This window comes from Patagioenas fasciata, chromosome 13 (assembly GCF_037038585.1).
Source record: "Patagioenas fasciata isolate bPatFas1 chromosome 13, bPatFas1.hap1, whole genome shotgun sequence".
Classification (NCBI taxonomy): domain Eukaryota; kingdom Metazoa; phylum Chordata; class Aves; order Columbiformes; family Columbidae; genus Patagioenas; species Patagioenas fasciata.
In genome coordinates, this window is record NC_092532.1 from 4554342 (window position 1) to 4626430 (window position 72089).

At 45.1% G+C, this 72089-nt stretch overlaps 1 protein-coding gene and 1 long non-coding RNA gene across 2 annotated transcripts; one reads left to right on the plus strand and one right to left on the minus strand.

Annotated features, from left to right (window-relative positions):
- Positions 1-33355: 33355 nt before the first annotated feature.
- CBLN1 (cerebellin 1 precursor) lies at positions 33356-36306 on the minus strand. Its single transcript, XM_065848163.2, has 3 exons — positions 35733-36306; positions 35439-35558; positions 33356-34334 (listed from the first exon to the last, which is right to left on the minus strand). The coding sequence occupies exons 1-3, from the start codon at positions 35997-35999 to the stop codon at positions 34137-34139; spliced, it is 585 nt and encodes a 194-aa protein (XP_065704235.1). The 5' UTR covers positions 36000-36306; the 3' UTR covers positions 33356-34136.
- A 188-nt stretch (positions 36307-36494) lies between these two features.
- Positions 36495-52385, plus strand: LOC139829075 (uncharacterized). Its single transcript, XR_011741292.1, has 4 exons — positions 36495-36539; positions 46620-46738; positions 51142-51270; positions 52265-52385. It is a non-coding gene; the product is annotated as an uncharacterized lncRNA (long non-coding RNA).
- Positions 52386-72089: the final 19704 nt, after the last annotated feature.

Below are 72089 nucleotides of genomic sequence, written 5' to 3' on the forward strand. Positions count from 1 at the left end.
CTCACAAATACAGTGTATTAATTTCATTCCTTTATTAAGTCATTTTTTAGACTTCAAGTTCTTTAACTGCATCAGAAAAGTTTCTGGATAAAACCAATTTATTGTCATGGTTTAACGCACTGCTCTTACGTGGATCACTTTTCAGTAAATCCATGCATTATGGAGCCTGCCCAACACTAAAACAATTGTCTTTTCATTTAACAAACTTCTAGTAAAATCAGATTTTTATTTTGCCTGGTTACCAAAAGAGAAAAAAAAATAAATGTCTCTTGAATGCCCTTCTCATCTATGAAAAGCTACGCAATGGCCACGTTCTGAAATACTGCAAAACTGCCATTTCTTTAAAGACAGGATGAATCCCACACTTTTCCTGGGTTTGAATCAAATTCTTAGTCAAGAGAAAGTATAAGGAATACAGACAGTACATAGAAAGATGTTTACATGTAAACATATGCCATTCGGCTCTTAGTAACAATTATTCAGACACCAACATATCAAAGGCATCTCACTGACATATGGTGTCCGACATGCTCCCACAAATGAATACACATGCTGGCTTTGATGACAACCACACGAATTGTATCTTTGCGGGGGAACAGTCAGATTTGTGCCTGTACAGGAACACAGAACTTGAATTTCTTCTGGAGGTCGCACCATGTTGTAACCGTAGAGTGTTGGCGGAGGAGAACGTGTCCAGTCATTCGCTGCCTCCTGTTTCTGCTCAGACCCAGGTAAGACCGGAGCACACGAGCCCAGGAGGGAGGCAGAGCTGTTCTGGAGACAACACTCAACTAATGAGGAGACACTGAGAGAGCTGGGGCTGTTGAGCTGCAGAAGAGAAGCTGAGAGGGATCTGATCAATGTGATCAATATCTCAGGGTGGGTGTCAGAGGATGGACCAGACTCTGTTCAGTGGTGCCCAACGCCAGGGTGAGGGACAACGGGCACAGACTGAAACACAGGAGGCTCCGTGTGAACATGAGCAGAAACTTCTTTGCTGGGAGGTGCCAGAGCCTGGCCCAGGCTGCCCAGAGCGGGTGTGGAGTCTCCTTCTCTGAGACGTTCAAACCCGCCTGGACCCACCTGTGTGATCTGCTCTGTGACCCTGCGTGAGCAGGGCTGGGCTGGGGATCTACAGAGGTTCTGCAACCCAACCAGGCTGGGATTCTGGGATTCTGTGACCCCCACCTCCAAAAGCAGGGTTAGGGGAAAGTATCCTCTAAACAAGCCAGACAACAGTGGCAAACTTCAGCCAGCCACACAAGGTTGGTTTTTTGCCCTCTGCAGTGAAGATCTGCCCTAGTTCCTGCAGTCCCTTGGCATCAGTAAGAGCACAAAACCCAAGCACAGTCTCCCATCAGTTGTCACAACACAGTCCCCATTGGCTCACACCATCCCGTACCACGTTACCCACCTGGAACAGCAGCGCACGGTATGGCTGCTGCTGGGCTGCTCTACCGGGCAGGCAGAGGAAATTGGACACAACAGGCCGCTCCCCAGCTGTTCTCACAACTGATGGCTTCATCTCCTTGGCGTGTGGTTGGTGGTTCCAGCCCATGGCAGGTTGCTCTCTTGCCATAGGAGAAAAAGGCTTATGAATATTATGGGCATCAGTGAGGCTCATGTGGGGTGACACGCCAAGGCAGTCATGTCCTGTCTAGACTTAAGTGTGTTCCAGCAGCAAAAGTATCATTCCAGGTACTGGGAGAGCTCTGCTGGCCAACATTCGAGGTATGCATGTGGAGGCTCTTGAGGGCCCTCCGGGTCAAACATAGGGTTAAGGAACCTTGAAGACTTCAGCTCGGAATTCAGTGGCTAAATTTTGCCTGCGTTCTTTTCTAGGAAGTCCTCAGGGAGCAGCTCTTCAGCTCAGAGGCTGTGAAAACAAGAATAAACTAAGGAAAAGCCACACTGAAGTTTACGCAGATACCAGCTGAGGAAGGTCAGGCTGTTGAGAGAGAGACTTTACTGTGCCCACATTTGTCAACAAACAAGGAAAAAACAAAACCAAACACTTGCTTAAAGCTAAATCAGCCTTACGGTCCTCGCCTCCCCAAAACAGCTCCAACCTTAAATTCAAGTTCCTGAGCGCTACCTAATTCATGTGTTCTAAATACAAATTTTTCTCAATCAAATAACATATTTCTGCATCAGAATATCCTTAAGTCTAGCAGTTAATGCATCATTTTAAACGAACCCATTCAACTGAGGAGGGTTTCCCAGGAATGCACTAAATAAGGAGAAATTCCCGAGTTGCTCCTTCTCTGGCTCCATTTAGAGCCTGACGGTCACACAGGCTGATGGCAGCGGTGCCTGGGCACGGCTCTGGTCTCACAGCTGGCTCACATCTGTCCCTGCAGAGCGCCGACACCACGCACTGCACACAGCCAGCACTGCCCGGCCTTCAGCCCAGCAAACTAAGCTAGACTTAAGCTTAAGAGGGTCTGCCTTGATTTCTTCTGTTCTTGTAATCCCCAGCTTTCTGCCCTTAAATAAAAATACTGTTTATAGAATTTCCACAGTTTATTTTATCAGCCTCTCCTGTGTGTTCTCCCCGGTGTAAAAAAGGAGGAAAAAAAAAGCCATATATTGTCTTTTAGTCACTAGCTGGTCCTCCTTTAAGGACCTTGTAAGACATTTTTTGTGTATTGTTTCCCTGCATATGTGGGCAGCTTTACTACTTCATCCCCCTCAGGACCACTTAACAACATCAGCAAAGCAATTAAGTGTAGTTTTCAGGAAAATGCCAGAGGCATTACACTGTCTGGATGGGAGTCTCAACCCAATTATTTTCAGCTAGTTGTGAACTGTGGAAAGTGGACTTTACTTCATTATAACTTCAGTTCCCACTGATTAAAAGTCTAGTGTGTTACAGACGGTAAGGAAAAATGAAACAATTAAACTTTCCATCAATAAAATTGCTGCATATTCTTCAACATAGGGGTTTACTTCTCTCTAGAGAAGTGATTAAAATGAACTGATTGAACTATAATTTGATTGACTGAAGAGCCTCAATCCATTGCACTAAAGCTTAAATTCCATCTTATTGCTCTATTTAACTCTGAATATAAAAAATTACTGGCGATCTTGCAAACCCCTTGCGCAGTCATCCAGCTGAAACGTCTTGCTGCTCGCAGGCTGCGGTGGGTGGTTCCTTCTCTGCTGCGTGTGCGTGATTCACAATGGATTGACGCTGGAGAAGGGGCGATGGCACCTAAGAAATGACAGTAATCCAGCTTTAAAAAAAAGATAGAAAAGGTCTGTTATATTGTCAGGTATCTTGTACCTATATGTAAACATCTGGAGATTCTAAACTCAATCACAGATAATGTTAATCCAAGAGACTGGAGAAAATAATTGTCAGGTAATATACAGCAGCTGCAGCAAAAATTAGCGCATTGTCCTGATGAAAAATGCAGCTGTGATGCACATTCCTGCTGCAGAGCTGTTGTCAGCAAGGGATGCACAGGTCTGTATGCAAACGTACGTGCGGCTCTTTCCTTCCAGGAACACAATGAGGTCTGAAGGAAGCCAGGTAGGAAACAATGAGCTGCTGCCAACAGGCTACTATCATGTTTTGATACAGAAAACACCTAGAATATCATTCCTGCTCTGAAAATGTAATTGAAATGCCATTATGTGGCTGCCTCTCTGGTGTATGACACCTGCTTTCTCTATTCCCACCTTGTATTTTGAAATAAAAGTATTTGATCTACAACTGCACCGCAGTAGCATTAAGACTACATTGTAGAGTCAGGTTGCAGCAAGAAGACGTTATATTGGTAATTAAATGAATCAGGCTGGGTAAGATGAGCAGGTAAAGATGGGCAACCGCTGGGTTAAATACTTGATGCACTTCCTTGCACAGGCAGCTCAAACTCCAGACCAAGTCAATAGATGTTTTTCCATTAACATCACCAAGAATGGGCCTGTACTCCTGAGCCACAATATTTACCGTTGAGCTCTGTTTGCTGTCGAGCGCTGCACTTGTGGCTGTGGCTGATCTACAAGGTTGGCTCCATTGGTAATCAGGCCGCAGATGTGATTTGTATCTCTCCCAACCCTCAGACATTGTCAATCCCAGTTCTACAGTGATTTCTGACCACAGTCAAGGGTCGGTAATTCACTGAGTTCTTTGGTGTTATTGTTTAAGCACAGGGCATTCCACAATTCTTCATTTTTGTTAGTCAAAAGAACCACAGAATCCCAGAATGTCAGGGGTTGGAAGGGTCCTGGAAAGTTCATCCGGTGCAATCCCCCCATGGAGCAGGAACACCCAGCTGAGGTTCCACAGGAAGGGGTCCAGGCGGGTTTGAATGTCTGCAGAGAAGGAGACTCCACAACCTCCCTGGGCAGCCTGGGCCAGGCTCTGACACCCTCACCCCCAACAAGTTTCTTCTCATATTCAAGTGGAACCTCCTGTGTTCCAGTTTGCACCCATTGCCCCTTGTCCTGTCACTGGTTGTCACCCAGAAGAGCCTGGCTCCATCCTCCTGACACTGCCCCTTTCCATCTTGATCCCCAGGAATGAGTCCCCCCTCAGTCTCCTCTTCTCCAGCTCCAGAGCCCCAGCTCCCTCAGCCTTTCCTCACACAGGAGATGCTCCACTCCCTTCAGCATCTTGGTGGCTGCGCTGGACTCTCTCCAGCAGTTCCCTGTCCTTCTGGAGCTGAGGGGCCACAACTGGACACAATATTCCAGGTGTGAAAAAGCTACCAAGACTGTACTGGAGTCACTGAGGCAATACTGATCTCATAAAATGGTGCCGCTATCTAATTTAGAAGGAATGCCTTTGACATATTATATTTGGCACTTAATGATAGTCTTGCATTATCAGCCTTTTGTTTCCTCTTTCATTTTGATGACCACGTACTATAAATAGTGTCCTCTACTCCACCTCAACACATGGAACTTGGAATAAAGATGTGCAGCACCACCAGTACCAGCAGCGTTTCTAGGGAGCCAAGGGCAGACACAGAACCACAGATGTGCAGGTGTTTCTGGAGGCTGCACGATGCTTTTTCCCTGAGCCCAGCTTTATGGGGCTACGCAGGGCTTAATGCTACTTAATGCCTAATTAATCTTTCGGTTCTTACACATTCTCTCAATTGTAATAACATATATATGTGTATAAAAATAACAAATATATATATATATAAAAATATAATAGCATAAAAGCTGCAGAAGAAGGTGATGTGTTTGAAGTAATTTATATCTCATTTTCTTCCAGGACAAGAAAAGAGCGAAAAGAGGAGTCCCATGTGTGAAACCAGCCCAAAGACTTCTGTTATTCCTAAATGAGAAATTGGGAGGGATCTTTTTTATTTTTGCTATGGATTTTTGCTATGGATGCTGCAGATCACACAAGTGACTTCTCTGTGCTTACCCTCTTAGGGACAGGGAGCAGAATTTTCTAGTTTTCAACAGCAAGTTGATTTCAAAATCTCTAATTACAAAAAAAAATGTGTAAAAATGTATTAGCCAGCAGATTTATGTTTGAAAAATACAGCACTTTAATTACAGAGATATCGTAATTCTCTGTTTTTGAGGAAATGTGATTACTGCAATTTCTGTGTTAGGTTACAGTTAACACATTATTTGAAAGGCGTGGTGTTACCTGTTTATTCCACACTGTTAAAACCACAGCACAACATAAGCAACACTTGAATACTCTCTTCCTAGCAACCAAGGTCTTTCATCAGAAAAGCAGCATATTTGTCTTTTTTCTGTACCTGGTATTAAGCCAAATTTCCAGTTTTCAATCCTTTGGGCCATTCAACAGCCATCAGATTCCTGGAGTATAATTTTAGGTGAAAGTCTAAGCCAGCGACTAAGCCATCTCCTTGTTCATTCTTTAGAAAAATTTAATTGAGCTTTTTTTCAAAACCACCATGTGAGTAACTAGAGTGTCCTTGGGTTTAATGATAGACGAAAACCATCTATCAAGGTACCCAAAATTCCACACTGGATACATCCAAATCTCTATTGGAATGCACTGAGCCGCTTTATATTTAGTAACCTGCTGCATCACTTAACTCTTCACGTTCCCAGCAGCAGTTCCTGAAGTGCTGAGTTTCTGCAGGTCCCACCGCAGTGAGGACAAGGTACAGATGCCGAGTTACTCCCTTGGGATTTAGCGCTGTCTTTATAGGCTGGGATAGGGGGGATGGTTTTACTGAAGAAACAGGTGACAAGATCCTGACTGAGGTGACTTGTGTTAAATGTGCGTTATCACACACATCCCCTAGCACATTATGCGTCTGTTCGCCACCACTTCGCATTTTCAGAGCTTATTTCAGTATTTTTGCATTTTTTTCACCCTTGATAATTTATTTATGAGTTTCGGATTATTAACAATTTGAAGCTTCATTACAAACTATCCTGGGGGAATCTCACCTGCTTCATCCCACTAAATTATAATTCCCAAATATCTAATTTACATTTAATAAGACATCAATTGAACATCAATAAAATAATAATGCATTAATAAACTACACCTTCCCAGAAATACTAGTAGCTTACATAGGTAAGCAGTGCGCAGTCTGCAGGTCAGCCATCAAATCTCTCTGAGAATATTTGTCAGAATCATTTAGTATTTAGCACATGATAATAAACCAGAAAAATGGTTAATTCCTATGGTCTTCAACTAATTCTTGTGATGACTGTGAACCACACCAACCTGTGGACCTGCAGGGCAGAGCCGGGCAGTACCCAAGTGTCCCATGTGAGTAGCACAGCCGCCTCAGAATACGTAACTGCCTAAGAAATGGCAAAACAATTCTGGTTAGGGTAAATACTTTTTTATTATTATTTTAACATAATCTCTTAAACAGAAATACTTTATTTTTCTATACAGAAAGCTGAACTACACCCTTCTTTAAACTGACTTAAAATTCCATCTAAGAATATTAAAATAGCTTAGTTCAACATTGCTGGCTGGGTATTCCGTTTTAACAAAATATCAACCCCAAGAACAAGCTTTGGCAAATATTTCTCTCCTGGCATTATTTCACCCTGGGGAATTTCGGTGAAGGCCCTAACCTTATTCCAGCCTGTAGCTCCACAGCGCTGTTTACTCCTAACTGGGAACAACTTCCATGCGCATTTCCTGGTCCCGTGCAAAGCTCAGGAAGAAGGGGAAGAACAAGAGCCAAGGTTTTAATTCTGCTTTTTTTTTTTTTATTTCACCAAGTTCTCATTATGTACTTTATGCTTCAAATTTATCAGGGCTTCAAAAAGAGCCTCCAATGGAAAAGCTGCCCATGTTGGGCAGGCTTCTCCATCACAGTCACTGAGCATCACTTTACCCTGTTCTTCATCATGATTCCTCTGGTGAGCAGAACTGCGTCAGCCTCCCACTTCAGTGGGATTTACACGGGGGCTTTAAACGTCCATCTGTGGAACTGAAGCCAAAAGACAGTATTATCCCTCTATGACAGTCTGAGATTGTTTTAATATTCACTGACTCCTTTTCCTTTTCATCCACAACACAACTGTCAATTTTTAACTGCTCGTGTCCACTGTCTGGACATCTCCATTGCACAACAAGGATGAGAAGGCCAGCCATCCTTCATGCAAACATTACAGCCCCACTGCAAACCTTAACACCGCTTGCGATGTTTGCAAGTCCACCGAGATGTGCTGTGCAAACCCTAATACAGAGTGAGGTTTTAGTTTAACATTTAAAAAAAAATGTTAAGGTCTAAAGGGACCATCAGAAGTGCCAGTCTGACTGCTTATGTCAGATTTTTACCCAGTTAGTTCTATTTGACTAAAGCGCATCATCCTGAAATACTTCCAGTCTTCAGTTGTAAATGGAAAATCCATCATCTCCTCTCAGCAGTTTACACTAGTGTTAATTACCCCAAGCATTTACACTAGCATTAATTACTCTGTTCCTCCTGAACAAATCCACATACATACCTTTTTTTGGGGCACTCTCCCATGGAAATGATGACTAGTTTAACACAGAGAGCACTTGCCCACAGCTTTGAGGGACGCTTCTAATTTTAGGGCAACCCACTTACCAGATTTTCCATTTCCTCTCATTCAAGTTTTGGAAGAAAAATACCGCTCACCTCTCTTTTTTGAAAAGCTTCCACTGTGGAAGAGTTTCACTGCCCTCATTCAATCAAACTACTCCATGACTTGAATAGACATTTTTCTTGACTACGGAAGAATAAAGCCTTCGCTTTCTGGGCCTTTTTCACAATGGAACCTGTGAAAATCAAAATAAATAATGTAGATGGATTCATCCTTAGTGAGTGCAAAAATAGTCCCTCAGAGTGATAGCAATCGGTTTGTCTCCAGTGAGAGCTGTATAACCTCCTCTGTAAACACGACAATGAATAATGATCAGTCTCGTACTCCTCTCTCACACTCTTGTGCGACAGATCCTTAATTATGGCTATTACATTATTAATTGCTTCAGAGAATTCTCCATGGCTAAAGCTGTGTTGTCTGGACATCAAGGACAGTATACAAATCCTCCTTAGGAAAGCTCCTCAGAAGCATCTGCTGATGTTCAGCCCACCTAAGGCGCGCTCTGTTCTAGACAGAAAACACATCGCTTCAGCTTGCTGCCTCCTACAAAAACTGAACCACCACTGAAAATTCAGGGGAAGATTTCCAGCTGAAAACACTGAGGGAAAGGAAAAGCCATCCTCTCACTAAGCTCTGAAAAACTCTTCAGATTTCTGTTATCTTAGCCAGACCTCTAGATCCTGCAAAGCTCACCCATCCTTCAGAACTTCCTGACCGCTGGGGCTTGCACTGCAACAATGCTAAAGCAGAACCACAAATTCTGACTGTAAGAGAAAACGGAACCAGAAACCACCCACTGAGGCTCTGTACCACCAGCATCTATTACAGCACCACTGCTGGTACATTTTAATTGGGAATGCATGGCATTTATGGGCATCGTTCAGGGATAAATGTAACTCTGAGTTTCTATAGTCAGCTGGGAAGGAACAACAGGGCAGAATCAAGATTCAAGTTTGCACCAAGCAATGAACGAATAATAATAATAAAAAACCTATTTATATGTAGGTAACATGAATCAATTCTTCCATAGTAATTACTAGAAAATTAATGTTAACTGCCTCTCAAGAGAATTACTGGACAACACAATCCTATCTTCTGCAGGGATGTAGATGATGAAGGTAATTGTATGTAAAAGTGATGATACATATTATAACAACATATTTGGTTTCAATTTGTTTTGGAGTATGTAGCGACTTCTTGATAACCAACATCTTACAACATTACCTCTGTGGAAAGTAATGCCCGGCAATTAATCAATTCTTAAAACTCCGTGCTTCTGCATATTACTGTTGATGCTGCTCTTGATTTTGATTCAGCTGATTTTAGTCTGGGCTCAGCACTGTGGCTCATCCATGGCTCCCTCAGGATTTGCAAATACAAATTCCTACTTAATTAGCTTGTTAAAAAAATTAAGAACTGTATATGCAGCACCCCCCTTGTCTGTCCATGAAACCAGATGCCAGAAAGGCACATGTGTGCACTGAAAGCAGCGGTTCCAAGATGAACCTTGCGTTATCCATGCTAAAAGCACGGTCGATGTGCACAGCCACACTCACCTCAGCCAGTACGTGCCATGCAGGAAAAGAGTTTTCAGCTAAACCACATCTGTAAAGGTTTGTTCAGAACTTCACAGTCACATGGTGATGAAGCAAAATAAGTAGATTTAAAACACCTCTCTGCAAAACTTAAGCCTGTTCTATACCTGTATTATAATACTTTAGATGAGTAAAGCATGACTGCATTCCAAGCAGAGTTTAATTATGTCACACATCTCAATTATCAAGAGGTGCTGTAAGCAACTGTGATGTCCTTATATCCTTATTGTGATACCAGTTCTGTCCTTAGCCCACAGTAACATTTCTCTGTGAACCTTCCCTTTCCAGTACCTCCTACCAACGTCATGGCAACTACTCCATGGGCCCCGTTCCGCAGCTTCCCACTGATTTACTCAGCTGTGGGGACGGCTAAAGATCAGGTCTCTGTGATTCTGAGTTCACAAAAGCGTTATAAAAAGAACATTTAACCTATTTACAATTCTTGTTGCAGTTTAAATCCTGCGTAGTATTTTTGAGGAAGTTTTGTGACTCCAAAAATCCACAGTCTAAATGAAGGACTGGTTAAAAACTCAGATTTGCGACAAAAATCGATCTTCCACTGCCCAATTCCATTCTTAATGAAAGAGACAATTCAGAAAGCTACAGGAACATGCTTTATTGATTCATTCGCAAGTCACTAAAGCCTGCTGCCTGTGTTGCCTCCAATAAGACTAACCACATAGCGCTTCTCAGGGACTGAACTGCAGGGAAAGACGATGACCCCCGATCTGTTCTGCTGGAAGTCCGGTGAGACTAAACATACCCAATAAATAGTAAACACAGCAAGCCACTAAGTTAATGATAAATGTGTGTAAGAGACAAAGAGACTTACATTTCCCCTTTATTATCCCTTCGGCTGAGCCGCTGCCTCCTCTGTAATTTATTTAGCCAGGACAGTTGGGCCCAGATGCAGAGGAGTTTTTTTCACGGAGGTCCTTGTTTTTCTCGGTTTTGCAGGTGGATTAAAGAAGCCAGAAGAAGGCCAACCTCCATGTGAGGCCACACAAAGAACTGTAATCTGCACTGCAGCAGGAGCCTGAATCCAGTCAGGTTTTTGGCACGAACCTGGTGTGTAGCTGTACTGCACTGGGTGTTTTATAAACATATGTCTCAATAATATGTTCTTCTTACAACAAGCAGTAAGGGGAGCAGAGCCTATACAGGGCAAGCCTTCCTATTAAATTCCACTAATGCGTCTCAGCCATGGCCCATAGTAATTTGGGTAACCCGGTAAGGCTGAATGCCCCTAAGAACCTGGGATGATGTACGGCGTATCCACAAGAGATGAGGACATAGAAGAGAGCAACTAGACACCAAGTATCACCTTACACTCAGAACAAAAGTGAACTTAAATAACAGACGTAAGAAAATACATTATCAAGAATAAGAAAACCTGCTTTATATAGTCCTACAGGTACTTTCAATGCCACCAACTCAGCACTCGTTTCCAATCGCAACATTACATCCGCTGTCCTGCTTAATGGAATATGCGACACTCGGGTTAATCTCAGGCTTTATAGTAACTACAGTTATTCCAATACAAATACCTTTAAGAACGGTGTTTTCTCAGATTCATTCAGGTTTTGCCAGAACCCCAAAGTCTTCTGCCTTATCACACAATAGGTTTTAGAGAGCCCACTCCTCTTAAATAATTCTAATACTCTTCTTCATTTCCATATGCTTTGGATAAGTGTGCACGGACCCAGTGAAGCATTAATACTCTCTCCTGAAAAATTCATCTGCTCACCTGAATTACGATTTCAGGCCCTTAGCGGCTTAAGTACAACTCTAGGTAGGGAATGGCTTCAGGAAGCAGCCTCTGCTCTCAGGTAGCTGTTACTTGGAAAAATAAGGTAACAAGCAATGTAGCGGTGTAGACAGGAATTAAAAGATTTTTTTATGCTCTTTAATATTTCCCTTAATTCTAAAATCAACCAAAGCCCCAGCAAAAGAATCACTTTTCCTTTAGAACTGTGTCTCAGCAGGGTAGTGCGCGCCGCCAAGTTATCGCTTTGTGCCATATCGGATTTTCAAAGCCATCAGCGTTCAGTGTGCTAAGAAGCGACACTGAATCCCGCAATCACAAATAAAACCAAAAGTTTCAAAAAGATTTTGGAATTTAGAGGAATATAAATGGCTGCTTTGAAGCTGCTTTTACAGATTTACATTTTAGTCCATTTTGAATGGATAAACAGACAAAAATATGTTTTGTAAAGGAACAATAAGATCTCCAGTTTAACACTTTCCATAGTTAGATAGCAAGAAATACCAGGAGCCACAGAAAGAATAATTTATATTCACTGTGTGGAACGCTTATGTTTCATTTCTGCTTATTACTTGAGCTGCTGAAAAGGACCTAATTTTCTAACCTTAACGACTTAACGTAAGGCAGGAGCCTTCTGCAAATGTACATTCCCACCATCATCTTTCCCACCCAGCTGCAAGGATGATCCAGAACAATCGAGGCACGATCAGTCAAGAGATTCACAAGGTTTATCAAAGGTTTTCTTTTTTTTCTTCTGACAGACACAGCTAACATTGCCAAAGCATCCATACACACTTCGAATTAAAAATGTGGAGAAAAGGGCTCTGAAAGGAAAATTAATTAGGAAGATTCATTCTCTAACGCTGCTTGCTGTCACTTCACTCCTAATGACTGAAGTGTTTTCATGGTTTTCTGCGTTCTCCCTCAGTGCTGTGTAATTTGATTTCCAAATCCCCTGAGCTTTGCCACAAACCTCCGGGGTGTCTCCGGGATGCAAAGGTCAGAGCTGGAGATGATGGGGATGGGGGATGCAGAGGATGAGTCTCAGAACCTCTTGCTTCAAACCCATCACTGTCACAGGATCCCAGGGCAGGGAAGCACACCGGACAATCTCCCAAAGGAAAATCAACCACAGTGGGAACTTCCTGAGGAAAAACCAACCCTGGTGGGTTCCTCTTAAAGATCCTAGAGTCACTGCCAGCAGAATCCAAGGGCGTTCCCTAAATTAAAGGAAGAAGACAGCTTTCCCAGAGATCTTCTGCACGGACATCAAACCGGCTTCCAGATTTCTTGAATAAAAATCCTACACCGGGAAGCCCAAACAAATTAACTTGCATGTTTGGCTGATGTATTTAGGGAAAGGCTCCGGTGCTGTGTTCCACCCACCCTCCAGAGACACCCTTCAGCGCCAGCTCCTCCACAGCCCCCAAATCCCCAATAAGGTGCTGCTGTGGTCTCGACACAACCGGTAACCAAGTGCCAGCCAACCTCTAGCTTAGGCTTCCCTAACAACCTTATTTTCTTTTTTATTGGTTAATTAACATAATCACTTAAGAACAACTGTAACAGCAGTCAGCGGAACAGGTGGTGTGACTAGTAAAAAGTCTATAAAGAGAAAAATCAATACCCCACCAGAGGTATGCAGAGGATGTACCTTTTAACATCGCAAATTCCCTTGTGGGGACCTAAATAATTCTCTGCCGCTTTTGCATGATGTGCTTCAGTTTTACCTTATTTGTTATTGTCTGTTTAATCGAGTCCTTCTGTAGTATAAGCGTGATCACCATTAAGCTAATCTCTGCACTAGACATGCATATATATAAACATTTGTGTGCCAAATTATTAAGGTTCTGTCTATAATGTTATGCTCCTATTCACTATCTATATTTTATGTCTTATGGATTTCTAAACATTTAAATTTATATCAGTGCTGTCACATATCTGCAAGCAGAGACAGTTTTATGAGCACTAAAAAAGCTGCAACACACAGCCACTAAATACTAATGACATAAATGGTATCCACTAATGGTCTCTATTTTTATTACAATACAAAACTTCGATATATTGCAATTACCACTGCTCTCAGACGGAACCATTCACACTGTATAATGCCAGCTTCCATCTCTATAGCGTAAAATGGCATTATTTGTTGTATATAGTTCAGCCCCGTACTGTAGATGTTGACTGAATGCTCAAGTCAGCAGTTGTAGCTAAAATTCACTCTATTTACAGAGTCTTACTGTTAACTAATACCCTAAGTTGTCAGATATGCCAATGCATTAGACATTTTTCAAAGCCTGCTGCACTAATAGCATGTAAGTGTAGCACGTCTTGTTGTACCTGTCAACAGCCCAGGAACTTTGCAAAGGTAAAGCATGTCAAAAAAAGGAAATTATCTTCCTATGCTTCTGTGTTAAAAAATCTTTAGTGAGTGATTTTTTGAAAATATCACAATACAAAAGCACAGTCAACAAAGCTTCCTCTCATGAAACTCAGTTCCTGTTTTACCTTTTTCATGTTATATTTGAAACTCTTCATTCACAATTAGAACAGTCTTTTTACTTCAGCTATCAAAGAGACAAAAACTTGCTCACAGGATTTCAGGACAGTGGAAACCTCAATATTGTCCATAAAACTGGATGGAAAAAAGCGTACTGCAAAATCCCTCATACGTGAACCAGGGAGCAGTGGAGTTAATCTCATTTCATCTATGCATTTTACTTGCCAGAAATTTTCACCAAAACAGGAGAGCTAAGGTTACCCCCTGAGCTCTGTCACGTCTGTTTATCTCACGTAAAACAAGCCCTAGTTATATCCCCTTTCAGTGACTTAGCTGAGAATAACCTCCGGAAGGCTGGAGTTCTGCCTGAACCAGGACACGTTTTCCTATTCCCATGCAGCTGGGCAGTCACTTACCCAAGGAAAACGCTGGAGACAAAGCAGGTGTCAGACTTGGTAGCGTTTTACATGCATTTGCTGACACAAGGCAGACAACACAAACGTGTACACAAAATATTTCCCTTTCCCATGTGAGAACAGCAAAAAACTAGAAGACAAAGTGTAATTATTGCAGAGTTACCAAATACTGCTTGTGCTTAAAAATACAACGCAAAGATCACCCTTAACTTTTAGCCTGGAAAGCCACTCCACCTGAAAGCAGGATTTTCTTTAAATGTTCTCACTCACACTGCATAAATCTAAACACACATCACTGACTATACAAGAATGAATGATGGAAAATATGTAGAATAATATCTAAACCTTACAACTGGGAACACCAGTATGGTATCACTTATTTTTTCATCTTCCTTTTTCTGCCAATAATCTTCAATATGACAAGTGCTTTCTAATGTCATCTGAAGCCACTTTGGTGTTCTAATATTTTGACTAAACAGATTTTATCTAGGATCCCAGTCAACTCTGTTCTACAATTAATAAAGTGTTCCAACTGAAAATTCAATGGCAGTTTAATTTCAGAATATGGGATTTCTCAGGAGAACAAATTCATTAGTTTATGTATTTGTACGAAAATACAGTTTTTCCAAATAAGTAAAATGTTCTGCCTCATTTTCTCAAGAAGAATTTAAAATAAAGGCTCACTTTTGCAATTCAAAATGTTGGTGTTTTTTCATTTTTAATCCTCTCCATACATCTCAAAACTCGAAACAAACCACACTGACTGACTTCACTAACAAAAAATGAAACATTTGAGTCCATGAGAAGCATTTAATTTTTTAATGATTTCCCCATTTTTCTTGAGGAAACTGCTGGGTCACTACAACCCATTTTGAGGAGTATTTTTGGACATTTGGAAATGCCATCTTTGACAACCTGTATCGTTCACTGCAATTCTTTCTCCTTACTTAACAATCACATTGTACCAAGGGAGAAAATGAGCTCTTTCAAATCCGAAGCATATCAACTTGAAAGAAAATGTTGAAGTTTGTAACGCCTGCAATAGAAAAATAGCAATAGGTCGCAGGTCTGCTAATTCCAAGCCAACAAGGGCCTGACTCATTTTGTCTGGTTTTATTTCCCTCTTTCTTTCTTTTATCCCTCCTAACTTGGGGTTCCCATTTTTGCCAGTATCACTCTCTGTACAGCAAAGCTCAATGTTATTCCCTCAGTGGACGGGATTTTGATGAGGTCCCTAATTTAGGAAAGTGGTTGCCCTGGAAATGCTGTAATATCAAAGAGAGTGAGACATCTGCAGAGGACAAGGCCAAGGTCTCCACACCAGAGTGTTCCCAGCTCCTCATCCAGGTGTCTCAGATACCCGAGTTATACGGTCTGAATCCAGCCCAGGATCTAAACTCTCCTCCCCTAAAAAATATCCATGAATGAGTTTTGTCAATAGAGTCATTTTGGCTGGAAGTGACCCTTTAAGATCACTGAGCCCAACCATAACCCACCCGTGGCACTGCCCCATGTCCTGAGAACCTCATGTCCGTCTGTCCAACCCTCCAGGGCTGGTGACTCCAGCACTGCCCTGGGCAGCCTGTTCCAATGCCCCACAGCCCTTTGGGGAAGAAATTGATCCCCAGATCCAACCTCAACCTCCCCTGGTGCAACTTGAGGCCGTTTCCTCTGCTCCTGGCGCTTGTTCCTGGGGAGCAGAGCCCGACCCCCCTGGCTCCAAGCTCCTTTCAGGCAGTTCAGAGATCAGAAGGTCTCCCCTCAGCTCCTGTTCTCCAGCTGAACACCCCAGCTCCCTCAGCCGCTCCCATCACACTTGTGCTCCAGCCCCTCACCAGCTCCGTTCCCTTCTCTCCACTCACTCCAGCACCTCAAGGCCTTTCTTGTGAGGTGATCCCATCACCCCTCTGGCCACCATTTTGAGCCCTGAGGTGATTTTGGTGCCCCTGGGGTCGCCATTTTGTGTTTTGAGGTGATTTTGGTGCCCCTGAGGCCGCCATTTTGAGCCCTGAGCTGAGGGGCCCAGAAGTGCCCCCAGGATTCGAAGTTTTTCCTCCCCAGGTCCCAGCACAGGTTCGGTCACTGCCCTGGGCCTGCTGGCCACCCCAGTGCTGGTCCCAGCCAGGATGCTGTGGCCTCTTGGCCACCTGGGCACACTCTGGCTCATGTTCAGCCACTGTCACCAACACCCCCAAGTCTTTTTCCTCCAGGTCAACATCCCCAGATCCTTTTCCACCAGAATAAGGCTATTTCAGCCTTAGAAGTGCCTGTTGGCACAGGGCACAGACACAGCCCCCAGCTACCAGCACAGCTGCCCCCAGAACCAGAATGACAGAGGATGGGACGTGCTTTCACACAGCAAAGTGTCCAGTGGGTTTCTGACCTCGCAGACTCACAGACCCATTTCCCACCCAGCTGCTGAAGTCTCTTCCACAGGAAAAGAAGACAGACAGGTCTACCTGGGTACACACAGGGAAATCTCTGCTGAAACAGTAAAAAACCCACGGAAAACAACAAGAGCCTTTCTGTGCACTCCAACGGGTGGCTGATCAAGCCCTAAACACAAAGCCTCTTGCCTCCATTACCTGTTTGGAATATGTGGCCATAGACAGTTTTACTTTCACATGTAAAGGCATTATTTTAAAAAGCACCCTGGGAAGGATGGTTGTCCAGATCTGCATTCCCTCCAAAGGCATTGGGGTGGAATATTTACACCTAAGGCAATGGTTTTTTAAGGTATTTCTTCTTATTATAACAATACAATGAAAGAGCTATAATATCTGGAAGGTTTAGACTTTTGTCTTGTAACCCTGCAGATGAATAGCTTCAACCTTTGAAAGAAATTGCAGCGTGAATGTCTGTTTTATTCCAGAGTTGTGTCTGAGCAGACTATTAGTAGAATACTGATAAATGCTACAATAACTATTCTTTTTCCTCCCCTTCTGCTTTTATGCCATTTCCAATACCTATTCTTCCCCTGGTGCTGTCAGCTGATGTCTGTCTCATAACTCTCAGGGTAACGGCATTAGAAGAAAAAGAAATTAAGTTCAAATAAAACTGCCAGGTAGAATTCAACATTATCAGATTATGGACCAAATTGTTTTCTGAAGCAGGCACATATATGCAGAGTTATACCACTAATGACCTACAAAGAACTTCTGCATTAAAATTTAATTACTATAATATTATTTAAGAGAAGGGAAAAGATACTAAAGCTGATTATTTTTCTTTTTCTAGTAGCTCTGCAATTTTTAATGGCAAGCAATAACTAACTTCATCTTTTGGGTGTACTTCCTGGGGACCGTGTTTGTAGCACCATACATTGCACCATGTTCACATGAAATCAACAGGTCTCATGACATCTTTGTAATACGTGCATATAGCTACTAGGACATTTAACGAGGCCTTTGCAAATGCCGCCAGGCATTCTTATGCACATAATTGCATTTGTACAATTTTCTTCTTTGCATTTGCTCTTGTGTAATAAATCTAAAATGATAAGGAGCTCCAATTGTTGGTCCTTAGAGTAAAAATAAATCAGTGAGATTACGGAGAAGAACATGAAATATAAAGACTACACAATAATTATTAAGAAATCCAAAAAGTAAATGAAAGCCATGCAAGTAAGAATAGGTGAGTACTTGATTATGATACCAACAGCTTTAAATTATCAGTACAGAGTTGTACTTGTGAAGCTGCTTTAACATATAACAGAAAAGTTATCTGTGCTGTAATTTATGTCACGTATCTTAAAATCACAGTCAGATACTTCACTGGGATTGCAGCAACTGCTATCGCCATCACAAACAACCAGCTCCTTAACTGGCTGTTTCAAGGAAGCCAAATAATGAAGTGCCATGGAGAACAAATACAGTGTTTGCTCCCCGCAGCAATGTCTTCACTGAGTTAGAGTAACAGCTTCATCCCAGGGAAGCTTATAAGGCTGTAACCGATGCTTCATTTGCTTTAAAAATGTCTGTTTTCTATAGGTCCCACACAATTAGGGTTAGAGCAAAAATAACACACGTAAAAGACACAACGAGAAATAAAAATCTTTTTTTCTCAGAAATACCCAAATAAATTTTGAAATATTAGAAACGTCTAGATATTCGTCCAATCTTAATGCAATCCAACACAGCAATATTTTGTCGAAAAGGCTCTAGCGTGGTTAGAAGTAACAGTTCTACTGAGTAATAAGCATTTCTCTTTTAAGATGATGGTGGTAAGTGCTGTTGAAACATGCAACTTAGGAACAGTTCACGTTTACCCATGGCTGGGAAGCTGTTGTGGTGCAGACAACCAATCTTATAAAGAAGCAGGCCAGGCAAGGAAAAGAAGAGAGTATGAGGCAATTTGAGTGTTCGGGAAAGCCGAGCGAGCTGTGGCTCTGTCAGCTGGAAGCCTGGACAAGAAGAGACATCAATGGAAACCCTGCATGACTGCCCACCAAAAAACATCTGACTTGTGGGGTTTTCAGCGCACTATCAACAAAAAACTAGACCCTATAAATGTATTATAACACTATCATGGGACTGAAAAATATTAGCAATGCTAATGGCTGAATGCCAGTGAACGCGAAAAGTGTAGGAAATTAGAGGGATGCAGTAGTCATGGTGAAGCAGATACCAAAAGATGAAAGAATATCTAAGTAGATCTGGGAAGGCAGACAAAATTGATAAATGGTACATGAAACAGGAGCTGACGGAAAAAGGGGACTGGCAGTTAAGATGCAGAAGAAACAAAAAGAAATTGAAACATTTATCAGGAGATTTACATAAAGTGATTTGTAAATATATCACAACATTTATAAAAGGCAAGGATTCCTCTTCAACTATTTTCTGTGTGTACTTATCTGTAGTTCTAGAGACCGTCAGTTTCAGAGATTACATCATACACGTATTAGTCTTTCAACATACCCAAACTTATTTTTTTACCTTTCCTGAACAACAACAGGTATGTTTATGTAATTTAGGCTGATTCACTGTAATTCCCAACCTTTGTCATCATATCAAATACCTTAAAGATACTGGGCATGCTTCCCATAGCACAACTATTTCAAAGAATGAACAAACTGTGAGGAAATAAACACCAGTATCTTTAACGATTACCCAAAGAGTCATCTAGAAATTGTGGTTTAAATGTTTTGGAAATGCGCTGTTTCTCTCCCAGACAGCACTTCTCACATCCCATGGCCGCTCACCTTGATTTCTGTTCCAGCAAAACCCAAAACATTTGATTCTTCTAAGTCAGCTGAGGGATTTTGCAGGAAGCATTTGTGGTATTAAGCTCAGCTCTGTTGAAAGCTGTTCTCCTGCCCTTTCCTAGGTGGAAAATGCCTAGCAAATGGCACTAAGTGAGAATACTGCTCTCCTTTAAGCTTGTGCACCAAAATGATCCCACCCACACATCCCAAACCCCGACTTCTCCTCTACAGTGGCTGAATCCAACAGTCACAGCCCGTACAGAAGCAAGAGAGCTCATGAGGGTGTTGAAATGCGAGCTCACACAGCGCTGCCACCAGATCCATCGTGTGAGCTGAGCAAAACCTCTGGTTCATTCCCTTATCCCATCTTACATTCATGTTGCAGAAATGGCATTTGAGTTTCTCCTCTCCCCATCTGCACCTTTAACGCTAGAGCCTAGGAGAACACAAAACCACTGAAGCTCCAAACTGAGAATCACAGAATCGTTTTGGTTGGAAGAGACCCTCAAGATCACGGAATCCAACCATAACCCACCCTGGCACTGCCCCATGTCCTGAGAACCTCATGTCTGTCTGTCCGACCCTGCAGGGATGGTGACTCCACCCTGGGCAGCCTGTTCCAGTGCTTCACACAGCCTTCCACAAATGAATTTTTCCTAATACCCAACCTGAGAGCCCACCAGACAGCATCTGGCTACTTCTTATATTCAGTCTTCCCAACCTGCGTTCACAGCAGTTAACAGGAGCTGAGCTGCTACAGCCAGCTTCACCTGCTGTCTTCTTCACTCCTTTCGTATTTACCTTAAATCCCAAATACCTGAGCCATCTAACTATGAGAAGGAATTAGATTTAAAGATGTCTGCACTATGAAGACTAAGAACTAGGGATTTCTTCGCACAGTTGTGCACTAAGCAGTAAGAAGCTGAACGAAACGCAATAGTAAAGCAGAGCTGAACTTCCAGACGCATCCCCTGCACTTGCTGTCTCTCCTAGTAACAGAGGCACTGCTTGAAACCATAAAACCCAACTAACTGGTATAAACTAACTTTACATAACCAGTTATGACCTAAACAAAGTTTGAACAGTACACAGCCTCTGGGTACCCTTGCCCCAGTAAGACATTTTGAGTTTAAATTTAGATTTTTATTGCCCTTGGAATGCTGAGATAAACTTTCAGTCCCACTGGTGCAACTCCAGGAAGAGACTATATTAAATTCTGCTGTTCGTGAAGGAATGTGCCTTCCTTCTATTCATTACCAGGCATGCAAGCCACGTAATAAAGCTGAGCTGGTTTTATTCCTATACAATGTGCACCTTATTATGGCTAGCGGAATTCTGCAGGAGCAGCTCCTATTATTAGCAGGTGGGATCACGCAAGACCTGAGAATGACACCAGGGATCTGTGGGGCTGAAAACACAGACCTGACACACATCAGCGCCCATCAGGGAACGGTCACACATTTTATTCTTCTCCTGGGATGGGTATCTTATCTCGAGCTTCCCTGCTTCCACAGAAGAACATTAAGAAGTAAAACACAAATGAATCAACTCATTAAGATGGCAATGTGAAAACACATAATTAAACATCTGAGTTTCGAAAAGCCAAACCTACAATTTGCTTATCTGACAAGAAAAGAGTCTTGAGTACCCTAACATTAGTAACATGCATTAGTCTTAGGTGCCTAGCATTTTACTAGCAAAAGATAAAAGGAGACATTGTTAAAGCCCAAGTAGAAGTAACGCCTCTCACCCAGGAGCAACCCCAGATACTAATGAAATTAAAAACCCACTGTTTGCTCCAAGGTTTCTTGGTCCCTTCCCAAACTGAGTCTGTCCTTGACTCAAAACAGTTCAGTTAACTGGCAAGAGGTAAAGAGCAGCCTTTCTTTTGAAAGTCCCAAGAAATACTCACCTACTGCATCACTGTTTGAGTCGTGTAACTGCAAGAAACTTATTTCAAATGTAGCAATCCAAACACTGCACAAGCCCAAGGCAGAAGGGTTAAGGTAACAGTTGTATTATGCAACGAAGAAGGGATTCCTGCACATGAGAACCAATGCAAATCATCATTTGCCTCAATGAACTCACAAAGCAACAGATTCCAATAACCTAAAAACAGCCTTCGGGGCAGAATAATGGTAACCATCCCTATGACAAAGAAACTAAACATGGCCTATCTCTTGATGCAACCTGTCATTACCTTACTCATGTTCTCTCATCAAAATCCTGTTCAGTTCTGCTTTTATTTCAAACACAAGGCCATGGGCCTTCAAGGCACTGTGCCCATGCCGGGAGATGGGGCACAAACGGTTCAATTCTGGGGAAAACAGACAGAGGTTCTCCAGCCCTGTCCCCTGCCAACAGCAGCTGCTGGGAAACGCAGTGTTAGGAGCAGAGCATGACAGATGCAGTGCTCCACTGCTACGGAAGGGAATCCCTATGGTTTTAATCGTGTTCATTATCGGGGAAGACAATTTGTGATCTAACCTCTAAAGCTTAAAGGAGAATCTGTTGTTCTGACTGATCATTTTTCCAGATTTGTATTTTGTGCGGTTTGTCGGTTGGTTTTTTGTTATTTAAAGACAAAGTGGAAGTTTGAAGAGAAAGCTGAGAGCTGGTTTATTTCTTAAACATCGTCTCAGCAATACAGTCAAATTGACAGTGCTTTTCTGATCGCCTTTACCCAGAGGAAAGTTTGTGATTATTTTCTCTCTGCATCCATCATAAACCAAAACTGCTTAACATTCCCTTCCTCTGCAGTTCCTAACCTATTCAACTAGAACTGGCTTAGATGGGTTTCTCTTTTGCTGGTTTGGGGGCTTCCTCCATCTTTAACTTCACTTTCAGATCCTTCCAAAGCTGTTTTTTTCCAGAACAGCCTGCGATTTGTGGTTCTGGTCCTGGTCCTTTCTCCTCTTCTACAGTATTTTGAAGTTTAATTTTATACCTTTTATGAGGCGTTTGATTTTATTATATATTTGTAACTCCTACTGCTGTCTTCTCTTTATGCTTTTATAGATATTGATAACATTACGAATTACATTATACAGTACAGAAATGAAGCTCGCTATAATTGAAACTCACTGCCGTTTTCTTCCAGTTTTTGCAAGGGGTTAAGACTCCCTATGAATTTATTTAAAAATCTCCTTTAATCCTCCTGCCGGAGTGATGTTTCCTTTCAGAAAAGGAGGACGCTGTACCAGCCAGAAGAAATGACATAGCATGAAGGAAAAGAGAAAAAAAAGTCCTGAGTCATGAAAGCGAAGAAGAAATACAAGTGAAACAGAATCGAGAGAGGATTAAACTCCACAAACTGAAGGGACAGAAAAGCAGGATGGAGCTCTAATTGAAAGGAAACTGAGGGCTGACTCCACATAAGGACCAGGGAGATGAAGGAGGGAGAACTTGAGCAAGGGAGAGCTGAACTAGAAGACACCTCTCACCTTTCAGCTCTCATCGTTATCCCTGTGTGCTGCTGGGACCCTCCTACAAACCTGCTCGGCCATGGGACACGCTGAGGCTGGGGAGCAAAGCGCCCGCACCAGGAGCTGCTCTCGGAGGGTGACGGGTGCAGCGATGGACCAGCACCCTCCTCCCACCGCGGGACGAACACCTGAGCTCCAAGGAACAGAAGTTGTCGGTTCTTGTTCCCACATCACCGAGCAAAGGGAAGATCCATACCCAAACTTTGCGAGTCGACACTTTTTGTGAGTCTGTCCTTCCTTTCTTTCCTGGTATTCTGGAAGCCTGATTGCTGTGGAGGCACAAAACCACTGCTACGAGCTTGAAAAGGGCACTATTTCCTGTAATTGTTGCCATCAAACTCACAATTGGATTAAAAAAACCCAAACCTATGATCTTTTAACATTTCATCCTTCTGAACTGGATGTTCGAAAGTAAATCCCTTTGAGCATCATGGCTGTACTTTAAAGACGAGTCCATATTTCCTATGGCTAATTGATATATTTTCTGCTAGTTGGAGAACAAAAAAAAAAAGGAAGAAATATCCTAAGGTATGACAAGTTTGCTGTATAGGTGATATATGATAGTAATTGACAGCCTAACAATAGGAGACTATAAAGATATCCTGAAATTATTTTCTTCTCTATTTCTTCCCTATCTGCTCTTCCTCCTCCATTTCTTCAGTGACCAGATTTGCCAGCGAGGCCATTTAATCCTCCAGGGCTAAAGAAAGTCTTCCTTGTCAAAGACACATAAAAACTGCAACTGGTCAAGGACAGAAAGCCCAAGAGGAGGAATTATCTCCTGACAGTGAGCTATGTTTTCTTATCTGTAGGAACAGAAGCAGCAGTATTCTGGAAGAAATAACATTGATTTAGCTAGAATGTAAGGAAGACCTCTTCTGTTTGATGTATGCTGCTTTCTGGACAAGGGTAGGACAACAGCCTGTATTCCCTGAACTGAATACCTCCCACTGTGTTTTCGCTATCATTTAGTGAGAAGTGGTTTATTTCCTGGTAACGTTAAACTCTGAACCATGAGAAACTTCGTGCTCAGCCATGAACGTGGATGGACGCTTATTTAAGGAGCTACCAACAGGGTGATTCTTCTGCACTCTTACAGCATGTGTAACTGGGAGAGGGAAGAGCCGCTGTCCTCTCTTGTACGGGTGATAAAATAAACCATGCCAGCCAAAGAAACAGGTACAATTTACCTCCTTGGTAAAACACACACAGAACAAACCTCAACTATTGCCTAAATTTACAATCCAGAGCCACTTTTTTTCACCATTTTTGTCACTGCACGTAACAACATAGCAGAATGCCAACCAGAGTCAAGACAGTAATGTTTAGTAAAGTAACTTGCTAGGCAAAGAAACAAACTTGCTAAGTTGGGCTTAAATGTAAATACAGAACAAATCTCCACATCTGTCTTCTTCACAAACACACAACATTTGCAATCTTGTCAAGATGCACCTTAAAAGTAGCCGACTGTTGCCTGTGATTCCTTCTAAAAGAATGTTCCAGTTTTTAAAAGGCCACTTTAATCTACTGGTTTAAATATGAAACAACCCTCTCACTTCTGTTATCTGGCCTGAAAGCGTACATGGCTTGTGAGCTGACGCTTAAGTGCTTTGAGAACGCGAAGCACCTTGTTGCTTTCAGCTGGATGAACGTTTTTCACATCAAGCACATTCTTAAGTGTTTTGCAAAACTGTCGGCTTCTCAACAGAATAACTATATTTATCGGTATCTGCCTGCACCATTTCCAATACTTCAGCCAGAATTAACATATTACCGGTTTCCAGCAGATTTCCTAATACTGTAGATCAACAGGGTTCTTCCAAACAAGAAAAAAAATTAAGTTAGAAAAGGAAAAGCACAGCATGAACAGCTTATAAAGGTAGTAGAGAAAACTGGAAAGGGCCACTAAAGGAAAGAATGATTTTAAGTGAACCTCAGATATGCCAGGAAGCAGATATACAAAGAGGCAGGCACCAAGCCAATTAACACAGTGAAGGGGTCTCCTGACTGGCAAGGCTGAAGTCCTGGGCTTTATGAGAAGAAAGATGACTAAAGCAGTTAAAACTGAAAAGCTGCATGACTTGGAGAGGAAAACTCAGCAGTTGAACAATTGCATCAGAAGGAAGGTACAAAAAATGTCTCAAGATAGAAAGGACTGGGCTTCTATAGCACATTACCGAGGTTGTGGGAAAGACATAAATGCTGTGGCGAAGGGTTTAAAAATCTACAAGCTGTCATGTGCGGCCAGACCTGGCCTTGCTTGCTCTGAAGTGCTTAATGCTTCCTACCGGGTAACAGCCCCCTTGCTTCCAGCTTGCACAAATACCTTCCTGCTGCACAGATGCAGAAAGAAGTGTCTTGCGTTCTTCCTCCGACCCGGGAAGGGACAAAGGGTTGATGCAACCGGGCCGCGGTGTAACGGGAGGGAAATTTCCATAACCTGCAGAGGGAAAGGGCTGAGCGAAGAGCGCTGTGTACAGCAGCCTTTGTGCAGGAGAGTTCATTAGACACCGGTGTAGACACAGGAACACACTGTGGTATGATGTGCTGTCACCATTAAGGTAGGATATGACAGCTATATTCGGAAACTATAAAATATATTCACACGATTTCAAATTAAGAGAATACATGTGAAGCCAAGCTGAATAGAGAGTCCTCCCTTCTTCGGATCATGCTGACATGAGCAGCACTCATCAGCCAGCTCCTAATTATATCAATTTAGAAACAACAGCCCAATGTTGTGTAATATTTGCAACACCATCCAACTTTGCCAAAAACACATTACAATAAGGGAAACATTAAAAACATGCCTAAACGTTAAACTAAAATAATCATTCTGCAGTTGATCCATAGTTATACAGGACTCATCTTCCCAGATAACCAAAGGGGTTTGGCTGCTTTACCAGCATGATTAGCAGAGCAGTGATGCCCAAACCTGCAGCTCTGGTCTACTTGGCCTGGAGAACCGGAGCACCAGTTTGCCCAGTTTCAGAGGAGCCAATAACACATTACACACCTGAAAAGACACAGAGATGTGTCAGAAACAAAAACTGGATTTCTGCCCTTGATATTGTGTTCTCCGCACTTTTGTAAGCACTTGTTTTGACTTAAAACAGCTCCAGACCAATCCAACTACTTCCTTTCCCATACAAGACAAGTACTGAAGTCTCCAGTACCATCTACACAACTGCTGGTAGACAGAGCAGAGATGGTTTCTTTATAAAACCATCTCCACTTTCAAGAGAAAATAGTGATGGATGTTATTCAGATGAATACCTTACTTGACATGTTATGTTTCAATGCTTTTAACTGGTTTTCTTCTTTTTTCTCATCTTTAATAAAATACAAATATTTAACGTAGGCAAATTTTGTCACAGAAATAGAACAGGTTATGCACCCAAAGCCCTACACTGATGGAACTTAACGTGAGAAGCACCAGATAACACTGCACAGCTCTGACCCTGTGACATTACAATTGTTTTCAAAAAACTATCCCAGACATCTTAATTTTTGGACAACTGCATCCTTCTCTGATGCATTTGCCACTGAAACTATTAAATACCTTCACAGTTATCCAGAAGTTTTGCATGATCTTGAAAACATGGCCAAAATAATTCAGTTCAGTTATGAAAGGCCACAGGACAGGAGAAAACAAAATGGGAGAAGAAGAAATATGGACATGTTCCTTACACACTTCTAGTTACTCAAATAATCCTTGCCTCATGCAAGGATATCTGCTGCTTGCAACGGCGGTAGCAGGACTGGGATGTATTTCTGTAACGACGCTGTTTCCCGGCTTCTGCCATAAGATCCCACAGGCAAAATAAGTTGCAAGAATTTGCACTGCAACACAGCTATGCAAATTTATGTCAGCAGAAAAATCTCATTTAACGACCTGCTGGAATTTAAAACCTTATCTTGAAAACTGAGCCCTGGCACCTCTGCTTTAACAATGAAAGATCCTCCTTTTCTCATTATAGAAAGCAGCTGATTTTTCTCTCAATGTATTTGTTCCAAAGCCTTTTCTAGTCAATGAAGTCTTTCCACCATGTATATTAGGAAAATAAATATGACTTTCACAGGTCAGAATGTTACGTTAAAGCAGCGCTTCAAGACTCAGTGATGTCTTAGCTCAGTCTCGGAAAACAATTTAATTCTGAGTTGGGTCAGACCTGCGCAATTCTTCATGTATGCGATAAGCTAAATGCAAAGCTGGTAAATTTATGTATATTAACGATGGTGAATTACTAGCAAGGCTCTCATTTAACTTAATCAAGCCACAAGAGAGACATGGGAATATCGCAGGCAACTCAGTGAAGATCTCTGCTCAATACATCACTGCAAGACGTTGGCCACAAGACAAACTGCATGGCTACCAGAATTTCTGTTGTGTATTTAATAACTGCTGAGCCTCAGCCCACTATTCTGGATAGAACTGGTCCTGCTATTGCAGAGGAGGCATTTCAAAACCAGAGGCTGCAATCCTCTGGGTTGTAAGAACAATCAACCCTTTGGAAAGGCTAAAATAGAGAGATTAATCACTCGGAAAGGAGACAACAAAGGAACAATAAAACCAGATTAAAAAGAGAGACATCAGAAGCTTCTCCTTCTTTACACCTCAACCAACATTGAGCTCTGTTGACAGCTGGGAAACACAAAACCAGGTAAAGGAATAATAAAAACACTGAGAAGGGGGTTATGGATCCATGCCAATCAATGACTTAGAACTGTGACTCAACATATGCCCAAGAATTTGCAGAGAATCAAAGCAGGAAGGAGGACTGACCCATGAAATTTCAAGTCTTGTAGACCAGATATTAACAATCATGAAATCAGGAATAGTACCACAGACACAGGAAAGGACAAAGTGCTGCTCCATTCGTTCAATGGAAATGGTGTTTATCAGGTCAGCAGATCGGGCAGTCTGATCAATCTGCGGTGTTTCACATGAAATTTTGAAGGAAATGACTGTTAAGAGTGAGCAATATGTTCATAATTTAAGAGTCAGAAATACAGCCGTGCTTTGGTGACAGCAACACCCAGAACAACTGTCGTACAATTAGTGGCTTGGGATTTTTATTAACAGAAAAGGCTCAACATTATGTTCATTTTCACTATGATATTTATCTTTTCAAAAGGGTTATTTGCTACTGACAAATTGGGAAACACTGTCAGTATATAAAAGCAGCTCAAGGAGGATGGCCGTGACTTGAATGACCCTGAAGCCCAAACCATCAAAAGCACATTAAAATTTATTAGCATGAAGTGCAACAATGAAACGAGAATTTCCACTATAAACTGGATGACTATTAATTGCAAACAGAGCAGGACTCCTCCTGTGATCCTCTAGCCCTTGAATGAGTGTTGTATAGACAAAAAAAAAAAACAAACACAGCCCTACTGCTGAATGTCTCTAGCAAGAAATTTTCAACACTTCTGATCGGAAATATAACTGAAGTTGATGCACCGATATTTCTTCCAACATATTGTGCACAACATGAATTACTAATATGAATGACAATTATTCACATCTTCTGGCTTCATTTTGCTCAAACTCTTTCAACATCTCTTCCTCGGGTCTTCTTTCTTCTGACAGCTTAGCAGAATTTTACTGTCTCCCCCAGCTAGAATTACTCTCCAAAATTCACCAGAAACGCACACAAGAGAAGGTATAAGGATAAGATCAAAATACGCATGACTTGCTACTCTACACTAGAATAAAAATTAAAAGGTCACTAATACCAAGAGTGCTGGGAGCAGTATTGTGCCAGGAAGACTCACGACCCTGAGTTCGTTTTTGTTAGTGATCTAGGCACACGAGGCAGGAGATCCTTCGGAATCTTTTGCAAGTCCAGAAGCCTGTGCAATGTCAAAACCACTCTCCAATAGCTCTCCAACTCCTTCCTAAAGGAAAATTCCCCAAACAGGGTTTTCTAGCATCCCAGACATGTCCTGAGTTCAGAACAGCGTCTGTTTCATCTTAGGAATCCTGTACTGTAAGAAACTAAATGTAACTGGTGAAACGTAAAATGGCTCATTACCCCATCTCCCCATCGCCACAGGTATAAAGCTGCAGATGGACAAATGGCATCATACTCCTCACATGTCCAACAGAAGGCTCGAAGGTGCCACAGGGGAGAGGGAGAAAGCTCTGCTCCAGATGTGCACAGCTGTTTACACTGGGATCAACACTGCTACCGACCAGGACGCCTGGAGCAGAGGCGCCCACTGCCCTGCACCCTGGGAACCCCACAGGTGCTAGTGGAAGCGGGGGGAAAAGCACCTAATTGGGGGACCCCCAGTGCAGACAACGCAGCTTCAAGCCCACGCTGCGTTTCCAGCGAGAGTGATGAGAGCAGAGAGAACCAATGCCCCAAGACACAGGAACTGATTCCTGCCAGCCGTGCCCCAGCCCTGTTCTCACAGAGTAAGGCAAACAGCTTGTTTCACTCTGCACAAAAGCACAAGGCCTCATTTCTTCCTGAGCAAGCAACAAGACAGACATTTTGGCAACTCAAGAGTATACTCCATGCTTCTCCCACCGACTCTGCCCGAGGGGAGGTAAGAAAATCAGCTCTGCCAGTCCCCCCTGCCCCTGGGATCTCTGCACTACAGGGGTTCCCACAGAATCTGCACCTTCCCCCTGGTGCTTCCAGCAAAAACACTCTGATCACTCCCCTCCCAAACCACCTTCCAATGTAAGCGGGCAGCCCCAGAGGTCACCCTCAGGGACACAGAGCACAGACGTGGCTCCACTGAGGTACACAAACTGCTCCCAACTTGCTCTGCCCTGGCCCCACAGCGCTGTCCCCTCCCTCCCCGCCTCCAAACCCCAGCTGCTGGCTGACCACGCAGCCCCGTCCGCTCCCTTACCTGCGCAGCCCTTCACCCCGCTCTGGCCAGGGCTCTGCAGCGCTCACCGGGCTCCATCTCCATCTGCTCCGAACGGCCTCTCCCAGAGAACTTATTGGGCTTCGAGCTGCACCTGGGGGGTGGAAGAGAAGAAATTATGTTTCACAATGTAGAGTGTGCGTTAAGTATCCCCAGCGCTCACTGCGTTCGACCTGCTCTTCTTTCGGACCAAACTCCTGATGGAGTTATTAATCTTTACATTCCATCATTTGTGCGGAAGCGAGTTGGTTTGAGTGTCTCTTTCCACCCCCTCACCCCCACACACACTGCCTAAAAACCCAACAATTAAAGACGTGGGTTTTTTTTCTTTAATTCCCCTACACTGAGTAATTATATTCACATTAGGAATCAATCAACTCTGGTCATTACCATTAGTGATATGCTCATAAACCAAACACTAGTCATGCTAATGAACCGAATGAGACATAATTTCTGGTTGTGTAAACCGATGCTCAACCCTAATCAGCACTAAATTCAGTCAGACATTACTTACATCAACCGAAAAACACATTAAACCCGCGGAAGGCGCAGGAGCTGCTCACGTCCGTGGGACGCGGGGACCCAGCGGGCTCGGCAGCTCCGCGGCTGCGGGGTCGGATCGGAGCCGCCGGCGGCGGGAGGGCCCCTCGGGGTCGGGGAGCGGGCGGGACAGGCCGCAGGCCCGGGTGCCCCGACCCGCCGGGCCGCGCCCCGCTGCCCTGAGCGCTTCCTGCCCAATGCTCATCGGTCGCGGCGTGGCCGCCGAGAAGAGCCAAAGGCGACCCCGCCGGTGCCTCAGCCGCCCCGCTACCCCGCGGGGGCTCCACGCAGCTCGGTCCCCCGTCCGGAGGCCGCGCTCGGCTCCGCCGCTCAACATGGCGGCTGCGGCCTGCGGGCCGGGGCGGCCTCAGGAGCGGGGTGAGCCCGTCCGAGGGCGGCCGGCCGGGCAGAGACGGCCCCGGCGCGCTTACCCGCTGCTGCACCCGGGCCCAGTTTCCTTCGGCTCGGTCGCCCCTCGGAGACCGTTCTCCTCCTGGAAAACGCCCGAGGCCCCGCGGCTGGCCAGGCCCGGCCCGGCACCGCGCCGTCGGGAAGATGGCGCCGCCTCAGCGGGCTCGTCTGAGCGCCCAGCGGGAGCCTGGCCCTGGGCGGCCCAGGGCCGAGCCGCGAGCGCTGAACCAGAATGGCCTCACACACGGGGCCAAAGCCCCGGCTACGCCCGGAGACGGCTGCACCCGGTCGGCCCGGGGCTGCCCTGCCCGCCCCGTCGGGGCAGCGCTGGCCCAGGGCGCTCCGCCGCGCACGGCCCAGCCCCGCTCCCCCGGCGGCTCCCGGCCCGCGGAGGCTCCGCATGAGCAGGTCCCTGCGGCTGCCGCCGTGCCCCCCAGCCAGACCTGGGGGCTCCTTCGCGGCCTTTCCCTCCCCGGGCCGGGCCCGCTCTCCTGACCGCGGCGGGAGACGGGGATGACAGAAAAGTGGGGGCTTTTTTAAACACAGCCCGTCCGCTGAAGTCAATCACCCGGCGGCAGCTCCCCCGCGGCTGCTCGGACGTTCTCCGGTTCCAGGCCCGCGGCTGGGGAATGTCCCGGCCGAGCGGGGGCGGGAGCAGCAGCGGCCCCGGGACGGGCCGCCCCCCGGGGCGCAGGCGGGGGTCCCGGCGCGGCGGCCGACCGAGCGCCACCGGGACTGCGGGGCGGCGGCGGCTTTACCTCCAAAGGCGAGGGTGCGGTGATGCTCTCCCCTCCGCGGGGGCTCCGGACGGCCCCGCCGCGCTGCTCCGCGCCCCGCGGTGCGCCCGTGGGCAGCGCCGCCCTCAGCCCGCGCTAATGCCCACGGCGGGAACGGGAAAGGCTTTTCCAGGCAGCCACGGCGGCGTTTTGTACCAGCCGCAGAGCGTTGATTTGCTGCGATTGGGAGTAATATAATTTCCAGCTGCACAATATTAATGAGACTCTCGCAACCAGGGGAAAACTTTCAGCGGAAGGTGGCGGGTTTATTAGCTTCGCGTTAAGGGAGAGGAGAGAGGAAAAAAAATTAGAAGGCAAGCATCAGCATCATCAGCCCCCGCACCTGCAGCGCTGGCCGGGGCAGCCCCGCAGCCCGGGCTCCAGGCGGGTGAGGGCGCGGAGCCAGCGCGCGTACTTTTGCAACCCTGTAATATGTGTTTCCCTCCTTTTTAATTTTGCTTTCCTCACTTTACTCCCTCGCCGCGTTCGGAGGAGGCAGCAGCGGCCTCGTTCGCCTTGTCCGTGCCCATCGCTCGTGGGTGAGCGTTGGCGGGCGGGTGCGGAGACCCGCGCTGCGCGGAGAGGGGCGCGCAGAGACGGGCAGGAAGCGCAGCGCGGTGCGGGAGCGGTGGAAGGCTTCGGGGGGAAGTAATAAAGTGTTTCATATTGAGAGAGGAGCGTGTAGCCCGGAGAATCCGATATGCAGGCTGTCGTGGGCAGGTGATAACTCCGAGTGAAAGCAGCCCGGCTGCCTCCCGGCATTAACCCTTCTTCAGAAATCTCAATTGTTACCTTGCACGGCTCCTGGCCAGCGGCCGCAGGTGCGGAGGCTCCCGAAGAGCTGCTGGCGGGGGGGTCGCTCCACGTCTTCCCCTCTGCTGCGGGGCGACAGTCGCGACATGCGCCAGGCGGCAGCGGCGTGGCCCCCGCACCGCTTTGTGACAGAGGAGCGGGTGCTGACATGCGGCTGATGTGTTTCAGCTGGAAATGAGGGACCGCGGCCATTCCCAGCTCGGACAGAACCCGCGCTGGGCCCGCTCCCCTCCGCGGAGCAGCGCGGAGCAGCCGGGCCGCGGAAAGGCCGATCCGGCGGGGCTGTGTCCGGGGCAGAACCCGTGAACAAAGCGAGGAGCATTGCCGATTGTGCTCCTAATTCCCCGCTTGGAACTAATTAAATCCCCTCCTGGCAGGCGGGAACTGGTGCGCCCGGCGGTTCCGCACCGGGGCGCGGAGCAGCCGCTCGCCGCCGCGACACGCACACACCCAGCGGCTCGTTTCACCGGTTTATTTCACATTAAAGTTTAGATACAGTCGAAATCCTCGTACGCACCTTTTAATAAAAGTAGTAATCTCTTTGAGTACTGCAAAATTATAGCATTTACATCTTTTAAAAGACTGTAAACAAAATAATACTAGCGAATAAATGATACCAGCATCGGAGTGTACACTGTCAGGTATTTTTAGACGGCCGTATAAAATGCGATCTGGTTTATAGACTATAATACAGATAAATGCTATAAATAAGCGGGGAACTTCCCAGCGACGAGTCGGCTCGGGCTCCGGCACCACCCGCGGGGTTTGCGCGGCCGCGCAGGACGCGGCGGGGGGAGGGGGGAGCAGCGCGGGGCGACGCGGCCACGGCCGCACCCGGCCCCACAGCCCCGGGACCCCCCCGAGCCGCTTCCCCCCGCCCGCCTGCATTGAGAAACCTTCTTTCTGGTTAAGAAAAATAAAAGTCCCATTGAAACTTTATTGAATTAAAGCAAAAATTAATTTTCGATATTCACACATATATTACAGAGTAATAGTAAAAGTTCAATATACTTCCTGGCGTTTAGTCGGGCCACATTGTACGAGAGCAAAAACAAGCATCAAAACATTTAGCAGCCTTAAATTTCACAATCACTCAGAATTACATAGAAATATTGAAATACTCTAGTCAGCCTGGGCTGTGAATAGTTCTTCGTGTAGAAAGTTTTCCTTTTGCCAGCCAGTACACAGCAAGAATTGCATTTTCCCTTTCATCATGGCATCCATGTATTCAAAAATACTTTGCCTTTTTTGTTTGTTTTTTGTTTTTTTTTTTTTTTCCTTAAAAGTTAAACTCAGAGAAAGAGTCAAGATTGACATGTCTTAAAAACAAAACTACAAAATATGCTGTAAAGGACAACGAAAATATCTAAAGTCTACTTGTGTGAGGCAGAAACCATGGGGGAATGGTGGCAGATTACACCAGTGACACAGAGATGGGAACTAATTTTGTAGGAGGAGAGAGAAGAATATAAATTGGGGGTTGATCAATTATAGTGTCTCCCGCCTGTTGGCTGCAACACAACAAAAATAAGTAGTAATTCTTCAAAGCAGATGTACACAAACCTAAGCAGGATTTAGCTTCTTTAATATTTGAATGTAAAAAGTCTGCTGTCCACGACTCCTTAAACCCGGCTACAACTTGGGAATTTGTAAGAGATTCTGACTCCCGTCTCTCCATTTTCTTGGATGAGAAGTGATTTAAAGCGGGAACACTAGAAATCCAGAGAATGTTGAATACTTCCAGCCTCCCATCAAGTTTCCTCTCTCCAGTTTTAGATAAGCTCTGTCTCCTTTCTCCATCTGAATGAGGACTCCATTGCTAGCAGCTTCTCGGGTCACATCTTGGTCCCCTGCAAAGGCAGAAATCACTGGCCACCCATTTAGCATCAAACTCACCTAAAGAGCAAGATAAAACAAAGCCCTCCGTCAATTAAACTCAGACAATAACACAGCCTGGACTCACCTAGCATGCAAAATGTTTAGCTAAGAAAGGCCTCTTTTGACAGCTGAAACTCCAGCCCCATAAAAATGAAATATCAGTCTGAACCCAGCTAAGGTATGCACTCTAAAGGAAGAAGCCTTTCACCGCTGTTTTAGACCAACCACATCAAAACAGCCGGTACATATAAAACAGGACATTGATCCTATTTTGAAGAATTTCAATAGGGTGCCTGTGTTTTCAGTCTATGAAAAGAGGTCTGCTCATACTTATTGAAAGATGGCTTTATGCAAAACCTCAGAGGCAGCGAGGAGCAGAGCCACAGCCGCTGGAGTCAGCGCGTTTGAAGTGTATTCAAGAGGTAGTTTTCCTTTGTTAGGCAGCAAAGACAATATGCCACAACAGAGTCAATAAGCTCTGCTCAGCTCGCATTAATGATCCTGGGACTGCATACCCCACATTAATAATACACTACCTGCCCACCCCAGAGGTGTGAAGCCGCTCACACCAGAACGGTGCTATATAGCTGTACGTTCACCTTCGCATCGCTTCACAGACAGATTTCCTGTCTAGGTTATGCTACCTGGCTTCAGGCCCGTAATATATTATCCCTACCTAGAGGTGCAGATGCATCGAACCACACACAAAAGGCGTGTATAGGGTAGCTGCATACACACACAGAGAACTATATTCATTAGCGTATCCATGCCATAGGCACCTCCCTGCACTCCACATCCATATGAAACCTGCCACTCGAGAGCGGGTGCTGAGCCCCCGGGGGCAGCGGCTCCCAAGGGCTTAGCGCAGGGATGCTCCCCCCCGGTGCTCTGCGGTTCGGGGCAGCCCGGGCAGGCTGGGAGGGGATAGCAGGTGGCCGGCGGGGTGTCACCTCCTGTCCCCGGACGGCTGATGCGGGTCGGGCCCGGGCAGAGGCCTGGTGGGACTGCACCGTCCCCTCGGGCTGTGCGTTCCCCCGCCCGCACCGTTCTCGTTCTCGTCGGGCCGCGGACCCGGGTCCGCTCCCACCCGCGGTGCCCGCGGCGGCGGCGCTGGGGGCTGACCTGTATGGTTTGCCTGTTGTACACTTTCACCACGTGAAAATTAAAACTGTAAATCCCTTTCCTGGGCGCGATAAAAGTGCTCCGCTCCGAGTCGAAGTTGCTGCCGATATTCACTAGTACCTGGAAGGGAAGGGCACCCACCGTCAGCACCTCCGCGGGGCCACCGCCACCGCCCGCCCCGCTGCCTCCTCCGGCCCCCGGCGTTCCCCCCGCTCCGGGCAGGGCCCCGCGTCCCCGGCCCGGCCACCTTCCCCGGCAACTTCTCCCTGCCCGCGGCGGTGCGCCCGGCCCCACCTGGTCGAAGTAGATGATCATGGTGCGGTTGCTCATCTCGGAGGGCTCGTGGTTGGTGCTGCGAATGGCGGAGAAGGCGACCTTGGCGCTGCCGGAGCGCACGGAGATACCGAGCGCCGTGCCGGTGGGGTCGGAGGTGGGGTTGGAGTCGCACACCACCAGGCACTTCCCCTCCAGCACGATGGGCTCCGTCTCGTTCTGCCCGCACGCCAGCCACGCCGCGCCCAGCAGCAGCCCCAGCCTCAGCCCCAGCCCCGGGCCCCGCATGGCGCCGCGCTCCCTTCGCTCCCGGGCGGCACGTCCGGGCTGCGCTGCGCTCCGCTCGCTCCCTGCCCCGCCGCGCTCTCAGAGCGGGGCCGGGAGCGCCCCGCCGGCTGGGAAGCGGCCGCGAGGAGGCACGGGAGCGCCGGCACACATAGCGCGGGGCGGCGCGGGCGGGGCGGCGCGCAGCGCTGCGGAGCTGGGCTGCGCTGAGCGGTGCGGAGCTGCGCTGAGCGGTGCGGTGCGGGGCTGCGCGGAGCCGCCCGCCGCGCGGGGCTGAGGGAGGCGGCGGGAGGCGGAGGCGGCGGCGCTGCCGGAGCTGCCGGCGAGCACAAAGACGGCGCGAGGCGCGGCCCCGCCTCCCCACCGGCCCCGCGCCGGCGTCACGCCCGTGCCCGCCCCGTCGCGCCCGGCGCAGCCAATGGCCGCGCAGTCCGTCTGCCGCCGCCTCGCGCCGCGGCTTTTGTGAGGCGGCGCGGGCGCGGGCGCGGGAGCAGGTGCCGAGCAGCCGCCCGCACCGCACCGCGCACCCACCGCGCCGCGCAGGTAGGAGCGCCGGGCCGCGACGGCACCGCGGGGGACGCGAGGCGGGAGAGCCCCGCGGCAGCTTGGCGGGGACAGGGGTGTCGGGCCCGCGGCGCGGAAGGGGGCCGCCGCTCCCCGTGCTGCTCCTGGGCGGGGAAGGCTGGGAGGGACCGGGCAGTAGCGCGGCGGGACAAGGACTGGCGGCCCCCCAGCAGGAGTAGCATCCTCGGGGTGCTCCGAGCCGCGAGCGGGCCACCCCCCGCGCCCTCCCCGCTGGCGATCGCACCGAGGGACGGGGTGCGAAGGGTCCCCCTGCCCGGGGTGCCCGATGTCCTTCAGCCGCCTCCTTCACCCCCCGGGGCGGGACAAACGGCAGGGCCTCTGGCGGGGCTTCCCGAGCCGCAACCTGACAGCAGACAGATTTTGCAGCCGGCGGAGCCCCCGGTGCCGGGACAGTCGCCCCGGTGCCCGCCCAGCTCGCAGCGCGGCTGTAGGGCTGCTGCCGTTTTCCAAAGTGCAGAGATTGCTTTGTCTCGGTGGACGTCGTGCGGTGTTCATTCTGGATGTGCTGTCGAAAACTCATAACCCTGGACTGCAAAAGAAGAGATTTACTGATGAACCATTAGAAACAAACCACTGGAACAACATGGTTTTCTAAATCTGTTTGCAAAATTTAACCTAGATTCAGAGATTAAAATGTATGGATTTGTAGCATCCTCCCTGGGAAATTTAACATCATTCGGTGCAAATCATTATGAATTTTGGTAAAGGCTTTAATTTATTTGACTGTGCTGTTCCAATTGTGTGATTCATAAGGTTTTACCTGGGAAACGGATCTCTCTCTGCAAACTGCTACAAATAAAACTTGATTCGCGTTATTGCCCTGCGAAGTGAAACATGTGTCTGTGGAGTTGCTCAGAGGGAAGTTTGTGAACTCCCAGAGTTGGCCCGTGGGTTGGCACTGGCTGGCGCTGAGGGGACGCGATGGAGCTGCAACCAATGGCATCATCCCTCGGGGAGCATCAGCACACCCCGCGTTATTCTAGACGTGGAGCAGTCTGGGAGCCAGTGTGGTGGTGACATGATTGCAGGGGAACGAAAGTGGTCAGTAAGGAGCTAGACAGATAATAAAAGAGAAACAAAAACTCTCCTGAGAAGGTGAAAGTGAGATAAAATTGAGTGGGTGGAGCCACAACCTGTTACAGGGTGTGTTGTGTTTTACTGCAAGACATAAACTCCTGATTTATGATGTATTATTAGCGCTGACCTTCTTAACTGAGCCAAAAATCAGAAACTTTTTAAAAATGAAATTAATATTTGTAAGAGGTATTAATAAGGCTAAAGCAAATAAAAACCAGCAAAAATGCACATTTTGCATACTTGTCAATATTGCTGAAAAGACATGGAGAAATGCAAACGGAACGAGCACAACTCTGCCCTTTTACATTTTTTTGAGTGCTTGACTGTGTGTTCTTCCAACACACACGGCTCTTTTTCATGTAAAAAAAGGTAGATTTATCTTTTAAGATACTTCTTGTGCGTGACAGAAGCTGTTTCTCTCGTGCTATATATACTTTGATTTGTAGCTTGTCCCTTTGAACCCAGGAGGTGTTCCACGCAGGTTTTGCCCTGGGTGTTTGGTGGTGATCCCCTGGGAGGAGGCGGCGTCACGGGCAGAGTTAACGAAAGAACAAGAACAGATGGGCCTGGGAAAATGAACAAATCTGACATTTTAGCAGAAGTGCGATGGGTCACAGAGGAGATGGGCGAGGGGGATGCAGAATGTCCTGTGCCAGACGCCGCGGGTGCCACAGACTGTCAGCCCTGCACACCTGCAGCACCCAGCTTTAATAAAGTCACCTCAGCCATGCAAATTAGACGCTACTTCATTTTCATTAAGTGTCACATGCGGCGCTAGGCAGTTATGTTGGTTTTCTCCGCACTGACAACAGCCTCTGATTGGTGCTGGGAACAAAGAAGAGACGCTCAGCAGGAGGATGGAGGTTCTGATATATTAGAATGTGGTGTAATTAGTGATGTGTGGCAGAGAGCTCCCAAACTAGGAGTGCAGATTTGCAAATCCAGATGTTTACACAGGGCAAGGAATACATTCCCCGCACCCCCCCCCACCCCCCCGCCCCGCTAATTACAAACAGCCTTGTTAATCGATGTCATTGAGAAACAATAGGGCAGTTGTCATTCAGATGCAATTCTGTATCAAGGATTTGTCAAGGTATTGACAAACTGCAAGAGATGTAGATATTAGACTGAAAAGGAGGTATTTGTCAAGCAGAGCTTTTTGTTGGTTTGATGTTTGCTTTTGAGAAATGCTTTTGTGGATATGGAGAAAATGTGCTGACTGTCCATTGCAGGGTAACCAGCCATGACCTTGACGTTGACAGATTGACCACAGACTATTAGTTTGTAGAACTCCCTTGATGTCTCACCTATGGTTAAAGTAAGAAAGAAAGAAAGAAAACCAAACCAACCAAACGAAAAAAGCTTTGAAATAATCTGGAGGGAAAAAATTTAAGGGAATCATCCTCCGAGGTCTCTGAGGAACCGCTTCAGGACAGGTTACTGTCCTGCTCAGATCATGAGAGGGTTGCTTATTTTGTTCCAGAAAAAAAAAACAATGGAGAGACCCAAATAACCCATTTTTTACCTCTTATAGAAGCAAGTTTAAAGCTCAGAGGCACTGAACCATTATCAGTAGAAATCAAGATGCAGTTTAGCCACAAAGCAGTTTAACCCATGAGCAGCAGCGTTCCTTGCCCTGCATTCCACTGGCAGTGAGCCTTAATCCTGTGTTAGCAAAATCATCCTTAGAAACTCAGTCTCACTAGACATTTAGCTTCACTTCTGAAGAAAGCCTCGAGGGGGGCAAGTGAAAGCTGCTCTGAAAACAAGTACAGGGAAATCTGCTGGAAACCTTCATTTTCCTTCAAGAAGATAATTTATCAAGGGTTCAGCTGGCTGTGTATAAACCCACCTTTTCACAGACTACTTGCCTTTTGATTTAATCCTTCCTGAGTAAGAAGTGCAAGGTCTGGCCCATAACTGGATAACTTCTATGAAATGCAGTTTGTTCACAGTTCTGCAAATGCGGTTTGTTCACTGCTATATTAGTTTTTGAAGTATAAACAGCAGAAAGTACTTCAGGGATTTATATATGCCCATATAAACTTGAGCTACTTGTCTTCCCAGGCATCTGCTGGGATTCTGTACCAGCGCTGAAGATGTGTGCAAACGAGATTTAGAGCAGAGCAGCTCTTGCTGATCCGCACTCTGCACCATCTATGACCATCTCGTTTGCTGTTGTAAGAGAGGTTTGCATGTGTTTATGGTGATTTGCTTCTGGTGTCACCTTCAGCTTCTGCGGCGAGCAATTATGGAACCTCAGAGAGCAGCCTGGGTTCAGCGAGAGCCCAGCAGGAGCGGATAACGGCGCAGGTGCCGTCCAGCAGAAATGATCTGCAGTGTTCCTCACCCTGGAGAATCAGCAAGGCCCGGAGCCTCGCCGTGCCGCACGCTGCCAGCGCGGGGCGGACGCGGGACAGACAGAGGGACAGACAAAGGGACAGACAGGCCAAGGGCGTTCTCTTGTCAACCCTTGTGCTTGCGGGACAAGGTGGCATCACTGAGGGTAGAACCCATCAGTAGCAGGGACACCTAAACAGTGCACGTGCTTTCCAGGGTGAATACAGGAATCTGAGAATAACTGCCAGGTGATCATTTGTGTGTGTTCGTATCCAAACGTTCTGTAATTTTATTTGATCAAATGAAAGCAGATATCTCCCCCAAATTAGCCATGCACTCCTTCCTGCAGAAAAATAGTTCTGAGTTTTGCTTTCAGATCGCACCTCTGGCCAGAGAATAGAAAACAAAATAAGCTTAAGATTTTTTCCCCTGTACCTTCATATGTTTTGAAATGTTAAAGAACATCGTGATAAAATATTGAAATAAAAATTCACCTTTTGCAGTCGCAGTCATGGCAAACCTCAGTCTCACAAGGGGAATTTTTGATGGGTATGGGTGGTTGCAAACAGAAGGTCCAAGGGGAAACTACTACACAACCTTCACCAAACTGGGATTGCAGCAGTAAATGAATATAAAATTGTCTACTTTGGAGGATGACTGGGCTGCACAGATACTGGGGTTTGTATATTTTGAAGAACACCACAGTTTATTGAGATAATGTGGATAATGTCATCTGCTGCTTTTTATCAATCGCCTGCAATACAGCATCTGACTTTTAATCTCCCATTTGTATATTACAGAGGGCAACTTTAAAACTGGGAAAGAATATTAGCTCACTGCTAAAGATATTTGAAAACACCATCCTTGAGATAACTATTATACTGAGCATTCTGGTTTACACAACCATAATTGTCCATATGTAGTATAGTGTTGTCAATCTTTTCTTTTGTAAGAAAGTAACATTGGTTTTCAGTCTTACCTTAAGGGGTGTCTGCTTTCCAGCTAGATCTCCGGTGTTGTGTTCACTGATTACGTGCAAGTTAATTCATTACTCAGATATTAGAAGGTTACAAAAAATCCCTAAGTGAGCGACGCTGCCAAGGTCAGGAGCTTGATTTGTTTTTCTCGTTGTCGACTTCTGTCAAAACAAGCGCATTGTTATAAATAAATAACTCAAACTGGAAATTAGTTGCCATTCAGATAGGTAATTATATTTTAACAGGGCAAAATCCCAGCGCGGGCTGCCAGAGAACACTGAGCTGAAGCCAGCGTGGGCTGGAGCAGCGTGTGTGTTCACTGTAATTGCGAGCGCGGCCACCCCGGTCGTGCTGCCTCGTCAAACTTAAAAGAATTAAGACCAAAGCTGTCCAAATGTTAACTGAAACTCCTAATAATTAGGGGTTATTAGGGGCTGTTAGCTGGCTTTATTTTCTGCTGCAGTACTCTTGTATTTGTGAATTCTATTTATACACAGAATTAAGAGCTCTGTTTGAACAGGTAATCCAATCTCCTCTGTGTAATTTAGCCAATGATTTGTTTTTTCCCTGGCCCCTAATTTTGGCCATGTTTCAGGATGTACGGTGAAACTGCAATACTAAAAATAATTTCATTCAATGTATTTTATCTGAAAGGATAAAGCAAGTCACCTTACAAACACTGGGTAAAATTCTGAGTGCTATTTTTACTCACAGAGGAAGCACCAGAGGTGCCGAGGGGAACTTTGTGTGCATCCTTCCCTCTAGTGGCTGCTCTTACAGAAAAGGAGCAACGCTTCAGTGCTTCTCTATTGGGTACCAAGTGATGGGTTTGGGATGGGTGGAAGTAGACACAAACTTTTAGATACCAAAAAATTAAATCTTGGGATGAGCCATATCAAGACAAGATATCAATACAAGAACTATGGATTTGATGATATTTTTGTGAAAAATGCGACGTGTTCTTGAAAGATGGCTGTAATTGTCATCACTGCCATGCAAGACCAGGTTCTTGGCTGGCAGCTCTCACACTGATCCTTTTTGCTGGTTTGCTTTGTTTTCCCATATTCCCAGTGCTTGCAGGGCTCATGGAGTTACAAAATACATCAGTAACAGCCCGTAAAACAGCTGTCCCTCTTGCTGTCAGTTGTCATTCATGGGGATCAATACAGAAAGGGGCAGTGTCAGGAGGATGGAGCCAGGCTCTTCTGGGTGACAACCAGTGACAGGACAAGGGGCAATGGGTGCAAACTGGAACACAGGAGGTTCCACTGAAAGAGGAGAAGAAACTTGTTGGGGGTGAGGGTGTCAGAGCCTGGCCCAGGCTGCCCAGGGAGGCTGTGGAGTCTCCTTCTCTGCAGACATTCAAACCCGCCTGGACACCTTCCTGTGGAACCTCAGCTGGGTGTTCCTGCTCCATGGGGGGATTGCACTGGATGAGCTTTCCAGGTCCCTTCAACCCCTGACACTCTGGGATTCTGTAACCAGGGGCTCTGTGGAGTTCAAACATCTCAAATGGAGCGGGTAGGCCGAAAATAAAAAACAAACCAAAGCAACCAACCAACAAAACAGAGAGGGAGAGAAAACACGCTGGAATTTCATTCTTGTCTCATATGGACGCCAAACTGCATGAGTTTCCCAGCCCTTCATCTGGAGACACCTCTGTTCTCTCTGCTTACTCTCACTCATTGCTTTCTGCCCTTTTCCCTGGTTTCATGGCAGGGTTATTCTATCCAGCCAGACCCATTTATTCTGGTTCTGAACAGAACGGTCTAGGTGTCTGTAATCTACAGCAGCTGGGAGACTCTCTTACCACTTGTCATTTACCGCCCCGACAGAACATGGTGACAAAGGCTCTTGGATACCCCCCTTTTCACTGCACATATTGGACATCTGTGCGACCTGGCATAGAAACCACGACAGGGCCACCCCAGGGTGCATCCCAGGGCACACTTCCATCAAAACCCAAATCTGACAGCACAATGATGGGGTTTACTTTTAACCATAAGCTACTAGCAATTAGAATCCTGATATTCATATTTCATTAAGGGCTCCTCCTTCTGAATAACTAACACATTGTTCAACAGTTCAAAGTGGCTATAGCCTTTCCAGCAGAATTTAGACCAACCCACAATTAAAGAATAAATCTTTAAAATAATGAATTAGTTTACAAGATCTTTGAACTTCTACTGGGACAATTCTTGCTGCGTTCATTTCTCTCTAGGTTTGGATGGGAAAATTATTAGTAGTTATGTGTATTTTCAGCAAAAAACTAAAACGGTAAATTCCATCAAACACTGACTACAGCTACTTTTCATCATAAAATTTTACAAATTCCCCACCAGTGAGCTCATTAGTGTAAATGATAGAGCCTTATCTGTGGTTTACAGTCAGCATTTTTCCTTAGCTACCAAACAGCCTGTTTTCTTCCATGGCGTGGTAATGGAGGACTTTACTCCAGAGAGAGGGGAAATATTCCTCTCTGTTCTTGCAGGGCAGTCGAGTAGGGCTGGTGGAAAGCGAGCAGAGCCGGGGGCTTGCGGTGCTGCCGGCAGGCGGGCAGCCTGTCTGAAACACTGCGCCGTCTGCGCAGCGCACAGCGCACCGCCAGCCCGGGCGGAGGGGCAAACGCCGAGGGACCACAATTTCTAAAGAAAATATTAATAACAGGCTCTCCCTATTCTCCCTCCCTATTCTACCTTCCAAAATCTCTGTGACAAATCAGCACTAAATGACATAGGCGGCAGTATTGTGGGATCACATCAGCATTGCTCAGCACACGCGGGTACCTTGGTTTTCAGCTGAAAATGATGACTTCAGTGGCAGAGAGAGGGGAAAGGGAGGGCAAAGCCCTGAGTACCAACCAAATCCTCCTGACTTATGGCTGGAAATTACTTGTAACTGTGGGGCAAAGCTGTCAGCCAGCACACGAACCCCATGCCATCCTGCCTCTTGGACTCTGCTTTTTATGCAGTGCAATCATCACAGTATATTAAGATAACAATGAACACGGCCAGGGCTAAAGCTGGATGTTCAGGGGGCTCGCCGTGCTTGGGTTAGGGAAGGGGATGTCATTCTGGCCGGTGTTATTTGCTGCTTCCTGAAATTGCAATATAGCAAATTGCCATCTTCTGAACGCTCCCGGGATCTGAATGAGAGCCCCATCCTCCAGTGCTCATTCAGGCCGAGGGGTGCCTGGGGGAACGAGGGGTGCCTGGGGATGCTGAGGGGTGTCTGGAGAAATGATGGGTGCCTGGAGATGCTGAGGGGTGCCTGGGGATGCTGAGGGGTGCCTGGGGATGCCAAGGGGTGCCTGGGGATGCTGAGGGGTGCCTGGGGATGCCAAGGGGTGCCTGGGGGGGAATGAGGGGTGCATGGGGATGCTGAGGGGTGCCTGGGGATGCTGAGGAGTGCCTGGGGGGGAATGAGGGGTGCCTGGGGATGCTGAGGGGTGCCTGGGGATGCTGAGGAGTGCCTGGGGGGGAATGAGGGGTGCCTGGGGATGCTGAGGAGTGCCTAGGGGACAGGCAAAGCTGCAGGACAGTTTCCTCGGGTGAGATGAGAAGGAAAATCTGTTAGCTGCAGACTGGGGAGCCTTTTCTGGTGAAACACAAGCAGGCTCCAGCAGAGCAACAAACAAAATAACAACCAAGGGGATGTGAGCATGGAGGTTTTGTAAGTCTGAGCTAATAAAGGTTGGAGGGACGCAGCTGTTTGTGCTGTAAACTCAGCAAAGATTTCTGAAGGAAACCTTCTGTCCCTAGAGTCAAGTGCAATCTAGTTCAAAAACAAATCCTGAAAGGAAGAAGATACATTAGTTTGAGCAGGAAAGAATATACAGGCTGTTTCTAAAAGATAGACTCAATTTGAAATCACTATATCTTTGAAATTGGGTCTATCTTTTTGAAACGCCCTGTATCTCAGAACAAAACATCTTCATTCACTAATTGCAGCAATATTGTTTAAATATTAGGAAGCTGTGAAACAAAGTATTGTTATTAATTTGGCTTGGGACTGGCTTCGGATTTCGCAGCGAGCTGGGCCTGTGTTTCCCCATCATCCTTTCAGCTGCCGATTCCCTGCAAAGCTCCATCCAAAGCCCATCAGGCTCAGAGGCCATTTTTTCCTTCATCTTCTCTCAACCTTGAATTTACCTGACCATCTGTGGATTTGGGTGTTTTATGTCATTTCTGGAACTGCATTTGCACTACAAGATAGCGGGAGAACAAGAATAAAGAGAACTGCTTCACATGAAGAGCAGCCTTTTAGCTATTTCCTTTTCTTTCGGGCTCACAGAGCACAGGGGGTTGTTGCTGTCAGCTCTGGGCCTGCCACGAGGCTCAGGGTGGTGGAAAAGGGACTTTTTCATTTACTGAGCATCGATGGCACCGGTGTGAGAGCGACTGGGATACGTGGGCAGGTCTGCTCTTCCCCAGGGGCCAAAACTGCTTGTTTTGGAAGCTGCTGATGTACGTGAACTTCAGAGGAGACCCAAATCGCACCTCATGTAGCCGTGCCCACCAGCTGGGCCAAACTCATTTACACTGGAGTAATTTTTGCATATATATTCAATACCAGCGAGGTAGAAAGAACTGTTGATGAATGTGGGTACCTAGTTCTTCATCTCCACTGCCTCGACATGTACATTTCATCCCCTGTAAAAAGGATTTCCAACTTAAGCCTGTCACAAATATTGTATTTTCTTACATATCCCTCCCTCTACCTGCACCCACCAGCAGCTCGTGACAAACTGCTGTTCCCGTAATTACTGCAGGTCTGTGTTCCGCATGGGATGCTGTTCACCGGAGGGGTTCAAGCCTGGAAAGACAGGCGTCATTATTTTTCTTTTGAAGCCGAGACCAAGCCCGGGTCGCGGGGCCGGACACTGACTGGCTCGGCGGATCAGCAGTGGCACCAAGCATATTGTGTTTATTGAATGTTGCGGAGGGGAACAATGAGATATAGGCTGGCACAGCAGTGGTGGAAAGGGAACGAGACAGCACGGGGTAAGCAACCCCGTCAGGTGCTGGCCGGTCACCAGCATGAGCGTATTTATAACAGAGATCATTTGAGGGTCAGAATCAGGACATAAAGGGAATCTGCTTTGTTTGCAGTCCCCTGTATTTGGAGTGATCCACACTTTGCCATTGTTCAGAACATCTTGAGGGTACAAAGCTGCTTATGTGTATACTAAGATTTGAATAAAAAATATGGTTTTCTTTTTGCTCTCGATGCCTTATTTATTCTTCTAGCTTTTCAGGTAAGCTGGGATTTCTTCACTCGGGTTATGTAAAATCTTTCCCTATGGAGAAGCCTGGCTGCGCTCAGTGACTCTGCACCACACCATTTCTTACAGGGTCAGCAAAATTCTTAAAGGCTGGAGTGTAAAAATGGTGTTGTGTTGCATTGCATCTGCGCGTTGCCTTCCCTTTATCCCCAGAAACTCACCTCGCTTGCCTAAGTCCCTTTGCACACCAGGTTTTATTTATAAATTGGCAGTAAAGTGCTGTAGTCTCTTTGACAGTTTGCAATTAATTGCGCACAATCTGTCTAGGCTTCAAGATGCATCTTTCATAAACGATGATATATTCCAAAAGGCAGTCCAATTGGCTGCTTTGCATATTGCATATATTTTTCATATTTCCAGGACAGGACATATGCAAAATCATTTTACTGTGGCACAAACACAGGAAAGATGATTTGGAAGAAAGGCCAGAGGCCAGAGGTTCTGATTCTCATTCTTCCACTCACCTCCTGCAGACTGGGGTAAGTCAGCTAATATTTCTCCGCCTTTCTTCTGCATCTGCACAAGGTTGTTTATTCTTCTAAGAGCTGGAATTCAGCGAATGAAACTCTAATTTATTTTTATTAATATATTCCAATAAATGGTTGCATTGATTTGAAGTCAGTCAAATAAGTATTAAAGAAATAGTGAATTGTAAGAAGCGGCAGTTCAGCCCATCTGATACGTCTGCATTGAAATGTTACTTGTGGGATGACCTCCTCAGAACAAGAAACTCATAAAGCCGTATGTGCTAAAAGCAACTTTTACAACATAAAGCATTTAAATGTGCCAATAAATGCCTTATATTGGCATCATACCTAGCACCATTCTTACAACTAGCTCTTACTTACTTTCATTATTCTCTTCTTCCTCCCACCCTGTCTTACTGGTTTGAATTATGGGCAACTCTTGGAAAAGCGACATACACTTTAATTATACATGTAATACTATAATTGAATCAAATTACTTTGTATCCCAAAAAGGCGATCCTTTATTTGCTGGCAGGCTGCTTGTTTGTGATGCTAGCTAGCATTGTCAGTCACGTCAGGAAAGCCATCTTAGTCATAAAATAGCTGTTGTAGAAGTATTATGGGTTCCGTACAGGGCTCTTTAGCAGTAATTATGTACAGCTTTTAGTAATTTTGAGAGTCACCCAAGCATCATTGATCCAAACCATTTGCAGTGACATGCAATGATGCCTGTGCAGCATCTTTACAAGCAAACTAAAATAAGGCATTTTGGTGGTAACATGTAAATTAGCCTTGAGGCTTGCAATGCAATGCTCATCAAGTGTGTAACATTTAATTACAAGACCACTGAGCATGAGGGAGATCCTCTGAGCTTTTTGTCCCTACAACAGGAAGATTCTCCCGCTGAACTGACAATTCGAATCCTCTCATCAGATGTGGAGCCAGACTGGCGTTTACGGGACCAGTGTCTTTCAGGACCCTGTTTGGCAAAGTCCTTCATGGAGCTACAGGTGCTTGTTGAACCCCACCTGCGAGGAGCTGAGAGCTGCAAACGCCTGTAACCCCAGGGAGGAGAGCTCAGTCTGGGCCATTCTGATTTCTACCTTAATAAACAAAATTGTATCGCGCTTCGGGGGCCACGTCACGTGCAGTGTTTCTATACATTCCTGCAGAACCAATTGGTTCCAACATGCCTGAGTGTTCAGGAGCACAGGAAACTCCAGCGGTTCTGTGTTCTGCTCTGAATCAGTGCAATTGCATCCGCTTGTGCGTGAAGTATGGATTAGATCTTTCATTGGCTCTAGCCTCCAGCACAAACAGAACTAAATCATTAGTTGTCTCAGCCTTTCCTTCTGGCTCCTTCTGAAAAAGCAGTGAAGGTTTTGTTGTGGGCTCTAGGTTTCAGGCTGGGTTCCTCTTTGCTAAATCTTCGACTCCGATGCTTGTAAGGTAGCTGGTGTGGCCGAAGATTGGCAAAATAAGGGAAAAATGCCACAAGAGAGATTAAAGACAGGGACATAGAAGCACAATCATAGAATCATTTTGGTTGGAAAAGACCTTTAAGATCATCGAGTCCAACCATAACCTGCCCCTGGCACTGCCCCATGTCCCTGAGAACCTCATGTCCGTCTGTCCAGCCCTCCATGGATGGTGACTCCAGCACTGCCCTGGGCAGCCTGTTCCAATGCCCCACAGCCCTTTGGGGAAGAAATTGTTCCCCACATCCAACCTCAACCTCCCCTGGTGCAACTTGAGGCCGTTTCCTCTGCTCCTGGCGCTTGTTCCTGGGGAGCAGAGCCCGACCCCCCTGGCTCCAAGCTCCTTTCAGGCAGTTCAGAGATCAGAAGGTCTCCCCTCAGCTCCTGTTCTCCAGCTGAACCCCCCAGGTCCCTCAGCCGCTCCCATCACACTTGTGCTCCAGCCCCTCACCAGCTCCGTTCCCTTCTCTCAGCTCACTCCAACAAGTCCTAATAAGACATAACAATATATAATATAAAATATAATAGTAATATGAATATGAATATAATAATAATAATAATTCCTAAAAGACATAATAGGACATAATCCTCCCAGCCCATTTTGGCGCTATAACCTCCTGCCCTCTGCCGCAGCTCTCAGTGGAGGTGCCCGGGCTGTGGATAATGCAGAGGACAAGCAGGTGCCTCAGAAGATGCACCCAGAGGTTTCACTTGGTCACGGGCTCCCACCCAGACTGACCACGCGTGACACGTAATGAACAACCATCCTCCATCTGTTTCTGTTAGCAGCTGCTTACCCAAACTGTCTATATTGTGAGCTTCGATTTGGGGCTCAGAGACCAACTGTGAACATGGTTTGGTTCCTGGCTGTGCACATAGTTCTCCAAGTGACACCCCCAATGGCTGCACTCATGGGTGGTTTTGATGAGTAACTCTACCAGCTTAGCAACAAAACTAGAAAAGTGGAAACTGCAGAGTATCTCACGTAGGTAAACCCCGTGGCAAACATTTACAGCTTACTAAGTTTCACTTAGGCTGAGAATGAATGCCGTCATTTCATATGTGTTTTCTTAAAGTCGTAAAGCTTGAAGTCACTTAAATATGTGCAAAATTTGGCCTTAATTGTTATTATTATATTTGTATGATCAAGTATAGCATGTTTCTATCCACATTTTGGTCTCTGTCTTTGGTAGGGAGACATTTAAAAACAGACAAAGAAACCCAGAAAGATAAAGGGGGAAAGAAAAGAAGGTAATATTGTTGTGAAACAGTAAACTGTGTAAGAGTCTAGTCTTGCTCAAAATTTTGGGGTTTTCAATACTTGAAGCTGACAAAATTACCATGTCAGCACGAAGGAAAGTTTACAAGAATTTGATTACAAGAATTGCATGAAATTATTTGACTTAACTTCTTGAATAAAAAATGAAATAGAAAATCAATCAGCCATTTCAACAGCCAGACCTGATGCTGTTTTTGCGTCCGCTTGAGAAAGAAAACATTATTCTGTAAGTTCACTAGAGACAGGATTTTCCTTTTCAGTATCTATGTATTATATTTCCTCACTTACTTGTTCAGATAAGATCGTGTGTGTGTTGTCCCAGTGCTCTAGATGCTGGAACTGAGCACCGAGGAACTGACTGCGGTGCAGGATGTGGGAAGGGTTGTGGCTTGGTCTGGGACAGCAGCTGCTAACACTCCCAAAAAATCTGGCTGCCCAAAAGCAAAGCGTTACCTTTCTATGCAAATAGGAGTTGCAACAGCACGCTCAGTCTTTGCTATTTCATGATTAGTGTTCTCATGTGCAATCAATAAATCCCCAGAGTCTCTCCCCGGAATGGCCATTTCTGCTCAGTCTCTCCAGCAGAGACGTCTATTTAGCAGCAGCTTTTCAGCAGACCAAAATATGGAATCGATAGCTGGAGAATAATCTGCCTGCTTGTCCCTATGAAATATTTGTATTTTGCCATGCAAGTTCTAACAGACCAAATGACTTTTCCAATATGTAAGGGTTTAGTGCCTCGTGTGGGAATGCAGCAACTACACGATTGCCAGCGCACTTGACGGGATCTCTCAAGGTCATGGGTGAACTGACTGAAGAGCTTCCTTAAAGCTTTAAAATTGAGTCATGCAGATACAGAACAACCACTGAAATGTTGACGAGTTGCCTGGGAGTGACTTTGACAAAAATCCAAACCCTCTCTGCTAGCTATGCTATGCTATGCTATGCTATGCTATGCTATGCTATGCTATGCTATGCTATGCTATGCTATGCTATATACTATACTACACTATACTATACTACACTATACTATACTATGCTATACTACACTATGCTATACTACACTACACTATACTATACTATACTATACTATACTATACTATACTATACTATACTATACTATACTATACTATACTATACTATACTATACTATACCTGGGGATGGGACGCTGATGCCAGCCACTCTTATCAGGTGTTTTCAGCCACCTGCGTGGGCCAGAAAAGCAACCAACTCCTCAGCCTGTCCCTCGAGCCCGGCTGGGGAGCACATCTGCACGCACATCTGCATTCCATCCCCCAGGTGCCCCTCTCTGCTTCTCACCATACCGTGGGACCATTTTTTCCTTTGCAAAGTAAAGACAACAAAATCAGTATTAATAATTGTAATAATAATAGCAATTTAAGAGGACTTCAAAGCTGTTCACAATTAGTTTCTTTTCTTGACTCCTTCAACATAAGTCACAAGAATCCAGTAATCTCCACGTGTCTTTTCCGATCTGGGATATATCTGTTCTTATTGTGGTTTTCAAAGGAGGAGCCCTCAGCAAAGGGTCTGAGGTTACATTTTCATTTTTAGCTTGGTTTCCTAAGGAAATAAGGGTCATGCCATTGCTGTCTGTTTGTCATCCTTATTTTTCTCTCGTGTTGTTGCCTTACAGGAACTTTTGAGCCAGGAAAAACAACAGGCATTGTAATTCTCAACAACAAATCCATGCCTGTGAGACTTCATGGATGTTTTTGGTTGAGGAGCAGAAGGAAACACAAATTAGGGCTCTCGCTGAGCAAAGGTGAGGAAAAGGCAGCCAGTGCCATTTATATAGGGATATAAATTATATTAATTCCTAAAAAAATGTCTAAATGTTGAGTGGAATGTAATCTCGCTGTGTCAAAAACATCCAGCTGTTCTCAGACAGGGCCTGATGCTTTATTTTAATGTCGCCGAAGCAAAGTTCTCATTGAGTTTGGTGAGGCAGGACCAAATTGGGGCTGTGCTGCTTGGTCTTTGGTCGGTAGATCTTGACAGGAGATTGTATGGAGAATCTTGTATAGCATAGATACTTGCATATATATATAGTATAGATACTTGTATATATATTTAGTATATACACTTGTATAGTAGATCTTGCCAGGAGAATATATGACAGGAGAATTTGGTATATACTCCATATGTAATATCACTGTGTGGTAGGCAAAGCAGTGGGAGAAATCCTCACAAAAATAATTAAAACCCCAAACAACTGATGGTAGCAAAGAAAAACAATTCACCATGAAAAAACCCCACTAAATCAATAGTTTATGAGGCTACTCCGAGGCTTCCACTGCTATCATCCCAAGGCTTTATTATCAAATATCAAAAAATCATTACTGCAATATCAAAACATTCATAGTAATAATATAAAAACTCCACTCAATCTGTTCCTGCAGGGATCTGATCTAAAAATCCACAAGAAAAAAGAATAATTGCTGTGCAAATGGCAGTTAGCCAGTTCAATCATTCAGCCAGCCCGGTTCTGTAATTGTACACCAGGCTCTGCATCTCAGTGCCACCACCGTGGTAACTTCAAAAGAATCGCTCCGGCAAACAAACTATGACCAAATCAGACAAAATATGAAGCCTTTTAGAAAAGCTCCTGAGTGCTGTTATCAGGTGCTCTATTTGTGGTTTCGTGTCTTTTTATACCCAGCATGACTGACTCCCTGTCATTTAGAAATGATCATTTATACACCCTACCTTGTGTCCTCCTGAAAAAGACCAATTCTTATCAACTCACCTTTCCCCAGATTTCCTCACCTCAGAACTCCAGACGGCACGGGAATGACGTTTTAAGGAAACCAAGTGTCTACGTGGAAGACTTCTCTTGTTTGAGATGAATTCTGCACCTTCGCGTGTATTTATGCACAGTCCTTTATAATTCCTTTCTGAACCTGCACACAAACAGAGCTTGCAATTCATAATGGCAATATTTGTCGGGGGGGATTGTTCTCCATTTGCTGGTATAATAAGAAAAGCAAAGAACGTTTGCTGGCCCAGCTCATCCAGGGCGATCAGCTTCGTTCTTGTTTGACACTGAAACCCCAAGTCTGACTTGAGATTTATTAATATAACCCCGCTCAGCTCTTTGCAGTGCACCACTGTATATAACAGACATTTATAAAAGCATCCTGTACTTGTTGACAAATCATAGACACACATTAGTAACAGATGTTTGTCTTTTCTTAAGCTTACAATAAGTAGAACAGATTGTACTTCCATTATAACTTGTAAAATTTGTACCTTTTTTGGGTGGCTTTCCTCTTGAATGCGTGGGTAGCAGATGGCCCTTCTGCACCCCAGAAAATGCACGGAGTCTGCTGACTAGACCCAAACAAGGTTTAAAATTGAGGGGTGGACGCAGGGTTAAACCAGGATGCTTTCAGTTAGACCAGCTCGTGCAAGCTCACTGGGATTTCACACGGGGGAAAATACCTGTGGGAAAAGCACCCAGGCTCCCCAAAATGAGATCTTTGTGTGTGAGGAACACCAAATCAACCCAGCGTGTGAGCGAAGTGCAGATCTGCTTGTATCCTCGATAAACTGCCTCCACGTCCTTGGCTCTCCTTCTGCTCCAGGCGGGCTGTCTGCAGTCGCCCCCCAGCCTTCCGCGGATAATCTCCCCCCAACAATAACCAGCAGAAGGCTCACGTTGCGCAGGGCTCCAAACAGCCCCCGGGTCAGCACGCTGCTCGCCTGCCTCTTTATTTTGGTTGACATTTGCCTTTGTGGAGAAGCTGTTCCTTGTTATTCAGCACGTCCAGCCCTGCACGTATCCGATCTGTTTAACCGGCTTTGGATACAAGTGGGTATTTTCCCATGTCAATAAATGCTCTGGTGGGAAGCTGCGGGCTGGCCGCCCAGAGAACGACCCCCTGCCGGGGATCTCACTTCGGCATTGAGGTTTCTTTGTTAATCATGTGCAAAATAAGACGGCTTTCTGTCTAGCAAAAACCCATCATTAATTTTTCATATAAGCGCTAAAGTCTTGAACAGAATCCTTGAGTGGCTTCAAAGAAAAAGGAATAATAAAACCAAGGAGCCACATTTTCCTTTTCCCCATCTCAGTTATTTGATATTTTAAGAAAACTTTTTAATGCGGAACTCCAGCTCGCCCTGCTTAGTGGTGACACATTCATCCTGAAAACTACATTTGACCTTCAACTTTGTCCTTCATTAGCAGGATTACACCTAAACACTCCTTCATTTTCCTGCAAATGAGACAGATGCAATGTGTATTCTGGTCGGCCCCAGCATTAGGATTATCCCAAGAGTGGCATTTATGTTCTTGTAGTTCTTCGGTATAAATAAATATCAAAGTAGGAAGACCAATCTGTACTCCGCTAGGAATAATAAACTAAAATAATATGGCACTGATTCTGTTTGGGTTGTCTAAATGTGTTTTTATGATTGTATATGTTTATGGCTTTCTCGCACAGCCACCATGAATTCCAGGCAATTAAAAAGGACATGAGTTCTGAAGCATTTTAAAAGGGGCTTTGCTTTCCAAATGGTGGGTATTAAAAGTAGAATATATATTTTTTGGCAGGGCTACTGCCAAGTCAACAGTCCCACATTTCCCCTGCTCCAAATTTCTTCCCCTTCTTCTCCCACCTGAAACAACTCATTAGAATATTTCTGTAAGTCGAGAAGAAAGGGAAGGAAAGATTCCTTTTATGTTTGCACATATATTAAATGCATTGCTAGCTTAAAAATCAGCCTGCGGGCCCCGGATTTGACAGGAGCTCAGAGGGAGCAAATAGCGGGTTTTGCATCGGGTGTATCAACCCACCCACACGCTGCACCATCACTTGTCCAGCTTGGACAATTCTGGTCTCCGGTTTAATTGGATAAGTAAGTAATTCTGCTGGAACCTACCTTGAACTGGGCCGTCTGTGTGGCATCATGACTTACTGAACAACTAAATAAAAATCAGAGCGGTGACGAAGCAGAACTTTTGGTGAGGCTGTTAAACAGTGTTGGCTTGCTCTTCTTATTTACATCAATCCAAACACAGAGTGAAGGGCTGAGAGGAAAACAAAACACAACACAACTTTAAACAATTTTCCAGTTGTGAACTAAGCTCAATATCAAATGTTTGTGTTCAATAAATACTTTGGAAGACTAAACTAGATTTAATAAGTAAATCAAACAGGTAGATTTTTAAAAGGTAAAAATGCATCGTTCCTCCCTCAGGTCAAACTGTCCCTAACCACATGACTTTAGACATGAGAAAAATGGAAGAGAGAGGGTGATAAAACTTGATATTTTACTTTTTTCCAGTAATTTTTAGAGACGATTATGATTCCTTGATTGCAAGTAATCTGTACCCTCCTCCACAAAGTCTCCCCCAGCAGTCGGGGGAACAACTCATGGGCTTAGGTGTTAACAGCGTAAAATTCCAAAACTTGGCCAGATTCATCACGAAGGGAGAATTTATTAGATCATACAGCTATGGCAGTCACTGAGCTGTTCACAACGCACCTGGAACAAGCACCTGAAATCCCTGCGGGCCCTGGGCACACGGCATCACAGTTCCAGCACCCGCATCCTCTGAAACACGGTGGTTGTTGGTGAACACAGAGGAATTCTGGCTCAAGAGTCCATGATTCTGAAATTCTTTCAGAGCCCAGAAACAGCTGCATTTTATAGGAAAGTCACTAGGGATTTCTGCCACTTTGGTCACAAAGCATCACCTCTTCCACACTCCTCACTGGAGCCTTGGTCCATCCGCCTGTTACATGAGGATTTTCCTGGGTGCAGAGCCTTGAACGCGGAATCACAGAATCCCAGAGTGTCAGGGGTTGAAGGGACCTGGAAAGCTCATCCAGTGCAATCCCCCCATGGAGCAGGAACACCCAGCTGAGGTTCCACAGGAAGGGGTCCAGGCGGGTTTGAATGTCTGCAGAGAAGGAGACTCCACAACCTCCCTGGGCAGCCTGGGCCAGGCTCTGACACCCTCACCCCAAACAAGTTTCTTCTCATATTTCAGTGGAACCTCCTGTGTTCCAGTTTGTACCCCTTGCCCCTTGTCCTGTCACTGGTTGTCAAACAGAATGATGATCCCATTGTGCTTAAGCGCAGTGTCAGCTCTGTGAACAGAAATGTATCATCGTGCCATTATTCCGTATTTATATTGTCGTAGCACCGAGAGACCAATCCTGTCAGGCTTCCTTTGGTAAATTTTTAACAAATGACAGTCCCTGACAAGCTGACCTGAGTCTGTGACCGAGCAGGAACTGACACAAGTTTCTCGTGTTCGCAGAGGATGGATGGAAATCCTGCCCAGGGCTCCCGTTCAGCAATGAGATCCCTTCTGGAGCCCCAGCCGGCCTTTGAAACAACCTCTGCCGGTGGCACCGCAAAGAGGGACAACCCTCAGGAGCCCAAAGTGGCTCCCAAGGCACGAAGCACCAATCCTGTCCCCACGGGCAGGTTGGGAGCGAGGAAAATAAAATAAGCAGAATGGGGGAAGTCTCGGCTCGTTATTTGAAAATTACAGCTTGATTTTTACGTGTTTATTTAAACTGATTCCCCAGCCCAGCAAAATCACCCATCACTAATGAAGAGTTGGGTGCCGCTCTCCTCACCCGGCCGAACCGCTCTCGCTTGCCTACTTGGGCAGGAAATGTTTTGAAATGTGAACAAAGCAGGAGATGTGAGGGCAGACGGCACAGATAATGAAAAGAGAAAAAGAACTATTATTTGGAAATGATTGTTGCTTTGTCACTTTGCCTTAATTTCCTCAGTAACTGGTAGGAACCGTTCCTTAGAAAATGTTTAGGAAATAACATCCATCACACCATTTCCCTGCCTCAGTCTCAGCCATTGTTTCCAGCCTTTTACTTTTGATGACAGGTGAGTTTCAATTGTGGTCCTTTTTATGAATAGTCGGTGTATAAATTATGCAGATTAAAGTCTCTAATTTCAGAGTAAATGTCAAAGCTTCCCCTCACCTTGAGCTGTGCAACAACTGCATAACTTTCTACTGTAGTTCTTCAAAGGCTTTATGATCAACGTTTTTGTTTCAAACAACGCCCGTAAAATCCCGACATTCACTTATGACAACGGAAACTGGAAGGATTAAATAACAAGGTTTAATCTTCAGTTAATTTGTTAAACTCAGGTAAAAAATACCGCTGTTCACACTGTAACAAGTAATTTGAACGGAAAACTGCTTTTTTGTAGTTTTTAATTGGATAGAAAAAATGGACCAGGAGGCAGATCTTGGTGCAAAGGATTTTTGAAGTCAATGCTGCAAAAGCAAGGGACATCAACAAAGAATTAAAGTATCATCCAGGCTCTGATTCTGGAAAACCCCTTTGCTGACCCACAGAAACTGTGGGAACTGCACGTAGGGGACAAGGATTCAGCTGTTTGGGTTTTTAGGTTCAGGGCTCAAGGTCGGGAAGCGATTTCCTGGGTGGACGTTTTCCTTTTTGAGCCTTCCCTGGCCGTGTGGTGCTCAATTCATTGGCACGTTTCTCTGCAATACAATGAAGAAACCTTCCTCATTCCACAACAAGGTTTTGGATTCTACAATAAACTTCTTGGCAGATGTTGGCATCAAGGGATCTCTCAAAATCACAAACTACACCAGAATAGCAAATACTTCCCCAGGACGTAGAAGGCCGGCTTCCAATGGATACCTAATTAATGTAAAATGAAGCAGCTTGATCAGGAGCAATTGGCCAAGGCTCTGCAGTGGGCAGGTAACTTCATAAGGACGTGCAAGGTGTATATTTGTGTGTCAGGTTGAAACAGCTATAGACACCTGAACAGTAGTTCTCTGCATTTCTTGCAGGAGTTACCCCAACCACCAACAAAGGCCTCGCTGCCTTTCAACCTTGTAAAAATCAGGATTTTGGCTCCTACAAAATGCCTTTGGCTTTGGAACTTGATGCCTTCCAATGACACACCATTTATTGGAACATTCCCAGTTAACCTGATTTGCATGCTTTGAAATTAAGCCCCAAAATGTTAATATGGCACCAAACCAGAAAAATATGGAATTACGTTGAAAATCACACGTACCTCCCTGTTTGAGTTGCATGACAGTCAAACAGCTGAAGGTCACTGCAGTCTTACAGCTATTAGATGTGGATTGCTGTGCGTCACGAGCCTTTTCACAAGGACCTGACAAATCTCCCTCATTAATAACAAACAACAATCTCACTGGTGCTACAATGCATGTTACGTTGGATCAATTTGCCATTTGTATTCATTATGTACTTCTCCTATTTTGAGTCATGAAAAATTGAGAAGTAATTACAACATGGAAGAGCATCTTGGATAACAAAGGAGATAAGATGAGGAAAAGTACTATTAATTGGTCAGTTGTGCTTGTCAGTACATTTAAAGTAATTAAGGCAGGGAATGAGATAAGACAATTTTATGCCTTTGAAGTAAAACAGAGCATCAGGATAACCACTGGTTATGACAAAAATTCAATCATCTAAACATAGACGGTCTTAAGCCTTAAAGAGCTGTTTAACTACAGCGTTTACTTAGAGAAGTCACAGTAACTTCCCTGAGTGCAATGTAATTGTGATGCCCGGTAGCATGACCACGCTATAAATAAGTCTGTCAGCATCTCCATTACCGCCCCGCTGCCAGGGGCTGCTAACTCGTCTCTTACATTTCAACAGCCTTGGAGACGGCAAAGAAATTAGTGGCTCAGCTGTCTAGTTCTGTACTAAAAAAGGAAGAACAATTTGAACTGGTTTTAAGCAAGAGAATATCAAGATGCTTAAAATTTTTTAGGATTTCATTTGCATTTTCCTGTGAACCAGAGCTTAACGTAAGCATTACCTTAAAAAATGGAAGTGGAACGGTCAATGTGCCTGATTTAATCTTGAACGGAACTTTCAGGAGCTTACATGCCCATGGCCAAGCAGCAGCGGTGGGACGTGTCCTCTGTCCAGCCCTGGACGTACAAACCCAACTGGGGTCCCCAGTTTGGGCCGGGTTCAACCGAGCAGCATGTGCACATTTAGACCCAAGCAGTGCAAGCAGCCCCAGGGGCTAGTCCTGGAGTGCACACTGGCTTGGGCTTCTTAAGAATGCAATGATTGACTTCAAATTGAAATATCTAATGCTTGAGATAGTGCTCAGAAGAGTAGAGTGAAGACTGGGCTGGTCACAGGCAGTAGTGTGTCCGCATGGTAGATCTTCCTGAAAAAAAAGTGGAATTAAAGTTAATACATCAGGTTCTTAATAACTACTTGTGCTTCAGAATTAAAATTCATGCTTATAATTATGCGCCAGGAGAGGCAGCGGTCAGAGATTCCTGCTATGCAGAGTCACAGGTGTAAACTTGAGACCGTTTCTGCTGAAAAGGGTTAAGGTTAAGGTTGAATTTGAGCAGAAAACAGAGTAAAAACATAAGAACAGAAAAAGCCATGGCTGACAATCACTTTCTTGAGAAAGAGAACCACAGCGACAAGGGAGGGCAAAAGTTTTGAGGAAGGTGATGCCCGTATTGCTGTGACATCGGGGAAGTAGAGTTTGGTCATAAAAGAACAGCTCAGCGTTAGCAATTATAGTAGCTTTTCTTTGACATTGCCCCTGACGTTTAGAGGGAATATCATTGATTTCATAATGAAAGCTATTCATTTTGCAACGGTTTATTGTAAAGCATCATGAGGAAAGGCATCCTCAAGACACTAAGAAATATAATGAGAAACCTGCAAACAAGTGTTAAGAATTCTAAATCACTGCATTGTCTAGATATTAATGTAAGTAGGTACTAAGTGCACCGGCTGATTAATGCATCCTTCCGCTTAAGAAAGAAGAATTACTGAAATATTTGAAGAAATGCAGGAGTGAATAAAACCAGCACTAGCAGCATAATGATTACATGGGAAACAAGACCCAGTAAAGCTAATATGCTCTCTCAGATAGGATTTGATGTAGAAATTGATGGCTAAAGCTGTTCAGCTAGGCAACACATCTTTGTTACCTTCACATAAAACTTTTTTATCACTACATACCTTGCCAGCTGTGTGTGTGTATACACTGTATAGTCTTTTCCCCATCAGAAGTGGGGTGTGAAAATTCTTGACTTAAGTCATTCCAGGAAAGTGTTTCAGCTTCACAGGGAGCTTTTTAAAACTACTTGTTCAAAAGGATTGCAACTGTTTACTTGTCACCATCCTGTAGTCAACCAAAATGTTAGGGTGTTGTGAAATGATAGGAGTTTGGGCTTTCCGAAGAAGAGAGTCCACGTGCTCTGAAGACCTTCTCAAGGAGGACAAGGATGTCTGTGTCCCAGATATGGCGTTTTATAAATAGGGTTTTGGAGACTTCATTGGTATAAACAAAAGAGTGAAGGCAAAGCTAAAAAAGGCAGTGATATACAGGATAGGATTTTCTAGACTGGTGTGAACTTCAAGTGGAAGAAGAAGAGTTTTTGTTGGTTTATAGGGCATGTCCCTGTCACTCTCAGCACACTCTGGCTCCCAGCACCTCACAGTGTTTGCTGGGCCAGAAAGACCTTGATCCCAGTTCCACGTGTCCAACTGCTGCATCAGCTCTGTATATTTTATATCCAAATGCACAACAGATATTCCAAGTATTACAAATCTTAGGGGGTGTAATTATCTAACTTAGGACCATGCAGTTGGCTTCCTAAATGTATTGTAGGTCTGGTGTTTATTTGGAAGGAAATTTATATATCAAGGACTCTGAGCACTGGTACATACTCAACTTCTATTGACTCAGAGTTGGTTGGAAGTAATTATATGATTTCTCAATAAGCATCAGAATTCAGCCATAAAGTTCAATTATTTTGACACGAGAGATCAATGGCAGGAATCTGAAGCAATTACAGGTCCATGATTCAGAAGCTGCGTGGCTAAAAATGATCAGGCGGTGAGTGAGTCCCTGACTGCAGCCACAAGTTCAATCGGCGGTGTGGTTTTGCACATCAAAGCACATGTAAATCAATGGTTTATGCTATTAACATAAGCTGTTATTATTTTGCATTTCCAGAGCGCACCTCGCACCGTGGGCTGAACACATCCCTTCCCAGGGTAACTGAGTGGGATACTGAGATCTGTCATCATTCACATCTGTGCAAGGCACAGTGGTAACAGCATCTTTTCTAAACCAGCATCAACATGCTGTCTTACATTAAATATTGATCAAAATTCTGAGTCAACAAATTTCACCGCCGAAGCAAACAGAAGGCGGTCCTGGGGTGCCCAGCGTCAGGGCCAAGTGCACTGGATGCTCTTCCAAATGGCGCCCGCTGCCCTTCCTCCCCGGAGAGGGGACCAGCGGCCACAGCCCAGCCCTGCGGCCATGTCCTCACCTGCTGCCACCTCCTGCTATCCCAAAGCGACACCGCCGACACCTCAAAGTGTCAATAATGCAGAGCTACCCTCTCTCTTTAACGATTGCCTCGCTCCTGGTGTCCTCTCCCGGTTCCTCAGCTGCAATGAGCAGACAGCTGGCACTAAACACCGGTGGTTTTTCCTGAGTTTGATAATGATTTGACATAAAAGATAATGCTAGACGCAGTTAGGTACAGATGTGACCTTGGCAGTTTCCCTCCTTTCCAATTTCCTTCTGCTGTCTTTGAAACACGCAGGCAAAAATGAGCAATGAAGTATTGCCGCTCTCTATTTTCTTTTATTTACTAGTGCTGCTGCATCTGGGCAGACATCGACTTGTGTTTCATGTGGATGGGCCCAAACAGGATCCACCCTTAGGAAATGGAGACATTTCCACTTTTGCATTGCAATTGTCACATTCCAAGAACGTGGAGGACAGTTCTGGAGTACAACACATTAGCCTTCAATGCAAAAAAAGGTAAAAATATGTATAATTTAGGCTCCACCATTTGGTGCTTAGGGTCACAGTCTAGGCTGCTCAGTAATGTATTAAACAGCAGATGGTGTGTCTAACAATTTGACTAAGCAAACCGTAGGGCTATGCTCAAAACGCAGTGCTCTTAACTTATTCAACTAAGTTAAAAAACCCCAACCTAACAACAAAAGCACCAAAACACCAAGCCTCCAAACCTAAGAATGACTGATATTAGTAGGTTCCATTGCTTGGGTGTTGTCCACCTTCAGAATGAACAAGTACAGAGTCCTTGTGCAGATAATTAGGAGTTTTTCTGTGTCCATCTATGACTGAAGTCACCAGAGACCATGGCTGCAAAAAGACAAGGCAATTGAATTAAGATAGAAAGTAAGCAAGAAGAGAAAGGTTTTTGTCTTGTTGTCAAGTTGACTATCAAGAAACCAGAGGTTTCTTTAGAAGCAACCAGAAAGACTGCGTGTAGACAAACACTTGAGGACTACAGCCTGCAAGGACAATAGCATCTCTTACATTTTAAGCATTGCATCTAATACTGGTATATTACCTGAAGAGTGATAAATGAAGTTGTTGGTTTTACACTAGTATCACCACAATACCAGTGTTGTCATTAGCATGTAAAATAATTAATCCTGTTAGCAATTGCTAACCTAAAGATACATAAATCCTTTCAGTTTTAGGTCAGTCTGACAAAGATAAGAGTGACTTGCAAAACACCTAATCACGAACTACAGACACTTCAGACCTTGCAGCTTTAGGCCTTCTGGAGCCCCCACGATTGGTTGAGTCTTGCTTTAAGGCAAATCTCGAGACTGTTGGATAAAGCGTCGCTTAGCTGAACGTTGCTCATTATACACTAAAATGATTATGGAACCAGTATGCAAATGTGTAACCAATTGGCTCTTTAGGAATGCCCTGAGTAGAGATGGGATTTTGTATATAATGGCTGTTACTTTTCTTTCTGGTGTTCTGGCTTTGTTCCAGCATCCAGACTTGTGCAACTCCGTAATAAACAATATCTCATCTCTGTGTGCTCAATTTGGCTTATTTGTATGCACACTGGGTCAAGAACCCTGGTTTTGGGACAACACCAGTGTGGTCTTCATCAGTCATCATAATAGCACATGTCTAATTTTCAAGTGTGAGTTCATTAACTGTTCAGAAAGGTCCAACTTAGAATCATAGAATCACAGAATCATTTCGGTTGGAAGAGACCCTCAGGATCATTGAGTCCAACCATAACCCAACTCTGGCACTAAACCATGTCCCTGAGAACCTCGTCTAAACGCCTTTTAAACCCCTCCAGGGATGGTGACTCCAGCACTGCCCTGGGCAGCCTGTTCCAATGTCCCACAGCCCATCCCATGAAGAATTTATTCTAATATCCAATCTAAACCTCCCCTGGCACAACTTGAGGATGTTTCCTCTTGTCCTATCACTTGCTAGTTGGGAGAAGAGACCAACACCCTCCATGCTCCAACCTCCTTTCAGGTAGTCGTAGACAACGAGAAGGTCTCCCCTCAGCCTCCTGTTCCCCAGGCTGAACAGTCCATTCCAATCACACCTCAAAGCGACGTGGTTCTGTGTTGGCGGTGCTGCCTGGGGACTTCTCAAGTTAGAGCTTTGCACATGGGACTCTGTATTGCCCCAAAGGCTGCTCCTGTCAGCCACCACCCCTGGGTGCAAGGTCACACCAACAGCTACGTGCTGAGCTCTCCTGTGAGCAAACTTGCTCGGAGGCTCCCATGCCAGCAACCCAAGTGGCTGGGCAGCTCTGCAGAGGAATGTCCCAGGTTTGGCACCACCTGTGCCCTTCGTCCAGGGACAGAACGTTTGTTTCAGGAAACTGGAGCAGCCAAACCAGTTCACCCGGTCCTGCCCCTGCCACCAGCTGCCAGGCCAAGGCTCATCCGCTCACCACACGAGGCTCCCAAAAGCAAACTCCTTTCCTGCCTGTCCTCAGCTTTCCCTGACCGCAGGGACACACGAGGCAGCAGAAGCGAGACTCGGACCACCTCTGCTAAAGCAAGGTCACTTCTGCCACTTGACACCGGCGTGCAGGTTTAGCACTGTCCTCTGTTTCTTTGCTCTTTCATAAATATTCATATGTGTATTTTACTTGTGGTTTTTGGTTAATTTGTAAAATTTGAGCTGGAGTTTTGGTACTTTTTCCCTCCTTGGGCTCTGTGGAAGGTATCTGTGCTATTCTGATGGTGTGAGCACCAACAAATCCATTCCCCGAGAGACAACTAATTACTCACAGGGAGGTTCAAGTCTCATTCCTAAGTAAGGGGGTAATTGTCACGGCAGCAAAATCAGCCCCCTTTACCTGGGCAGCTTGAAGGAAAAAAGGCTGTTACTGCACAGCCCAATCCATTTGTGTGGCAGGGGAAATGATACTGACTTATCTAGGGTGGAAAATGTAATAATCTGAATATATTCAAAGAGAAATTATCTCCAAGCAGCACTAACATTTTCACAGGCAGCTGTTCCAGTGCCACAAACGAATCAGAGTATCAGCAACTAAGTGAGGGGCAGTTATTTAATGAGTTAATCTCATTAGGATATTTGAACTCTCAGAAGAGCCTCAACCCATTAGCTACGTGAGAGCTTTGAAATAAGCTTTTCAAAAGGACAATAAGAATATATTAAAAAGCGGTGAAGGCACTGTGGGCTCTGTCAGGCTGGCTGGCAGGAGGGAGGTCGCTGCTGGTGGCCCTGCAGCCACGGTGGCCATGGACCCGTCATCCCACAGCCATCAAGTGACACCGCTAACAGCTGGGCTTCCTGTGCTTCTAAGGACAGATTTGATATTCCGTGCAATTTCACCTTGCTGCCCAGTTCTGAATCCTACAACTTTACCTGATCTGGATAGTTAAACCTGGACTAGTCCTACTTTGTATGCAACAAAAACCCCCATAATAGTAGTCTTAACTTAAAGTTACTTAATCACACATTCTCCATTGTGATTGCATCCCCTCTAAACCTTTCTTTTAAACTTCAATTTAATTAACGTATACCCAGATTCTAATTAACTAAATTAAGAAGAACAGCAGAGTCTCATCTAGAACAACATCATGTTGCTACATGGATTTCAGTGGAATACCACAGCTTACACAATTGTACCTCTGGAATTTGCATTGTAAACTGGTTTCTGCTCTTTGTATTTATTAATACTTATATTAGCTTCAGTAGAATTATTCACATCAATAAAGTGAACAGCATTTGACCCTATAACACTAAACGAAAGGCATTAATAGGAGAACCTAGAGAATGCCCTCCAGCAATAATTAAAACTCGGGGCAGAATAATTTTTTCCGTCATCATAAATCGCAATAAAATGTGGATACCTAATGTCTGATTATTCAGATCTTCTCCACAAAAGCAGACAAGAAATGTCCACCACTTAATTGCTAATGCTAATCGCATTTAGTCTATGGTTTTAAAAGCAGTGATATGAAAGGTTCATATTGTTTAGAGTATTGTAAAATGCAACTGTTAAGTAATTCACTTTGAAGAGTTTGGGGAACATTATTAAAGTTCATTTCCATGCTGCAGCTGCAGGAGTTGGAATTATGAAAGTGAAGAAGCTGTAAAATTGAAAAGGTCAGGAATGACATTCATCTATTCCAGCTGTCAAATCAAGGGAGTGTTAACAAAACTAGTCTCTGGTAGAAAAGCTAATTGTCTACTTGTATTTTGGCTGCCCCAATACACATATTCTACTGTGGCTGATCTATAGGAAAGACCACACTGGAACAACACATCATTTTCTCAACAGGCCTCTTGTAAACAAATGAACCTCATTTCCCTAAATTAGCAAGCTCTAATGATTCTGTAACCCAAATCAGCCTACAAAGCAGCCAAATGTTTCAAGACAGTGTTTAAAGAAAGGAAGTTCGGGTATTCCTGGAAGCTGAGTTCAGTTGTCAGAGTACAGGGCAAATTTCACGTTTTAGTCTAACATAATGCAAGCAGCATTTCTAACGTGTCTCCTACCAAGGCATGCTCTATTATAACAACATATAGAAAAGTTTCTGTCACGGACCAGGTCTTTTCTAGCTGACCTGGATTTAACGATCTCCCAGTGTGAAGGACCTTCTCTTCAACAGCCCATTTGCTCGAGGTGAGACAGGCCAGACATCACACACCCGAACCCGGAGCCCCGGTGGAGATGGAGCCCAAGACCTTTGTTCTTGCACAACAGACACCTGCTGGGTGCGGGAAGAGCCCTCAGCAAGGAACGGAGAGACATGGGCTTTTCGTGATGACCAGATGCTGCCCTACACCAAGAACGAGCCTCCTCAGCAACCCGAAGCAATGGCCGCGGGGCCGCAGCACGCCACGCATCCAAGGGAACGCAGGGATTCATCGACACAACTCCATTGCACGCCCCTCTGGCTACTTTCTGTTGCTCTTTGGGTTTGTATTTTTACCCTATATGCTGCAGCTGTTACCAGAGGTCTGTACGTACAACCTGAACAACACAGGTTGCTGACGCTGTGACGACTCAATTCCCACACCGCACATACACACCACCTCAAATCATGATTTGTCCTGTGTTATGCACAACAGATGTGACAGAAACAATCCAACTTGGCCTGTGATAACATAATATTAGGTCAGGATGTAGCTTTCTGGATGACGTTTTAAAAATGTTTCTGTTATCTGGCTTTTTTTCCTATGGGGAGGTAACGCAAAAGCTAGAAACAGTGCTGACAATTCATGAAATATTCAGGTGTACAGTTGCAATCCTTTAATAAATGGAAGTGACCTTCAAAATGGACATCTCAAAGATTAAGAGAACTTCTCAAAAGATGGCATTTGTCACTAATCAATGACTCGACGAATTTACACTCTTCCTAGAGATGAATACAAAAAAGGCCTTTCAGAATTACACCACGTTAAGAGCAGATAATTCACAAAACCCACACAAAAGAACATTAATGAGTTGACAAAACCACAGAACAAAACATCAAACAAGGAAACTGAAAGGAAAAATGCCCTTGTTGTCTATGGGTACCCGCGTCCATGCCTGGAGTGCTGGAAAGCCGCCCGCCCGCTGTTCCCAGGGGCTGGGCAGTGCTATCAGCATCAACTGCTTTGCTTTTAGTGTGACATTGTACATCAAAATACTTAAAACATTTTACAAATGGGTTTCCTTTTTTATAGTGACACAGGTATCTTGGCTTTAACTGGGTCACTGTATTGGAACAGATGTAATCTCAGCAGAATTCCGTGAGAAATCTGGGCTACGTTAATGACTGATCCAATTACAGCGGAAATCTCTAGAAAACCCAGATTTATTAAGAACCAGGAGATAATTAGCAGGTAGTTCTAGGGAGGAGCAGATGGACAAGCCAGGCTCAAGCCCTTGAAGGGGGCTGGAGCTGAACTGGAGGTGCCTGTGCCATTGCCTACGTAGCTGGAGAAATTCCCATTCCAAGGAGATGATGCAAAAGAGCTCTTTAATATCAATTGAATATCAATTAATATCAATTTAATATCAATGTAATGTCAATTGAATATCAAGTCCTCTTGAAAAGCTGCATTTTCTCTCGCGAATAGGAAACAAATTCCACCTTCCAAGCACCGACCTGATCCCAGGCTGCAGCAAACCCGACAATCTACTGCAGATTTGCATTCAGAAAAAAAGAGAATGCAAAATACTTGAGAAACCTGAGTATAAACAGCTCCTTTTACCACCCCAAAGGCATTAAAACTTCCCAGCATCCCGCGATTTTGATAATGGGCTTCATCAGAGGGACCTGCCCTCGCCTCCAGTCAAACTGCAGCTCTGAGTAGCCCCGTTGAAGTAATTTGGATCTAAGAGGATGTCTGAGGTTAAACATTAGGTTAATCAGGAACTTTGCTAAATCAAGGTGATTTTTTGTTTTCAGCGAAATATTTTACCTGAAAAGATATATTAAACAGTAGAAGATAATATTTCTCATTTATAGATCTCCTTGCCTGCTCCAAGCTAGTAAATATTTACATTTCAGCCACTCTGATAGCTAATGTGACCTTTCTGTTGTACACTTTACACCTGTGCTGTATTTCACTTTCGGTGTTAACATTCTTCCTGGTCCATCTTACATTAACAAGCAGTATTTAAATATATGCAAATTTCATATTTCAGCTGATGTTTTAGGAACATTTTTAAGGTCACCCTGTTTGATCTATCACACAGACACAGCAAATTTATGCATCACATATCCTATCTCTACTTGTTTTTTACCTACATCTGTCTTCTCTGATTGCATTTGAATGGGGCTATTTTCTCTTTTAAATAAAAGATTTATGCCTTAGCTGTCAGTTTGCCTTTATTTGAAAATTTAATTTTGTTTCTAGAAGTCTAGATTAACTTATTAGATTTAACTGTCCCTTGTGCGTTGCAGCTATAGCAGAAGTATATTTTCCCTTGCGGATAGAGTGCATAAACAAAATGCTCTTGACTTAAAAATAAAGAACGTTATTACTCAGACCAATACAACACAGTCAGTCCCGGATACAAAAAACGGTGTTGCCATTTTTAATAATGATGGTGAGCAGTGGGAATTGACTAATAAATACAACAACTCACAAATCCAGGAGCCTCCAAAACCTCGGAAATGCTGTGCAGAAAAGGCGTGTTTGCCCCAATGTCCCTTACACCGAGGTTAGTGAACATCCTGGGAGATGTGGCTGACACTGGAAGCTGTGCTGCCATCCAGAGACCTGGACAGGCTGGAGAGTTGGGCAGGGAGAAATTTAATGTAATAGAACAAGGGCAAGTGTAGAGTCTTGAATATGGGCAGGAACAACCCCAGGTTCCAGTGTAAGTTGGGGAATGACCTATTAGAGAGCAGTGTAGGGGAAAGGGAGCTGGGGGTCCTGGGGACAGCAGGGTGACCATGAGCCAGCACTGGGCCCTTGTGGCCAGGAAGCCAATGGTACCTGGGGTGGGTTAGAAGGGGGTGGTCAGTAGGTCAGAGAGGTTCTCCTGCCCCTCTGCTCTGCCCTGGGGAGACCACAGCTGGAATATTGTGTCCAGTTGTGGCCCCTCAGCTCCAGAAGGACAGGGAACTGCTGGAGAGAGTCCAGCGCAGCCACCAAGATGCTGAAGGGAGTGGAGCATCTCCCGTGTGAGGAAAGGCTGAGGGAGCTGGGGCTCTGGAGCTGGAGAAGAGGAGACTGAGGGGTGACCTCATTCCTGGGGATCAATATGGAAAGGGGCAGTGTCAGGAGGATGGAGCCAGGCTCTTCTGGGTGACAACCAGTGACAGGACAAGGGGCAATGGGTGCAAACTGGAACACAGGAGGTTCCACTGAAAGAGGAGAAGAAACTTGTTGGGGGTGAGGGCGCCAGAGCCTGGCCCAGGCTGCCCAGGGAGGTTGTGGAGTCTCCTTCTCTGCAGACATTCAAACCCGCCTGGACCCCTTCCTGTGGAACCTCAGCTGGGTGTTCCTGCTCCATGGGGGGATTGCACTGGGTGAGCTTTCCAGGGCCCTTCAACCCCTGGCACTCTGGGATTCTGGGATTCTGTGATCCTTTCATGACACAGCACTGCTGGGACACACAACTTGTTCCCTGACACTCAGGGATTTATTTAAATGAAGCAGGAATGAGAATCTGCACTGCTGTTTCCAGACTGAGCGTGGTATTTCACATCTGCAATGTGAAATGTCCTTTAGCATCTCTCAGCAGTGCCACACTCACAATATTGTTTCTCAAGCCCCGGATAACCCACTCATTGGAATCACTGCCTGTGGTCCTTGCAATGCCTGAACACCTGAGTTCCCGGGGACGGGTAAGTGTTTGGGGAAGGTTCATATTTCCAAATGCATTCACACATTTTGACCCTTTGTCTCTATTTCTCATTTCTAGAAATACCCGGGCTTCTGACTGGTTCTGTTATTTTCCCTTCATGGTGTGACATCCAAGTAGACACGGACAGAACCTCTGGCTTGTGATTCTGCACTCTCAATACTATGCACTGCTTTTGAAAGGAATTCAAGTGTTCCTGTATCAATGAAGTTCATAGTCAGGACCACCGAGAGGTTCCAGTATAATGATGCCAAGAACAGAAAAAGCAAAAAGCTGAAGGACAGGTATTTATTTGTCTCTGTTAGTAAACCTTAAGTCACATAGTGGTAAACTGCATCCTGACTCACTTTGTTAAACATCATGAGCACAGGTCTTTTGAGGAGAAATAGGAATTCCTTACATGAAGAAAACAAAACCATGTAGATGATGGCTTTTACCACACATAAAGTATCAGATAAGAGTTGAATGGCCACAAGGCCCTTCATTCTCCCATTCAAGGCAATACAGCAGCTATTTAATATAAACAGGGATGAACAGCAGCATGGCCACCAGTGAAAAACAAGGCATTAAGACAGGGAAAACAGGGCAAAGCTGAACCTGTTTGGCAGCCTTCAGTCTGTGCCACTATAGGCATGAAGTGCTGTCAGCTCCAAGCAACCACTGCAGTAACCAGTCAACCTTGACATCATCCCTGTAAAAATTAAGTGAACATACACAGAGCACATTCTCCATGTACACAACGCCCTCAACACAAAAGTGGGGCCTTCCCAACGTTCTTGAAAAATCTTGTTAGCTCAGAATCACAACCATGAACATGAGCCTCCCGCTGTCACAGGCAGGGACAGATACATGGAAACCTTATCACGTCACTTCTGGCCCAGTATGAACAGTGGGCAGGTACTGGTACAGCTCACACTTCATAGCAGGTTATCCTGCCAAGGGGGAGCCCATTCCAGCCCATCCCTTCTGCTATGAGAGCCAACATTTATCAAGGATGTGTTACGTTAAATCCTATGCCAATGGCCTTTCGAAGCATCATATGAGACAGAAAATAAAAGGGTAAGACCTGCAAAGAACTGTACACTACACATTTAACAGTTTCTTCATCATGCTTAAGAAGTAGAATATACTATAATATCATGACAATTATTTTGTTACAGAAAGCACCTTTGCGTACCAAATCAGTTGTACAAACCACTGCACCCACAGACTGCTCCTCCCCCAAAGTAGTGTGGCTTTGATTTAACAAGTAATTAATGAATACATAAACCCTGGACAGAACTTCAATCTACCCCAGTGCCAAATAATTAATCATTCATTCCACATTTAATCCTGTTCTGATAAACGTAATTAATATTTCAGCGCGGCGCTGCAGCATAGAGCGGTACCTGGGAGCAGAGCCTTGCGTTCCCCCCGGCTGGAACTCCGCTCTGACGGGCGCTGTCTGCAGCTGACAGCTCAGCCAGAGTGCAGGGCTCCTCTGCAGTCGTAAATTAGGGCTGATTTGTGGTGTATGTTGTGATTGCAACAAGGCTCTGACCTATAATAAAAAAATCAAAATTAAAAGCGAACAAACAAAACACACACACAAAAGAACCCAAATCAAACCAAAGCACAAAAAATACCCAGATAAAACACAACTATGAAAAATAAGTCAACCGTTTTTCTGATCTGACAGCATTTGGGAAACCGATGTCTTGGTCTGCCCAGTGTCACTGAGCATATGCCAGGGCTGTGGGCCGAGAACAAAGCGCGCGCAGGTTGTCTGCTCCTGTCCACAGAGAGCTGTGCTCTGAGAAACAACGACGGCAGGAAGATTTAAGTCCTAATTTTACCACAGGAAAACACCGGCATCTGTTTTGAAAGCTTGAAGTGCAATCACAAAATGTGTTGACGTGTACAAAATTAAATTGCAGGAGACCCTATGGTGATTTTGTTCAGGGTGACACAGCTCAGGAATCCACAAATTTCTGCAAAGACTTTTGTGAGGAAGATTCTGTAACCCAACAAATTGCCTTGGGATCCTGCTGCCCAATTACTCCAAAGCAGAGAGCAATCCCTTCAGCCTGGTCTCCTTGCTCAGCATTCTCCAGTACGGCCACAAATTCTTCTCTCTAAACAAATTAAAACTATGCTTTTTTTTCTCATTTAAATGCAGGAAAAAACCTGCCTTGATCAATAATGCCAGTTGCCCTGACAAGTTTTTACAGTCCTTACAAGAAATCCGGCTTGTGGCACAAAACTCCCAGCGTCACGTGCTGATGCTCAGACAAAGGAGCTGGAATTTCTCCCCTTCCTAAGATCCTGTATTGTGCCACTATCCCAGCTATCATCAATCTAATTCTGCATTGTGTCCCAAATCAGCAAGGAGACAACTTTCAGATGCGGGTGGCTGATGGAGCAAGACTAAATAGAGCCACATGGAACCAGGCAGTTTGCATTTGGGGACCTGTCACGAGCCATTTTATATGCAAACTAATGTGCACAACTGATAACTGCTCATGTGCAGTGACTGATCTCTCTATCTCCTAGATGGCAATTCTAACCAGATATGCTGGACAGCACTTGCGCTTTTGCAGAGAACTTTGATTTAGGATTGCGGTTTTATCATCTGAGATTCATTTCAAAAGAGACTGTTTTCCACCAAATACTCTAAAAATGCATCTAATTTCTTGCTATTTGGATGTAAAACTGTTACGAACCCAACTCGTACCCCTTTCTCAGAACAGCGTCGTGTGATGTTTCATACACACATGCACACATGGCATTAGTATGTCTTCGCTATCACATGCGGATTTTATTTCTATTCATTCACTCTAATTATTTAAACTGGGGGGAAAATTAAATAATTGATAGATGCGAATATACCATTCTACATTAGATTTTATGAGATTGCATTACGAAGAGTAACTCCTGCAGCAAAAACATATTTCTGCTTTGTA

Bases quoted from the DNA above. Each gene is read 5' to 3' on its own strand.
- CBLN1 (XM_065848163.2), bottom strand. From the start codon at position 35,999: ATGCGGGGCCCGGGGCTGGGGCTGAGGCTGGGGCTGCTGCTGGGCGCG. The intron at 35,559-35,732 runs GTGGGGCCGGGC...CTTCCCTTCCAG, and splicing joins TGATCATCTACTTCGACCAG to GTACTAGTGAATATCGGCAG. The intron at 34,335-35,438 runs GTCAGCCCCCAG...CTTGCTCTTTAG, and splicing joins ACAACAGGCAAACCATACAG to GTGAGTTTGATGCTAAATGG.